The following is a 71,038-nucleotide window of genomic DNA, read 5'->3' on the forward strand; positions in this document are numbered from 1 at the left end:
AGGGAGGACTTATTTGAAATATCATATCCCCCTTTTCACCCAACCCACATTTCGTATCCGAAAAATGTATGTTAATGTAGGCCATCTCTTTGCTCACAATGCAAATATCCCACCCTGGAATCCCGGCCTAGGTAGTGGTAGAAAGAATAGGTAATTTATGCATCAAAGGAAGGATGGACTTGCCTTCGTCGAAGCTTTCCTGGCACAAAAGATCTACTTCCGGGAGATCAGGCTCCGGCCCTTCTTCCGGGGTTACGGGTTCCGGATCAGTGGTCCCCGCTTCCTCTAATAAAAACATTTAATAAAACAATACATCAACATAGGTTTTCCAATTGCAGTGTGTCATATGCTAACATTATTATTACTTGTGACTTTTAGAAATCATTTGGATAATTTTTGGTGCATAAAATATGGAGGAAAAACTATTTAAATGAGAAAAGGTTGAAGAAAAGAAAAAGAAAAGGAACTCCTTCTCAGGTGGGCTGGGGGGTTCAGCCCAGCCAGGCGCGGGGCACGCGCGCGTGAGGGTGTCGGCTCAGCTACGGCCCAAGGCAGGGGAGACGGCGCGGGCGCGCGGGAGCGACAGCGTCACCGCGGGGCCCACTCGTCAGCGAGAGCGGAGGGGGGAACGGCGCCGTGGGTCGACGGCGCGGGCGAACTGGTCATCCGCGGGGAAAGAACCCGGCCGCCGGTGGGCTCGGCGGCGATTCGCCGCCGGTGACCCGGTTCTTGGGCCACGGGGAGGTGCCTTAGCACAGGGAGAGGTTAGCGGACCTAGGGGTAGGCTTGATTTGGCCAGAGGGGCCGGGAGGGGGCTGTCCGCGGGGAGGTGGCGGAGCTCCGCGGCGGGGATCGCCATCTGTGAGCTTTGGGCGAGGGATTGGGGCGGGAGAGTGGTGTTCTGAGTTCGCGGCAATGTGAGGAAGCTGGTAGGCTAACTTAATCGCTCGCTGGACCAACGGAGAGGGAGAGAGAAGAGGGGGGAGAACTCACCGGAGAGGGAGAAGACGGCGGCGCTTCACGAATTGGGCTCGGGCGAGGGGAGGAGGGTGGTGGCCGAGGCCGGTGTGGGGAAGGAGGCGCCCGGGGCGACCCTTTTATAGGCGCCCGGGGGGGGGGGGAGGGGAGAGGCGGAGCTCGGCGGGCGCCAGTGAGGTGCACAGCGCCGGCATTAATGTCGCACAGCGGCGACGATGAGACTCCACGGCGGGGCGGTACTGGGCAAGGACGTGGTCAAGCGGCGAGGACGGGGCGGTGCCGAACTCTCCTGTGCGGCGAGGGGATGGGCGAGGGGACGGTGATGGAGGGGACGGCGGTGCGTCGTACGCGAGGAAGACGACTAGGCGGCTAACCGGTGGGGCCGGTCTGCCAGCGAGAGGGAGCGCGCGCGAGAGAGAGGGGCTGGTCGGTGGGGCTGGCTCGTCAGCGAGAGGGAGTGAGGGGAGCGCGCGGGCGGCTTCGCGCGCGCGAGCGGGCCGGCTATTGGGCCGAAAGGGGGGAGCGCTGGCGCGAGGGGGAGGGGAGGCGGCCGCGGCATGGGCCGGATCCGGCCCAGCAGGAGGGGGGGAGAAGCTTTCCCTTTTTATTTTTATTTTCTAAATCCCATTTCCATTTTTGTTTCTTTTCTTTTTGAATAATTTATTTAGTAGATAATCTAGGTGCTGGAAAATAAAATCTAAGTGAGGTGTTCATGGCCAAACAATGTGTATGCATATGATGGAAAAATTTAAGGGAGTTTTGGGGATAGATAAGAAGAAGGGGGGGGGGGTTTAGATTAGGGTTTCAAACCTGGGTTAGAATTTTGGGATGTTACATGCAGGAAGAGCTCAACAACTTCAAAAGGAATGAAGTCTGGAGCCTGGTGCCATGTCCAAAGCAAAATGTTGTGAGAACTAAGTGGGTGTTCTGCAACAAGCAAGACGAGCATTGAGTGGTGACAAGAAACAAGGCTCGACTTGTGGCAAAAGGTTATGCCCAAGTCGCAGGTTTGGACTTTGAGGAGACTTTTGCTCCTGTGGCTAGGTTAGAGTCAATTCGGATTTTATTAGCCTATGCCGCTCACCATTCCTTTAGGCTGTTGCAAATGGACGTAGAGAGCGCTTTCCTCAATGGGCCAATCAAGGAGAGGTATATGTGGAACAACCCCCTGGCTTTGAGGATGATAGGTATCTCGACCATGTATATAAGCTCTCTAAGGCGCTCTATGGACTTAAGCAAGCCCCAAGAGCATGGTATGAATGCCTTAGAGATTTTTAATTACCAATGCTTTCAAGGTTGGGAAAGCCGATCCAAATCTTTTCACAAAGACTTGTGATGGTGATTTGTTTGTTTGCCAAATATATGTCGATGACATCATATTTGGTTCTACTAACCAAAAGTCTTGTGAGGAGTTTAGCAGTGTGATGATGCAAAAGTTCGAGATGTCCATGATGGGCGAGTTGACTTACTTTCTTGGATTCCAAGTGAAGCAACTCAAGGACGACACCTTCATCTCCCAAACGAAGTACACTCAAGATCTTCTCAAGAGGTTTGGAATGAAGGATGCTAAGCCTGTGAAGACACTGATGGGGACTGACGGACATCTCGACATCAACAAAGGAGGTAAGTCCGTTGATCAAAAGGCATACCGGTCAATAATAGGTTCATTACTGTATCTTTGTGCTAGTAGACCGGACATTATGCTTAGTGTATGCATGTGTGCTAGATTTTAATCCGACCCAAGGAGTGTCACCTTGTGGCTGTTAAGCGAATTCTTAGGTATTTAGTTTCTACGCCTTGCTTCGGGATCTGGTATCCAAAAGGGTCTACCTTTGACTTAATTGGATACTCAGTCTTCGACTATGCCAGGTGCAAGGTTGATAGGAAGAGTACATCAGGGACGTGCCAGTTTCTAGGAAGGTCCCTGGTGTCCTAGAGTTCTAAGAAACAAACATCCGTTGCTCTATCCACCGCTGAGGCCGAGTACGTTGCCGCAGGACAGTGTTGCGCGCAACTGCTTTGGATGAGGCAAACCCTCTGGGACTTTGGCTACAATCTGAGCAAAGTCCCACTCCTATTTGATAATGAGAGTGCAATCTGCTTGGCGGATAATCCTGTTGAACACAGCTGAACTAAACACATAGACATCCAGCATCACTTCCTGAGAGACCACCAGCAAAAGGGAGATATCTGAAAGTCGCCTAGAGGGGGTGAATAGGCAAATCTGAAATTTATAAAGTTTAAGCACAACTACAAGCTGGGGTTAGCGTTAGAAATAAAGTCGAGTCCGAAAGAGAGGGCGAAAACAAATCACAAGCAAATAAGAGATGATGACACGGTGATTTGTTTTACCGAGGTTCGGTTCTTGCAAACGTACTCCCAGTTGAGGTGGTCACAAAGACCGGGTCTCTTTCAACCCTTTCCCTCTCTCAAACGATCACTTAGACCGAGTGAGCTTCCTTCCTTGATTTCCCGGGTCACTTAGACCCCGCAAGGACCACCACACAATTGGTGTCTCTTGCTTTGCTTACAAGGCTTTGAGAGTAAGAATGAGAGAAAGAAGAAAGCCAACCAAGCAACAAGAACAACAAAAGAACACAAGTCATTCTTCTCACAAGTCCTAAAAACTAGAGTTGAATTGTGGACTTTGATTTGATCGGAGGCTTTGATTTGTGTTTTGGAGTGTTGTGTATTGCTCTTGTATTGAATGAGGAGTAGTGAATGCTTGGATGTCTTGAAGAGTGGTGGTTGCGGGGTATTTATAGCCCCAACCACCAACATGGCCGTTGGGGAAGCCTGCTATCGTATGGCGCACCGGACAATTCGGTGCGCCACCGGACACTGTCCGATGCGCCAGCCACGTCATCCAACCGTTAGGGTTCGACCGTTTGGCGCTTCTGACATGTGGGCCACCTGACAGTCCGGTGGTGCACCGGACAACTCCTGTTCATTGTTTGGTGCGCCATCTGACGCCTGCTCTGACTCTGCGCGCGCAGTCGCGCACTGTTCACGGTTCCTGTAGCTGTTGCAGACGACCGTTGGCGCATGTAGCCGTTGCTCCGCTTGGCACACCGGACAGTCCGGTGGTACACCGGACAGTCCGGTGAATTATAGCGAAGTGGCTCCTAGAATTCCCGAAGGTGGCAAGTTCGGAGTTGATCTCCCTGGTGCACCGGACACTGTCCGGTGGCACACCGGATAGTCCGGTGCACCACCAGGGCAACCTTCGGTTGTCTTTTGCTCTTTTTATTTGAACCCTTTCTTGGACTTTTTATTGGTTTGTGTTGAACCTTTGGCACCTGTAGAACTTATAATCTAGAGCAAACTAGTTAGTCCAATTATTTGTGTTGGGCAATTCAACCACCAAAATCATTTAGGAAAAGGTGTAAGCCTATTTCCCTTTCAATCTCCCCCTTTTTGGTGATTGATGCCAACACAAAACAAAGCAAATATATAAGTGCAGAATTGAACTAGTTTGCATAAGGTAAGTGCAAAGGTTACTTGGAATTAAACCAATATTCATTTCATGATATATGCATGGATGCTTTCTTCATATTTAACATTTTGAACCACGCTTGCACCACTTGTTTTGTTTTTGCAAACTCTTTTGGAAATTCCTTTTCAAAATCTTTTTGCAAATAGTCAAAGGCAAATGAATAAGATTTTGAGAAGCATTTTCAAGATTTGAATTTTTCTCCCCCTGTTTCAAATGCTTTTCCTTTGACTAAACAAAACTCTCCCTTAATGAAATTCTCCTCTTAGTGTTCAAGAGGGTTTTAGATATGAATTTTGAAAGGGGTCATACCAATTTGAAATTATGTCAAAAATAAGATACCGATTGAAAATTTTCTTTAATACAAATTGAAAGAGCACTAATTTTTGAAATTGGTGGTGGTGCGGTCCTTTTGCTTTGGGCTAATACTTTCTCCCCCTTTGGCATGAATCGCCAAAAACGGATACTTGTGAGTGAAATATAAGCCCTTTCACAAACTTTTCCCCCTTTGGTAAATAATATAGAAGTGAAGATTATACCAAATTGGAGAGTGGTGCGGAGTGACGGCGAAGGATGAATAATTCGATGGAGTGGAGTGGAAGCCTTGTCTTCGCCGAAGAACTTCATTTCCCTTTCAATCTATGACTTATCATGAAATATACTTGAAGATCACATTTGTCATAGCAAATGAAAGAGATATGATCAAAGGTATAAATGAGCTATGTGTGCAAAGCATCAATCAAAGTTCCTAGAATCAAGAATGTTTAGCTCATGCCTAAGTTTGGTAAATGTTTTCTCATCTAATGGTTTGGTAAAGATATCGGCTAATTGTTCTTTGGTGCTAACATATGCAATCTCGATATCCCCCTTTGTTGGTGATCCCTCAAAAAGTGATACCGAATGGCTATGTGCTTAGTGCGGCTGTGCTCAACGGGATTATCCACCATGCGGATTGCACTCTCATTATCACATAGGAGAGGAACTTTGGTTAATTTGTAACCATATTCCCTAAGGGTTTGCCTCATCCAAAGCAATTACGCGCAACAATGGCCTGCGGCAATGTACTCGGCTTCGGCGGTAGAAAGAGCTACAGAATTTTGTTTCTTAGAAGCCCAAGACACCAGGGATCTTCCCAAGAACTGACAAGTCCCTGATGTGCTTTTCCTATCAATCTTACACCCTGCCCAATCAGCATCTGAATAACCAATTAAATCAAATGTGGATCCCTTGGGGTACCAAAGGCCAAACTTAGGAGTATGAAGTAAATATCTCAAGATTCGTTTCACGGCCCTAAGGTGAACTTCCTTAGGATCGGCTTGGAATCTTGCACACATGCATACGGAAAGCATAATGTCCGGTCGAGATGCACATAAATAAAGTAGAGATCCTATCATCGACCGGTATACCTTTTGATCTACGGATTTACCTCCCGTGTCGAGGTCGAGATGCCCATTGGTTCCCATGGGTGTCTTGATGGGCTTGACATCCTTCATTCCAAACTTGGTGAGTATGTCTTGAATGTACTTTGTTTGGCTAATGAAGGTGCCCTCTTGGAGTTGCTTGACTTGAAAGTCTAAGAAATACTTCAACTCCCCCATCATAGACATCTCGAATTTTTGAACCATTATCCTACTAAACTCTTCACAAGCAGATTTGTTAGTAGACCCAAATATGATATCATCAACATAAATTTGGCATACAAACAAATCATTTGCAATAGTTTTAGTAAAGAGAGTAGGATCGGCTTTTCCGACTTTGAATCCATTAGCGATAAGAAAATCTCTTAGGCATTCATACCATGCTCTTGGGGCTTGCTTGAGCCCATAAAGCGCCTTAGAGAGTTTATAGACATGGTTAGGATACTCACTATCTTCAAAGCTGGGAGGTTGCTCAACATAGACCTCTTCCTTGATTGGTCCATTGAGGAAGGCACTTTTCACGTCCATTTGGTAAAGCTTAAAGCCATGGTAAGTAGCATAGGCAAGTAATATACGAATTGACTCAAGCCTAGCTACAGGTGCATAGGTTTCACCGAAATCCAAACCTTCGACTTGGGAGTATCCCTTGGCCACAAGTCAGGCTTTGTTCCTTGTCACCACACCATGCTCATCTTGCTTGTTGCAGAAGACTCACTTGGTTCCTAAAACATTTTGATTAGGACGTGGAACAAGATGCCATACCTCATTTCTCGTGAAATCGTTGAGTTCCTCTTGCATTGCCAATAGGCCTGGGCAAAAAGAACCGGAACCGAGAAACCGAACCGAAATAACCGAGAACCGAAACCGAACTAACCGAACCAAAAGAATCGATATAAAATTCGGTTCTGGTATTTTGAGAACCGAAATAAATGAGTTATTTTCGGTTCTCCACCCTAAAGAACCGAAAAACCCGAAAAAACCGAAAGTAAACAGCCCAATAAGCAAATCCGGCCTGGCCCACGCCCAAGTCCCAAATCCAAATGAACCCTAACCGGCTAACCCTAGGTAACCACGCACAGGCACAACACAGGCTCCCAGCCGCCCACCAGGCCACCACCGCGACCGCGGCACCGCCCAAGTCCCAAATCCGCCAGGCGCTAGAGACAGAGCACTCCCAGCCGGCAGCCGCCCACCGGCCACCGTGGCACCGCCCGATGGCGCCCGTCCTCCCCCACACGGCCACCCAGGCACCCAGCCGGCCAGCCGGCGCCCGGCACTCCGTACTCCGGCAGCCCAGGCGAGGCCACCGCGAGCCCGGCAGCCCACGCACAGCAGCGAGCCAGCGACTGCCCGAAGCAACCCATCCCCAGGCGAGCCCGGCAGCCCCCAGCCCCCCAGGCACCAGCCGGCCACCGCGACAGCCGCCCACCAGCTCGACAGCACCAGGCACAGCCGCATTCGGACGACGATCACCGCCTCACCGGATTCAACTCCCACGACCGCTACATCGGTTGCTTCGTAACAGTTTAATTCGGTTAGAACCGAGGAACCGAACCGAAGAACCGAGAACCGAACTAGTCGGTTCTGGTTCCTTTGTACTGCTATTTCGGTTCCAGTTTTTAAAGAACTGAATTCATACAGGAACCAAGGAACCGAACCGAACCGAACCGAAGAACCGAACGCCTAGGCCTAATTGCCAACACCCAGTCCGAATCCCTTAATGCGTCTTCCACCCTGTATGGCTCAATAGAAGACACAAAGGAGTAATGTTCACAAAAATGAGCAACACGAGATCGAGTAGTTACCCTCTTTTGAATATCGCCGAGGATGGTGTTCACGGGGCGATCTCTTTGTATTGCTTGGTGGACTCTTGGGTGAGGCGGCCTTGGACCCTCACCATCTTCCTTGTCTTGATCATTAGTATCTCCCCCTTGATCATTGTCCTCCTCTTGAGGTGGATCCTCTTGATCTTCATTTTCATCATCTCGAGCTTGATCCTCATCTTGAGTTGGTGGAGATGCTTGCATGGAGGAAGATGGTTGATCTTGTGCATGTGGAGGCTCTTCGGATTCCTTAGGACACACATCCCCAATGGACATGTTCCTTAGTGCGACGCATGGGGCCTCTTCATCATCTAGCTCATCAAGATCAACTTGCTCCACTTGAGAGCCGTTAGTCTCATCAAACATAATGTCACAAGAAACTTCAACTAGTCCGGTGGACTTGTTAAAGACTCTATATGCCCTTGTGTTTGAGTCATAACCAAGTAAAAAGCCTTCTACAGCCTTAGGAGCAAATTTAGATTTTCTACCTCTTTTAACAAGAATAAAGCATTTGCTACCAAAGACTCTAAAATATGAAACATTGGGCTTTTTACCGGTTAGGAGTTCATATGATGTCTTCTTGAGGATTCTGTGAAGGTAGAGACGGTTGATGGCGTAGCAAGCGGTGTTGATTGCTTCCGCCCAAAACCGATCCGAAGTCTTGTATTCATCAAGCATGGTCCTCGCCATGTCAAGTAGAGTTCTATTCTTCCTCTCCACTACACCATTTTGTTGAGGTGTGTAGGGAGAAGAGAACTCATGCTTGATGCCCTCATCCTCAAGGAAGCCTTTAATTTGAGAGTTCTTGAACTCTGTCATGTTGTCGCTTCTAATCTTTTTGATCCTTAAGCCGAACTCATTTTGAGCCCGTCTCAAGAATCCCTTTAATGTCTCTTGGGTTTGAGATTTTTCCTGCAAAAAGAATACCCAAGTGAAGCGAGAATAATCATCCACAATAACAAGACAATACTTACTCCCGCCAATGCTTATGTAAGCTATCGGGCCGAATAGGTCCATGTGGAGTAGCTCAAGCGGCCTATCCGTCGTCATGATGTTCTTGTGTGGATGATGAACACCAACTTGCTTCCCTGCTTGACATGCGCTACAAATCCTGTCTTTCTCAAAATGAACATTTGTTAGTCCCAAAATGTGCTCTCCCTTTAGAAGCTTGTGAAGATTCTTCATCCCAACGTGGGCTAGTCGGCGATGCCAGAGCCAGCCCGTGTTAGTCTTAGCAATTAAGCAAGTGTCGAGTTCAGCTCTATTAAAATCAACTAAGTATAGCTGATCCTATAACACTCCCTTAAATGCTACTGAATCATCACTTCTTCTAAAGACAGTAACACCTATATCTGTAAAAAGACAGTTGTAACCCATTTTGCATAATTGAGAAACAGAAAGCAAATTGTAATCTAAAGAATCTACAAGAAAAACATTGGAAATAGAATGGTCAGGAGATATAGCAATTTTACCAAGTCCTTTGACCAAACCTTGATTTCCATCCCCGAATGTGATAGCTCGTTGGGGATCATGGTTTTTCTCATAGGAGGAGAACATCCTTTTCTCCCCTGTCATGTGGTTTGTGCACCCGCTATCGATGATCCAACTTGAGCCCCCGGATGCATAAACCTACAAAACAAGTTTAGGCCTTGTTCTTAGGTACCCAAACGGTATTGGGTCCTTTGACATTAGAAACAAGCACCTTGGGTACCCAAACACAAGTCTTTGAGCCCTTGTGTTTGGCCCCAACATATTTAGCAACTACTTTGCCTGATTTGTTAGTTAAAACATATGAAGCATCAAAAGTCTTAAATGAAATATTAGGTTCATTTGATGCAGTAGAAGTTTTCTTCTTAGGCAATTTAACATGAGTGGATTGCCTAGAACTAGATGCCTCACTCTTATACATAAAAGCATGATGAGAGCCAGAGTGAGACTTCCTAGAGTGAATTCTCCTAATTTTGTGTTCGGGATAACCGGCAGGGTATAAAATGTAACCCTCGTTATCCTGAACCATGGGAGCCTTGCCCTTAACAAAGTTAGACAGTTTCTTAGGGGCATTAAGCTTGACATTGTCTCCCTTTTGGAAGCCAATACCATCCTTAATGCCTGGGCGTCTCCCACTATAGAGCATGCTTCTAGCAAATTTAAATTTCTCATTTTCTAAGTCATGCTCATTAATTTTGGCACTAAGTTGAGCTATGTGATCATTTTGTTGTTTAATTAAAGCTAGGTGATCATGAATAGCATCAACATTAATATCTCTACATCTAGTACAAATAGTGACATGCTCAACGGTAGATGTAGAGGGTTTGCAAGTATTTAATTCAACAATCTTAGCATGTAAAATAGCATTCTCATCTCTAAGATTGGAAATAGAAACATTGCAAACATTCAAATCTTTAGCCTTAGCAATTAATTTTTCATTCTCAATCTTAAGGCTAGCAAGAGAGACATTCAATTTATCAATCTTAGCAATTAAACTAGCATTATCATTTCTAAGATTGGCAATTGAATCATCACATACATTTGATTTCTCAACCTTAGAAATTAATTTAGCATTTTCATTTCTAAGGTTAGAAATAGTGTCATGGCAAGTGCTTAGCTCACTAGTCAATTTTTCACATTGTTCTATCTCCTGAGCATAAGCATTTTTAACTTTAACATGCTTCTTATTTTCTTTAATAAGGAAGTCCTCTTGGCTATCCAAGAGTTCATCCTTCTCATGAATAGCACTAATCAATTCATTCAATTTTTCTTTTTGTTGCATGTTTAAGTTGGTAAAAAGGGTGAGCAAATCATCCTCATCATCACTAGAGCTAGCCTCATCACTAGATGCTGCATATTTAGTGGAAGCTCTAGATTTTACCTTTTTCTTTTTGCCGTCCTTTGCCATGAGGCACTTGTGGCCGACGTTGGGGAAGAGAATGCCCTTGTTGACGGTGATGTTTGCGGCGTCCTCGTCGGTGGAGCTCTCGTCGGAGTCCCACTCCCGGCAAACATGGGCATCGCCGCCCTTCTTCTTGTAATACTTCTTCTTCTCCTTCCTTCTCCCCTTCTTGTCGTCGCCCCTGTCACTATCACTTGATAATGGACATTTAGCAATGAAATCACCGGGCTTACCACACTTGTAGCAAACTTTCTTGGAGCGGGGCTTGTAGTCCTCCCCCCTCCTTTGCTTGAGGATTTGGCGAAAGCTTTTGATGATTAAAGCCATCTCCTCATTGTCGAGCTTGGAGGCGTCGATGGGGAGCCTACTTGACGTAGACTCTTCTTTCTTCTTCTCCGTCGTCTTGAATGCGACGGGTTGCATCTCGGGTGTGGATGAGGCGCCTTGCTCGATGATTTTCTTGGAGCCTTTGATCATCAATTCAAAGCTCACAAATTTTCCTATAACCTCCTCGGGAGACATTAGCTTGTATCTAGGATCACCACGAATTAATTGAACTTGTGTAGGATTAAGAAATACAAGTGATCTTAGAATAACCTTGACCATTTCATGGTCATCCCATTTGGTGCTCCCAAGGTTGCGCACTTGGTTCACCAAGGTCTTGAGCCCGTTGTACATTGATTGTGGCTCCTCCCCTTGATGAAGCATGAAGCGACCGAGCTCCCCCTCGATCGTTTCCCTCTTTGTGATCTTGGTCACCTCGTCTCCTTCGTGCGCGGTCTTGAGCACGTCCCAAATTTCTTTGGCACTTTTCAACCCTTGCACCTTATTATACTCCTCTCGACTTAGAGAGGCGAGGAGTATAGTGGTGGCTTGGGAGTTGAAGTGCCGGATTTGGGCTACCTCGTTCGAGTCATAGCCTTCATCCCCCACGGATGGTTCCTGCACACCAAACTCAACAATGTCCCAAATACTAGCGTGGAGTGAGGTTAAATGGTGCCTCATTTTATCACTCCACATACAATAATCTTCACCGTCAAAAACTGGTGGTTTGCCTAGTGGGACGGAAAGTTAAGGGGTGCATTTGAAAATGCGAGGATAACGTAAGGGGATCTTACTAAACTTCTTGCGCTCATGGCGCTTAGAAGTGATGGAAGGCGTGTCAAAGCCGGAGGTGGAGGGCGACGAAGAATCGGTCTCGTAGTAGACCACTTTCTTCATTTTCTTCTTCTTGTCACCACACTGGTGCGACTTGACGCGGGGAGGTGACTCCTCCCTCTTCTTGTTGCCGGACTCCCCCGATGGAGCCTTCCCGTGGCTTGTGGTGGGCTTCTCGCCAGTCACCATCTCCTTCTTGGCGTGAGCTCCCGACATCACTTCGAGCGGTTAGGCTCTTAATGAAGAACCGGGCTCCGATACCAAATGAAAGTCGCCTAGAGGGGGGTGAATAGGCAAATCTGAAATTTATAAAGTTTAAGCATGACTACAAGCCGGGGTTAGCGTTAGAAATAAATTCAAGTCCGAAAGAGAGGGCGAAAACAAATCACAAGCAAATAAGAGAGGATGACACGGTGATTTGTTTTACCGAGGTTCGGTTCTTGCAAACCTACTCCCCGTTGAGGTGGTCACAAAGACCGGGTCTCTTTCAACCCTTTCCCTCTCTCAAACGATCACTTAGACCGAGTGAGCTTCCTTTCTTGATTTCCCAGGTCACTTAGACCCCGCAAGGACCACCACACAATTGGTATCTCTTGCTTTGCTTACAAGGCTTTGAGAGTAAGAATGAGAGAAAGAAGAAAGCCAACCAAGCAACATGAACAACAAAAGAACACAAGTCGATCTTCTCACAAGTCCTAAAAACTAGAGTTGAATTGTGGACTTTGATTTGATTGGAGGCTTTGATTTGTGTTTTGGAGTGTTGTGTATTGCTCTTGTATTGAATGAGGAGTAGTGAATGCTTGGATGTCTTGAAGAGTGGTGGTTGGGGGGTATTTATAGCCCCAACCACCAACATGGCCGTTGGGGAAGGCTGCTGTCGTATGGCGCACCGGACACTGTCCGGTGCGCCAGCCACGTCACCCAACCGTTAGGGTTCGACCGTTGGAGCTTCTGACATGTGGGCTACCAGACAGTCCGGTGGTGCACCGGACAACTCCTGTTCATTGTCCGGTGCGCCATTCGACGCCTGCTCTGACTCTGCGCGCGCAGTCGCGCACTGTTCACTGTTCCTGTAGCTGTTGCAGACGACCGTTGGCGCAGGTAGCCGTTGCTCCGCTTGGCACACCGGATAGTTTGGTGAATTATAGCGGAGTGGCTCCCAAAATTCCCGAAGGTGGCAAGTTCGGAGTTGATCTCCCTGGTGCACCGAACACTGTCTGGTGGTGCACCGGACACTGTCCGGTGCGCCAGACCAGGGCAGCCTTCGGTTGTCTTTTGCTCTTTTTATTTGAACCCTTTCTTGGACTTTTTATTGGTTTGTGTTGAACCTTTGGCACCTATAGAACTTATAATCTAGAGCAAACTAGTTAGTCCAATTATTTGTGTTGGGCAATTCAACCACCAAAATCATTTAGGAAAAGGTGTAAGCCTATTTCCCTTTCAATATCGATGTTTACCACATTAGCACCGAGAACCAGCTAGCCGATATCTTCACCAAGCCTTTAGATGAGAAAAGGTTTTGCAGGTTGCATAGTGAGCTCAATGTCTTAGATTCGCGTAACTTGGATTGATCAGTATCATACATGTGTTCTATGTCCTTGATCATGTTACTTTGAACATTTAAATCATTTATTGCTTATTTGTGGTGCTCAAGTTGTACAAGTCATCCCCGGACCTCATAAGTTCGTATGCAAATGATGCACATGTTTAGGGGGAGATGAGCTACAACTTGACTCCTTTGAGACTAATTTGTTGTTTGAGTACACTTGAAGTAGTCTCGAAGGACCATTGAAAGGGAAAATGAACTTGGGCGATGAAAAGACTTCCACTGCACTCCGGTATAAGTGTATTTAAATTCCAAGTTCATACTAATGCTCTCATTGCCTTTTTGCTCTTATTTGAAATTTTGGTGAGGCAACGGGGTTAAAGGGCCAAAAGTTGTCCTGTTTTGGTTCTTAATGCCAAAGGGGGAGAAATTAAGGGCCAAAGCAACTAGATCAACCAACCACTTGTGAATTTCAAAAATAGTAGAGTTAGAATTTGTATTTTGCACAAATGACTCTAATTGCAAAATTTGGTCTCTTATGGGGGAGAATTTTGATTATGGGAAAAAGGGGGAGTTGTTGACACTTGATCAACTTTACTCTTGCAATATCTCTCTATTTACCCAAACAAGAGTGTTTGACTTAGAGATAGGAAAAAGAATTTGATTTGCAAAAACAAACCAAGTGGTGGCAAAAGTGATCCAAATATGCCAAAATCCTTTGTGAATAAAATTTGGTCTTAAATTTGCACTTCTTAGTTGCTTTTTGATGTGTTGGCATAAATCACCAAAAAGGGGGAGATTGAAAGGGAAATGTGCCCTTGGGCCATTTCTAGAATTGTTTTGGTGATTAGATGCCCAACACATGGTTCTAAGTTTATATGTGCCAAGATGCAAATCAAAGTATAAGGTATGTCTCCGGACTTAGTAAATTGTTTTTGGGTACTAACATGTTAATCTAAGTGCTAGAGACTGTCAAAAAAGAGGAAAAGGATTAAAGAAGGAATGGCTAAGTAAGCCAAAACTAGCACCAGCCTGGCACACCGGACTGTCCGGTGCCCCAGGCTGGCTCGGCGGCGAACAGGGCACTCTCGGAAATTAGCGGGGCAACGTGGCTAAAATTCATCGGACTGTCTGGTGGTGCACCGAACTGTCCGGTGAGACTTCAGCGCCAGCGCCCAAGTACATCGGCGACGAACTCGTCGCTCTCGGGAAACGAAGAAAGTGCCGCGGCTAAAAATCACCAGACTGTACAGTGGTGCACCAGACTATCCGGTGAGTCAGAGCCGCCCGAGCCAACGGTAACCAGCGCAATCAGCGGGCGACGCGTGGCCCGCGCCAACGATCGGTTGGGCACACCGGACAGTGTTCGGTGCGCCAACCGGTCCCGAGGCCCAACGGTCGGTTGCGCCCGATATGGAAGGAGATCGCGCACTGGACTGCTACAGTAGCTGTCCAGTGGTGGACCGGACTGTCCGGTGCACCACTCGACAGAAGGCAAGAATTGCCTTCCAAGTTGATCTCTAACGGCTCCTAGCTGCCTTGGTCTATAAAAGGGACCCCTAGGCGCATGGAGCAACACACCAAGCATTCACAAAGCATTCTAAGACTCCCAGACTCCGCCTCCACGCATTTGATTCGTTGTGTTAGTGATTTGAGCTCCGTGTTCGAGTTGTGAACTCCCTGTGCTGTATTTTGAGCTGAAGTCTTGGCTAGTGTGCGTGTGTGCTGCTGATTCGAGTCTTGTGTGCGTTGCTTTCCCTCCCTTACTCTTGCGTTTCTCGTTATCAAAACTTTGTAAGGACGAGATGCTCTAACTTGTGGAGATTCCTCGCAAACGGGAAAAGATCTCAAAGGAAAAGACCGTGGTATTCAAGTTGATCATCGAATCACTTAAAAGGGGTTGAGTGCAACCCTCGTCCATTGGGACGCCACAACATGGAAGTAGGCAAGTGTTGCCGAACCACGGGATAAAAATCGCGTGTCTGCTGTGTTGCTCTTCTCTGTGATTGTTTGTATTCGCAAGAGCTCGCTTCATAAACTTGATTAACTCGCACTAACATCTTTATAATCAAGTTTGTGGCTATTTAGTGTTTGATTTCACATGATCACCTATTCACTCCCTCTAGGTGCTCTCAGAAACTAAGTTAAAAGTATCCATACGAGGCATAAGATGAAAATATATAATTGCTTGGTAGTTCAAAATTTTCACTAATGCATTCTACATTGGTGACGTTTGTTTCCCGAAATATCACGTAAATGGTAATAGTAATGATTCACGTTCGAATACCGGTGGTAACAAGTTTGAATAAGTCGGTATATTTCTAGTGTGGTATCGATTATGATTAGACTTAATCAAACATAATATAACGTTATCGGTACCAATATTTGAACCAAACAGCGTCTTTTTTCTAACCTGAGCATGTACCACATACTAGACTCAAGCAACCTACCGGCTCTTCCGTTATGTTTACTTATACAGTCGACGAAAGCAAGGCTTTCCGTTTTCACTTTGTATGCCTTGTTTCCAGCGTGACGTTTGTGCTGTTTCCATTTCATCTACGTACCTGCTTTAGTAGAGACACTAACGTCTCTATGCTTGAACAATCAAATAAAAAAGGCAAACAAGAGAGCGTGGAAGAACTAATCCTGGGTCGTCCCAACACCTATGCTTTGCTCGCACGCGTACCGCGCAGTCGATCTCCAGCCTTGCAAATGACCAACCGGCCGGAGCCCTTACACAATCTCTCTAGCTGTACTAGCTACTCTATGACATGCTTGTGAAATTGTGATAGTCCATCAACCACACAAATTAAGTAACGGTTTGAAGGTTTTAATTTCTTTATGTGATGACAATTTGTAGAGTAACATATGTGGTACTATATATTGCAAACATTTTCTTGAACAAATTTAATGGTTTTTGAGTGACACTACTATTGTTGGAGCGCCTATATACTACACTGTTGTTAAAGATTGGACTAGATAGTATTATTGAACATTTTGGGTAAACTTGTATTGATTTGGTAAGATGGAAAGGAACAATTGGTGGACACTTCAAACAAATTTCACTACTCCATTTCATCCTCCTTTTGAGCACATAATCTATTTTCAATTTTCTATGCCGTGCTTCAGCTTGGAGTCACGCGCTGTCGTTTCAATTTGGTGGCACTAGCTATATAAAACTAGCATATAGCCCGTGATAACGCTACGATCTCGGGAACGAAGAAAGGGGAGGGGCAGGCACGCGGTACGTAACGGCGACGGCGTGAGTGAAGGGGAGGGGACGCGGAGGAAGGGGGTGAGGAGGTTGGGAACGGCAGGGTCACACATGAGAGAGAGGGAGAGAGATAAGAGATAATAATCCAAATAATATTGTTCATAGGATTTGAGTGTGCAAGGGAGAGGGGTTCTTAAGCGATCTGAACCATTTGTTTTGATAGTGTGTCAAGTCTGGGTGTGATTTGTTTGATAGATTTAGTGGAAGTTAATTATGTGTGTCGAGGGTAATTTTTGTTGGGTGGGTTTTGCAAAGTTTAAACTAATGGATTATATAGTGATGATATAGATTAACGTTGTTTTGAAGAGATGGAACTATATAATATGTCCAACACTTTAATGTTTTGTATATATATGAGCACATCTTCGACAGAAGCAACCACCTCCTCCGTGATGTGTACACATACGCGGTCGACAAAAGCACGCTTTTCAGTTTCAGTTTTGTGTGCCGTGTTTGTAGCCTGGTTTTTATATGCTGTTTCCATTTTATCTCACTTTCTTTAGCAGAGACGCTAACCTAAGCTTCAACAGCGAAAGAAAGAAAAATAAAGAAGCCAGGTGTCGCGCGACCGATCTCCACAGTCTAGCGCCTTTGTGTAAAGATAACAAGCCGAGGAGCCCCTTACACAATCTCTCATCTCCACTAGCTACTAGCTAGTACGTACGTGGCATGCATGGGACAGGTGACATTACTGGAATCCAAGGCTTTGTCGAGTGTTGGTCTCTTTGCCGAGTGCCTTTCGGGCACTCGGCAAAGACGGCTTTACCGAGAGCCGCACTCGGTGAAGTTAGGCTCTCGGCAAAGAGCCTCTTTACCGAGTGCTGGACACTCGGCACAGGACCCCACTCGGCAAAGACAAGTTTGCTGACTGTCAAACACTCGGCAAAGGGGACGCTCGGCAAAAGGCCGTCAGCGGCCGTCAGTCTTTGCTGAGAGCCAACGGTTGGCACTCGGCAAAGTCCTCTTTACCGAGTGTCTTCTCTAGACACTCGGCAAAGTATACAACAACAACAACAACAACAACAACAACAAAGCCTTTTGTCCCAAGCACGTTGGGGTAGGCTAGAGATGAAACCCCGTATGAAAACCTCAGAGCTCAACCCCCAAAGAAAACAGGGGAAACAAAGGCAAAGGAGAACCGAAAACGACGAAACGGGGGAACACATAAAAGAGATAAAACCCACAAGAACCAGCAAGGTCTAAATGGGCACAAGAAAAGGTCAAACGATTAAGGAGGAAAAGCGGAACTATAAATCAAGGTTCTGGCACGTGAATTGCACACTTCCACCCCTTCCTATCCACGGCGAGCTCTTTATCAATATTCCACTCCTTCAGGTCCCTCTTCACTGCCTCTTCAGGTCTTCTCTAGACACTCGGCAAAGTATATTTTTATTTTTTTTATTTTGTCTCCCAAACTTTTTGTGGTATGTTCCTACACTATATAGACCTACATGTATCATTTGTGGACAATTATAACAGAGTTTTCAATCGTTAGTAGATTTAGTTCGTTTATTTGAATTTCTTCAGAAAATTCAAATTTGAACTGCAGGTCACTCGAAACTTAGAAAACCGTGCATAAAAAATGATATTCATGTTACTTAGCATAAGTTACGACCGATTCCAGAAGCGTACCGGAAACTTCGAGCAACATGCTCACTAAACATGGTCGTGAACTTATCATCCACATGTTTAAAAATTGTATAAAACACAAACAAAGTCAGAAAATCATGAAACTTGTCCACGTGTCATGATATCATATGTACAGGCTGTGATAAAAATTTTAGAATGTTTGGAGAAAGTTGTGAGACACTATGTGTAGAAACCTAGAAGATCCACATTAAAACTATATGATTTCATGTGTAGTCCTATTAGAGTTACTATAACGTTGGCTTGTAATATTACAGACCCAACTAGAAGAAGAGAGGAGGGAACGTCAAGAGATGGAGGCGAGGATAATGGCGGAGCGGGCGACGGCTAATCAGAGGATGGCGGAGATGTTCCAGTACATGCAGAGCCTTGGCGCCGCACAGGGCATCGCTCCGCCACCTCCATTGTTCCCTCCAGTTGACCCTGCTCTCTTCCACACTCCTGTGAGTATCAAAATTGTAGTTAGATGTTTGTAATGCATCTGGTATAACACATACAATCTCTTCTCTGTGCAGGGCCAATCTGGGGCGGCATCCAACAACCCTCCGGAAGGGTTCAGCCCAACGCAGCCCCGGTCAAACCGCCCACCTCCATGAGTGTTGTGTTTTCATTGTTTTAGACTTCAGAACTTATGTATAATACTTATGTCTGTGTTTGATACTTATGTGAGAGCTTGCGACGTTTGAGACTTATGTTTGTGTTTGATACTTGTGTTGAACACTTGTGTTTGTGATGAATATTTATGTTTGTGGTGACAGTTTTATGTTTGTGTTGGCTATTTATGTCTGTGATGATATCTGTGATGTATATATGTGATATATATGTGTATCTTCTGTTTGTGTGGATGGAATACAAAAAACAAATAAAAAAGGTATATACTGGTCACTTTGCCGAGTGTAACACTCGGCAAAGAGTCGCTTTGCCGAGTGTCAGGGTCATAACACTCGGCAAAGAGCACAGACCTGGGCACCGGTTTAGGTTCTTTGCCGAGTGTTATGTCGCTGGCACTCGGCAAAGAGCCTGACATGGGGACCCTCCCTAACGTGCTCTTTGCCGAGTGTCCCAAGTGGCACTCGGCAAAGATGGATTCTTTGTCGAGTGCTGCCGGGCAGACACTCGACAAAGATAACTCCTTTGCCGAGTGTCACCAGCCGCCGTCTCCGTCATCCGGCGCCGTAACGGCTGCTTTTCTTTGCCAAGTGCCCGAGAAAAAGCACTCGGCAAAGAAGGCTTTGCCGATGCACTGTTTGTCGAGCCTTCTTTGCCGAGTGTTTTTGAGGCTTCACCGAGTGCTTCAGGCACTCGGCAAAGCGATTGATTCCGGTAGTGTGACACACAATCGATATAACTAACGGCGCACCATCATGCATGCTTGCTTGCTTATACATCATCATATATCTCTCATAGTCGTCATCAACCAAACATGCTTGTCCATGCCTCTCATCGTCCTTCCACTATCATATCGCCGGCTAGCTTATAAATACTCTCCGGCCGTGACCCCTGCTCACCACCATCTCCACTATTGCTAGTAGATAGTAAGTAGATCACGCAGCGCAGTAGCTCTGGATTAATTAATAATAATTGCTCGTGCGTGTGTCCAGAGCCGCCATGGCTGCCCATGTGGACCCGCTGGTTGTGGGGAGGGTGATCGGCGACGTGGTGGACTTGTTCGTGCCGACGGTGGCCGTGTCGGCGCGCTTCGGCGCCAAGGACCTCACCAACGGCTGCGAGATCAAGCCATCCGTCGCCGCGGCCGCTCCCGCCGTCCTCATCGCCGGCAGGGCCAACGACCTCTTCACCCTGGTCAGTACTAGCTAGCTAGCTACTTGCGGTGATGAAGATGTGCAGTGCTTGATTCCGATCGATCATCAGGTTATGACTGACCCAGATGCTCCGAGCCCTAGCGAGCCAACGATGAGGGAGTTGCTCCACTGGTACGGCCGTATTAACCTCTTGCTTGCTTTGCTTTGCTTCTCGTAATGCATTCTACTCTACTTTTTCTGGCTAATTTATTTTTTTCCCGGGCCGGCGTTTACTTTTGGGGCGGGATATGATCGACCTCCTGTCTCTGGACGGGCAAATTAAAGGCTGGTGGTTAACATACCAGGTGGAGCAGATGCTTCTCAAGGTAAACAAGAAAACTACTTTGGCATATCGCTGACCCTTCGTTTTAGGTTCGATTGCGAACGTGAAATTCACTATTTTGTTATCCGGATGAATCATTGTCGAAAGTGCGAGTATGTGAAGCTGCCCTAGCTCTGGATCTTTTTTACAAGAAAAAGGAAAAAAAAGGAAAGAAAAAGAAAAGGTGTCTTGATAACGATATATCTTCGTAAAGTTGCATGTTTTCCTGTTCGGCTCCACCCCACTAGTCTACACGTTGCCTGCACTGCAACCTTGTTGATTCGGTTGCTCTTCCGCATTAATTAATTATCTATGCAGGCGGTGAGACGGTGGTGCCGTACGTGGGCCCGCGCCCGCCGGTGGGTATCCACCGCTACGTGCTGGTGGTGTACCAGCAGAAGGCCCGCGTCACGGCTCCGCCGTCGCTGGCGCCGGCGACGGAGGCGACGCGCGCACGGTTCAGCAACCGCGCCTTCGCCGACCGCCATGACCTAGGCCTCCCTGTCGCCGCCATGTTCTTCAACGCGCAGAAGGAGACAGCTAGTCGCCGCCGCCACTACTGAGACAGGCTGATCGTCGTCCAACGGCAATTACGTACCCAGCAAAGCTTAAGCCAGCCGCTGCAGTCACTCATCTCATCGAGAAGAAGACAATCTTCCTAGTCGCTGTTCTTGCCAAGTACTAGTACCTTGTTAATTATTATGTAAGCTAAACCCGTGTGCCTGTGATTATATTGGGACGTGTCTCGCTTTAATACAACCGCTCAACTTGTGGCGTTTAATTATTTTATTTATTAGATATACCAAGGTGTCATCAAGTCACTTGCCTTACATACATTTGTGTTTCTTATTTATAATCCTTTCCTAACTATCATTTTGTTTAAAAATGTCCTTTTGCTTTTAAATAAAATACAAAATATATTTTCTAACTGATGGTGTCTAACACCTCACCAAGCACAGTCTAGCTAAACGAAACGGGCATGGAGGCTTAAAGTGTGTTTTCTGTCATAAGAACGGGAGGATTATTCATCTGTTCTCTAAATGTCGTGTTGCCCGTGTAGTTTGGAGTGTTTCGTAGATGGTTACCGGAATTAAAAAACCAAAAATCGTAGAGCGTATGTTTGGGTCACGAGTAGAAAAAGGTTATAGTGCGGTATACTTTTACAGGTGGATTTAGTTATCAACCGTATATGCTATTTTAATTGACAGTTTCTTAAGAAAGCCACCACTAGAAATCGTATTTTTACAGACGGTTCCTTAAGAAAACCGCTTTCTTAAGGAAACCACTTGTACACTACCGGAATCCGGGTCTTTGCCGAGTGCCGGAGTCTTTGCCGAGTGCTTTTTGTCGGGCACTCGGCAAAATCCTGCACTCGGTAACGATTTCGTTTACCGAGTGCAGGACACTCGGTACAAAACTACACTGGGTAAAGACAAGTTTGTCGAGTGGCAAACACTCGGTAAATGTGGCTCTCGGCAAAGGGCCGTCAGCGTCCGTTCTAAAGCTGACGACCGTCAGCCTTTGCCGAGGGCCGAGGGTCGACACTCGGCAAAGTGGTTTCTTTGCCGAGTGCCAAATACTTGAGTTACTATAACGTTGGCTTGTAATATTACAGACCCAACTAGAAGAAGAGATGAGAGAACGTCAAGAGATGGAGGCGAGGATAATGGCGCAGCGGGCGGCGGCTGATCGGAGGATGGCGGAGATGTTCCAGTACATGCAGAGCCTTGGCGCCGCACAGGGTTTCGCTCCGCCACCTCCATTGTTCCCTGCAGTTGACCCTGCTCTGTTTCATACTCCCGTGAGTATCAAAATTGTAGTTACATGTTGGTAATGCATCTGGTATAACACATGCAATCTCTTCTCTATGCAGGGCCAATCTGGGGCGGCATCCAACAACCCTCATGAAGGATTCAGCCCAACGCAGCACCAGTCCAACCGCCCACCTCCATGAGAGTTATGTTTTCAGTGTTTAGACTTTAGAACTTGTGTTGATGTAATATCCCAAAAAAATGTTGATCAAAAGTTGATCTTCGGTGCGTGGATGAGGGAAAGGGTTGTGGGCCGTTGGATGCAAAATCAGGAGACACCTGAGGCGTCGTTTCTTTCTCCCACAAAACCCAAGTGGTCCCCCCCTTTTCCCCTTTTCTTGGCCGCCAACCCCCCCTTTTCCCTTTACTTGGTCGCCCCTCCCCCTTCCCCTTTGCAGCTGCCCTCTACTGCTTCCTCCTCCCGCTAGATCTCCCCCACGCAGCAAGGATCGAGAAGAGGAGGAGCAAGATGGATTGAAGAGGAAGAGAGGATCAAGGAGATGTTCTACCCCCATCTCTTGCAGATTTTCTTGGGGAAACCCTAGGTAAGGATGGGATCCTTGTTCCTCCCTATAATTATGTGCTTTTGGAGGTTGTGGATCATGTGGATTGAAGATTAGAGTTTGGATTAGATGTGGGGTTAGGTTTTGATCTCGAATTTAATTTCTGCAGAATGGCAGATTCGATAGTTTCTGTTCATGCCAGTTTTCCGTGGTCTTAGTGGCCTCAAAAAATAAAAAGTCTATATATGAGTCGTAGATAATTTGTAGATCTTTCCGTGGCCGCGAAGAACACCTCAATTGGACATCAGAATAGAAAGTTATTGCAATTTGATTATAGCAGTTTTTCAGTCTCATAATTCTGTGCAGAATCTGTTCTCTTAAGAGTTAGGCAATTTTATCAACATAATTAAACTGTGGGTTGGTAAAAGAAGTTGTAGATAATTTCATAAGCTTTCCATATTGTTAAAGAGTGCATTCATATGATTTGTGAAACTTCAGTTATGTTTGTTTTACTGTGGCTGTTCCTGTTTGCCTGACAAAAATGAGCGGATTTGTTCAATGGTGGGTTTCATCTAGTAAATGTCCGAATTGGCTCTTCCAACTATGGAGACTTTTGTAGAGGGATAAAAGTTCTTACTGCCAGAAGAATTTCATAATTTTTGGTTCCGTAGTTTGGGAGATATCGAATTTTAAGTTAACTATGCTGCTGTCTAAAACAGATTCAGTCTGTTATCTTGTCAGATGTTTTAGAACTTATAGATGGCAGAATTTAATTATCCATTGAATACCGAAGTTGTAGAGTATTTTGTGTAGATACTTCTAAAGTATTTGTTTGATATCACCACTGTTGGGGACTTGTTCTCAAATGCTATGAATCAACAACAAGGCAACATAAAATGTTAAATGTTAATGTCCTTCGTCCTCCGAAGCATTATTTCCCTAAGGTTATAATAATCTTCGGACGGAGGGCATGAATGGCATACCTTCATCAATTCTTCATACATAAATGTACGATTATTAACAACGAATGAAGTATGTAAAGCATAAGAAACAATGTGAACAACAACATTATCATACATATATTTCCTATTATATAATCATAAATCAATATAAGGACAATATTGAATTACATTTGGTACCTTCGACTTGATAGACAACAGAGGTACGAGCGTGACGCAAAAGCAAATGCCAAGTCAGCGTGAACAGTACGGGAGCACTGTTCATCTATTTATAGGCACGGGACGCAACCCATGTAAAATTACACCCATGCCCTTTACATTTGCTAATGACTCTATAGTGATCCATCGAGGTCTAAATAACCTTTTCCCTTTTAAGTCGGTACCCTTTTCTGCTGTCATGCCGAAGCTCCCTTGCGCGTAGCTTCAGCGCTGCGTCAACCTTCATATTCTTTGTGCTTCTCACACTGTGGTTCTGATCCTAGTCCGAAGGTACCTGTTCATGTATTATACTCCAGAAATATTGTTAAATCATGTTTTTGAGGACCTTCGGAAGACGAAGGCCCCCAACAGTAGCCCCTCGCAATATTAATTTGTTAGAATAACGAATTCAAATTGCGATATGGACGAAGGCCTTAAGCCGAAGGTCCAAAAAAACACCTTCCCTTGGCTAGAATAGCAACAGTCGATGACAGACGGGGCCCTCCAATTTGGAACGCACTGGGCGTATAAATAGGAACTCACCCCGAGCACATTTGGTACGCTATCTGCCGCCTGCTTTGCTTGCTCAATTTTTTAGCTCTTGCCTACCAACGCTTGCTTGGGTTCTTAGACTTTCTAAGCTTTGGCTTTAAGGACACATTTTCGCCATTTCTGAAGAAAAGATGTCTCAAGACAAAAAAGTTGTTGCTGAGACGAAGTTGAGCGAAGAGGAGAAGCTCCTTGAGGAGAAGACTGCTGGATTTGTTGAATCAATAGCAAAGACAAATATAGAAAAGATTACTAAGGAGATTCTAGAAGGCTTATATGAAGATACTGATGACAGCGACAGTTATGATGCGGAAAGTGGAGGCGAAGACTCTGAAGATCGGCCCTGGCGACCAAGTCATGCAGTCTTCGGGAAATCGACTATCAAACAGAGTCATCTTGATAATATGAGAGGAAAGTATTTTCGAGATATGTCTATTGTGAGGGCTGACGCAGACAGGGTTGTTCCTGTTCCCGAAGAAAACGAAGTTGTGATCTACCGAAGCTTCTTCAAAGCCGGGCTTCGGTTCCCGTTGAGCAGATTTGTTGTTGAAGTTTTAAAGACATATCAGATTTTCCTTCACCAGATCACTCCCGAAGCAATTATTAGAATGGGGATCTTCGTCTGGGCTGCGAGAAGTCAAGGTCTGGAGCCAAGTGCAAAATGTTTTTGCAGTATGCACGAACTTTCGTATGAGACGAAGCCCTGGGGTAAAGAACAGTATCATAACAATTTTGGTTGTTATAGCTTCGTTGTTCGCTCTGGCTCAAGCTACCCAGTGCCAACTTTTCAGAAGAGATGGCCCGGGCCCTGGATGGAAGAGTGGTTTTATGTGAAAATGATTTGAAGGCGAGAGAAGATATTAAAGAAATCATCATGCGCCCCATCTGGTCCCGCTTCGGCCTCCGAAAGCCGAAGGTAGAGATTGATGAGGCAGCCGAAGCATGCCAAAGGGCCTTCAGCATAGTTTGCGCTTTTATTGGGACAAGAGACTTAGTTCAAGAACATGTAGCCTACAGGATATGGCCACTGATAGACAACTGGGAAATGCCAAAAGAAACCATTACTATCCCGAGCGAAGGTGGTCTGGTTCGATTGAAATATACATTCAGGTTTGGAGACCAATTTATCGAACCAGACGATGATTGGCTGCAGTGTGTTGAAAATACTAGTGATGAACTACTTGGAGCATACTCCAAATCTGAAGATAATGCACTATCTGCGTCCTTCGGGAGCCGAAAAAGAAAAGGCTAAATAGAGTTTTTGATGCTATTGGATTTGTGTACCCTGACTATCGCTACCCGCCATGAGGGCAGAAAAGAAAGGGTGCAACCTCTAGAAAGGTTGCCGCTTCGGCTGCTCCAAGCGAGCCTGCGCCGAAGAGGAAAAAATTGAAGGTCCTTACTCACCGACCGTGCTATATTGAACCGGCCATAGTGCCTGAATTTGGCGGTGAGACTTCTTCAGCTATTGAAGCCAAAGGACCTGCTCTTACGCAGGGGATTGAAGAGCCGGCTGCAATGCCGAAGACTGACAAAATTGAAGAACCGAGAATCGAAGGGATGAAAACATTAGAAGTTCTAAGCCCTTCGGCAGGAGTGGAGGTGTCGAAGACACAAAAATGTCTAGCAGCGACCCCCAAGAGAAAAAGGATGGCTAGTGTACTAGATGTGCTGGAGACAATAAAAGCTTCAAGCTCTTCTCCAGAGAAAATTGCCAACGCTCCGAAAGCGTAGATTGAAACCGAGACAAAGCTGACCGAAGCCGAAGCTATAATAAGCCAGGCTGACGCCGAAGCTGGGCCTTCTGAGCCCGCCAAAGAGAAATCCTTGGAAATTGGAGAAAAGGCAGCGGAGGAAGAAGCTATAGAACAGATTTTGCCTGAAAAATCTACGCTCCTACTCCCGAAGCGCCTTCCGAAGTCCTTGATTATATTATTCGACACGCTTCGGGAAAAAGATTATCTGAAGAAGAAATTTTTGAAGCTAAACACTATGCCCGAGAACTGAAGTACTCGAAAGGGGCCTTAGTGTTTAATGGCACAGATGAAGATGACTTCTTGTATTGCCTCCCAGACAACAAAGAATTATCTGTCTACCGGGAGATGGCCAGAAGTATGGGGTTCCCGAAGCTTGAAGTTGGCCTCTGCGCCATGACAAAGGACGATTTTGCGGATAGCCTTGCATATAATAGTCTGAAGGTACAAAAATTGTGTATTTGGAAGTTTATGAATTTTAAATTATTCTTTTGTTCTTATATTAACCCATTTATTCTTTTCATATAGGGTTTAATACTTAGCAAAGCCTTAAGGGCGCAAAAGAATGCCGAAGACGAGAGTTGCACTATTGCTCTTAACAACCTTCGAACAGAGGTTATCAAGCTGAGGAACGAAGCTTTGGAAAAAGACAAAATTCTACTTACATTGGTGGACAAAGTAAAGGGAGATGAAGCTAACTTCAAGGCTCAATCTGAAATCCAATGGAATGAGATTGAAAACCTTCAAAAACAACTGGCCGAAGCCAAATTGAAATGCGCTATTGCCAAAGCTGACCGAGATGCCAGTGAGTACTGGAAAAATTATTTTGAAAAAACAGTTGTAGAGCTTCGCTCATCAAAAGAAAGATGTTTTGAAAAATATGTAGAATGCGTCAAAAAGATAAAAAACTAGCTTCGCCAACGTGGGCGCGTACTCGAGCGAAGACAACTTCATAAGAGGCGATCCTGAGGGCGTAATTGAGTGGATCAGCAGCGAAGCCAAAGCTTTTGAAGAAATTTTGAGCGACCGCGGGGACGTCTGCGCGTTCTCTGGTGCGAGGGGAGTTGCAGCTATTTTGGAGAAAGCAGGGTGCGAACATGTTAAAACTTTGGCCCAGGCCGAAGCTGCTTTCTCTATTGATGATACGAAGGACCCCCTCGGCCGAAGCAAGCTTAATAGGCGGAATTTTTTTCACCGATATCTGGGAAAATGCGTCCGAGGGATGGCCCATGAAATAATGAAAAAGAGCGAAAAAGACATTCATGACACTCGAGAAGCAACAAAAGCAGCTGAAAAGGCTGCGGAACTTGAAAGACGGATATGTATTACTTAATGGCTTTTAACTTTGTTGTTTATTTTTGTGATTTTGAACTAATTTATATCTTCTACTGCAGCTGAATTATCTCCTCCCCTAGAGCCATTCGACCCACTGGCTGACCTAGAGACAAAGAAGGCAATAGAAATTATTAATATGGCCGAAGCTATTGTAGACGAAGTTGTCACCAAATTACTAACCGAAGCTCCAGAAAAAAGTCCTAGAGGAAGAAGAATAGCTATTTGTAAAAACATTGCTAGAAAATTAATGTAACATTTGCTGGAATATGCTTGTAATATTCGGTGCTCATAGGTTTTGAATGTAATATATGAATGGTTTTGTAATTCATTTCTTTGCGATGCATGAAACTTTTATGTACATACCGTTTTTGAGCCTTCGGCGAAAAAACACCTTCCCTTCTTTTCATGCTTCGTAAAGAAGAGCTTTTATGCTTCGTAAAAAATCCTCCAAGCGTCGCAAAAACATTAATGCTTCGTCAAGAATAGATTTTTTCCTCCACATCAGAGCTGATGAAGCTGTATTTCTTCAAAACTTATTTTGTGCCTTAGCATAATTTCACTTTTTCGAAGCATTCTCCAAAGGTCAACATTGTATCCCCTTCTTGTGTCATTGATGCAATATGATGTATGATGTTATGTTATGCGAAATGATGTGATGATGTTTTGTCATGCAAAATGATATTTATGCCGAAGACACACACTCACACCCCCATAGTGGAATACAAAATTCTTCGCCGCTTATTTTTCGGCTTCACCGCTTATTTTTCGGTGTATCAGCACTGACTTTTTGCTGTAAGTTCTGCATTCCCTTAGGAACATCTTTTGAACTTCTTCGCCTTCTATTTCGGCGGTATTTGCGTTGACTTTTCGCGATTCGCCTTATATTTCGGCGGTATTTGGCTCTGCATTCCCTTTGGAACAACTTTTGAGCAGAAAACTTACACTGTGCTCCCTTAGGAACGACTTTTTGTATCTTCGGCAAACTTACGTTGCGTTCCTTAGAACGACTTTTTGTAGCTTCGGTGATACTTGTAATGTGATTTTTAGCCCCGCGTTCCCTTAGGAACGACTTTTGTGCTTCAGCGACTTTTTGGACTTCGTGAGTCTGTGGAGAAGATACATTTCACTATGGCAAGAACGAAGCTATTACAAGAAATTGAAAATGACAAGAGAACTAGGTTTTCAATAATTGTTCCTTATTAAAAAAGAAAATGACAATGAATGTAAAAACTATTTCAGGGGTAGGATATCTCTCAATAGATATGCTTCGATTCTGGCACAGTACCGTTGACTGTGCGAGCTTCGGACTCCTCCCTGAAATCTCGCTGCTGATGGGTCTGTTGGCTCCCTTCTAGCTGCTGGCCTCGTGAATATACAGGTTGCAGTGGTGGAGGAGGTGGGGGCTGTGGCAAAGATGCATGTGGCTGACTAGCCGAAGCAACAGACGCTGCAGGATGGTTACCCACATACTCTGGTATGTAGGGTGAGTGATACGAAGCAGTATGCATGACCTGCTTTGGTTGGTTCTGCTGAGCTACGGCTTATGCTATTTACTTTTGTTTCTAAATGGTGACATGGCACATCCTTGTAGTATGGCCCTTGTCTTCACCACAGAATAAGCAATAAATTTTTCTAGGCTGATCCATAAACCTTCCTCCGAAGCCCCTGGCGCCTCTGCCTCTTGGAGCTAGCGGCCGGAAAGAGCTTTGTTGCTGCCCCGAAGCGTGCGAGGAATACTGTGGCCTCTATTGTTCACTTCCTCTGTCGTCACTCTGGGTGGAGTGAATTGACCTGACATGCCTTGGGTGGATTCTTCCTCCGAAGCCCCTGGTCATCTCAGAGAACCTGTAGGCTTCCTCTCTTCTTTGGCGAAAGTCATTGTCAGCCCGAATGTATTCATCCATCTTTTGAAGCAGCTTCTCCAAAGTCTGTGGAGGCTTTCTAGCAAAATACTGGGTAGTAGGTCCTGGACGAAGCCCCTTAATCATGGCTTCAATGACAATTTCATTGGGCACTGTAGGCGCTTGTGCTCTCAGGCGCAAGAACCTTCGGACGTATGCTTGGAGATACTCCTCATGATCTTGCGTGCATTGAAAGAGAGCCTGAGTTGTGACTGGCTTCGTCTGAAAGCCCTGGAAACTTGTCACCAGCATATCCTTGAGCTTATGCCATGAAGTAATAGTTCCTGGCCGAAGAGAAGAATACCACGTTTGGGCTACATTCTTAACTGCCATGACGAAGGACTTGGCCATGACAACTGTATTGCCTCCGTATGAAGATATAGTTGCTTCATAACTCATCAAAAACTGCTTCGGGTCTGAATGCCCATCATACATTGGAAGCTGAGGTGGCTTGTATGATGGGGGCCATGGGATAGCGTGCAGTTCTGATGCCAAGGGAGAAGCATCATCAAAAGTAAAGGTGTCATGATTAAAACCATCATACCATCCATCGTCGTTGAACAAGCCCTCTTGATGAAGCTCCTTGTGTTGGGGTCTTCGATCTTGCTCGTCTTGAGCAAGGTGGCGTACTTCTTCAGTGGCTTCGTCAATTTGCCTTTGAAGGTCAGCTAGTCGGGTCATCTTCTCCTTCTTCTTTTGTACTTGCTGATGAAGCATCTCTATGTTTCTGATTTCTTGGTCCAACTTGTCCTCCTGGAGTGTTGGACTAGTGGCCTTCCTCTTCTGGCTTTGGGCCTCTCAAAGAGAAATGGTCTCCTGATTTGGGTCCAGTGGCTACAGAGCGGCAGCCCCTGGCGCTGAAACTTTCTTCGGTGGCATGACGAAGGTCGATGCTTGCCGAAGGTGGTCGAAAAGAGTTCACCGGAGGTGGGTGCCAATGTTGGGGACTTGTTCTCAAATGCTATGAATCAAGAATAAGGCAACATACAATGTTAAATGTTAACGCCCTTCGTCCTCCGAAGCATTATTTCCCTAAGGTTATAATGATCTTCGGACGGAGGGCATGAAGGGCATACCTTCATCAATTCTTCATACATAAATGTACGATTATTAACAACGAATGAAGTATGTAAAGCATAAGAAACAATGTGAACAACAACATTATCATACATATATTTCCTATTATATAATCATAAATCAATATAAGGACAATATTGAATTACATTTGGTACCTTCGACTTGATAGACAGCAGAGGTACGAGCGTGACGCAAAAGCAAATGCCAAGTCAGCGTGAACAGTACGGGAGCACTGTTCATCTATTTATAGGCACGGGACGCAGCCCATGTAAAATTACACCCATACCCTTTACATTTGCTAATGACTCTATAGTGATCCATCGAGGTCTAAATAGCCTTTTTCCCTTTTAAGTCGGTTCTCTTTTCTGCTGTCATGTCGAAGCTCCCTTGCGCGTAGCTTCGGCGCTGCGTCAACCTTCGTATTCTTTGTGCTTCTCACACCGTAGTTCTGATCCGAGTACGAAGGTACTTGTTCATGTATTATACTCCAGAAACATTGCTAAATCATGTTTTTGAGGACCTTCGTAAGACGAAGGCCCCCAACAACCATTGTTTTAATTTTAAAGATACAAAATTAACAAACAGCGCTGCTGATGTATGACATGTGGTTCAGGGTGGGAGTCTATTCACTGGGTCTTAGTTTCAAGTGTAGGAGTGTTTTGTTGATTGTTGGCAAATGTTTGTGAAATATTTGTACTAAGTTTTATGCCCGCTAGCAGGTGGCTACACTCCAGATCATGCCTAGTACATTTTTCTTCTTCGATGAAGGCAAGTGAATGTAGCGGTGGTTGCTACCGTTTTGACCTGTTATTTCTATCACCTACACTCTAATATTCAGAATTATTAGATTCTTTCATAATTGAGCTCTATGATGATGTTTTACTTGATTGTATTATATTGATGCTCTATCATATATTGATGATGATTATGGTTCAAGTATGACCCATGAGATTAATTCACACCCCCTGAAGGCAGATGAAGTCTTATTTGAGGTTTGCATTGTATCTAAAGGCAGACGAAGTATTATTTGAGGTTTGCATTGTAACTGAAGGCAGATAAAGTATTATTTGAGGTTTGTATTGTATCTAAAGGAAGTGAAATTTATTGATAAATGCAGCATGCCATATATATTGCATGACTCATTTGCATCTAAAGTTTTGTCGTGACTTATGGTCCGACCGTACCGGTACAACTTAGCATCGTACGTTGCCCGAGGAGGGGTACGATGCGGCTTCATACCCTTAGAGGTATGAAGGCAGATGACATATGCATTGCATTCATATGCATACATTGAAGTGATATTTGTAGATGATGTGGTTTTATACCCTCAGAGTTATGAAGATAGAGGACCTACACATTGCATTCCTATGCATACATTAAAGTGATCGATATTTGCAGGTATTGTTGATGCAGGGAAGTGTTATACAACCTATTGTGGTTGTTCGAGGAAATGAGATGGTATTGGTTATATTGGGACTACTGAGTTCTATATCTACAAGTATTTCTGATCTTGATTGTGATCCTTTTAAAATGTTGATTAATTTAATTTGTGGTTTAAATATCTCGTCAAAACAATTAGCTTGCTGAGATGTTTCATCTCACTCTTGCATTACTCAATGCAGGTGCTTGTTGCTCATCAAGGGGAGTGGGAAGTAGCAGCACATTCACCTTCACTCTCATAATAACGCTGCCTAGGCACAGTCATAATTTAATTAGAAACTTCTTGTCAAAAGATGTTTGTTTTTAACTAGTCGTGCGCACTGGTTAATTCAGTTCATGTCGTTATGGTTGTCTTCCCATTGCTAGCAGATTATTAATGTCTATTATGTTTTCTTATCATGATATCTATTTATACTTTGTTGCTTCCCCGTTTATGCAATTTTCAAAGGAGATGCTGTCAAAATTTTATATATGAATGTTAGATGTGTAGTTTAATAGCATTCTGGGTTGTTTGTGGATCCCGTGGTGTTACAGTTGAATACTTATGTTTGTGTTGGATACTTATGTCAGAGCTTGAGACTTATGAGACTTATGTTCTTGATACTTATATTTGTGTTGATAACTTGGATATTTATGTTTGTGTTGGATATTTATGTTTGTGATGATATCAGTGATGTATATATGTGAGGTATATGTGGTATCTTTTGTTTGTTTGGATGGAATATAAAAAACAAATAAAAAAGGTGTATACTGGTCACTTTGCCGAGTGTGACACTCGGCAAAGAGGTGCTTTGTCGAGTGTCAGAGCCATAGCACTCGGCAAAGAACCAAGACCTGAGCACCGGTATAGGTTCTTTGCCGAGTGTAATGGCGCTGGCACTCGGCAAAGAAGCAAGCTTTGCCGAGTGCCATGTCAGACACTCGGCAAAGTACCTGATATGGGGACCCCTCTGGCGGATTCTTTGTCGAGTGTCTGTCTGACAGCACTCGGCAAATGTAACTCCTTTGCCGAGTGTCGCCTGGGACACTCGGCAAAAACGCCGTCTCCGTCACCCGGCGCCGTAACGGCTGCTTTTTCTTTGCCGAGTGCCCGAGAAAAGTACTCGGCAAAGAAGGCTTTGCCGATGCACTGTGTGCCGATCCCTCTTTGCCGAGTGCGACACTCGGCAAAGCCTTTGCCGAGTGTTTTTAAGGCTTTACCGAGTGCTTCAGGCACTCGGCAAAGCCGGCGATTCCGGTAGTGGTAGAAATCAATTTGTGTGTTGGTTGCACAGCTGAGCCGAAGGTTATTGCTTTGTCTTTGTGTTTGTGTGTTGGTTGCATGTTGTTCCTAGACGAAGGTGATCTTCGTCGGCTGCTGTGTTATATATGAAACAAGCTTAAGAAAATTTGAGAGACCAATGCTTTGAGGACTTTTGGCCGAGAAAGGCCCCCAGCACCCCATATTACAGATGCCACTACCAGAATAGGGTCCTCCACTGATTCTTCAACCTTATTGAATCACATATTTAACAAACTTAACTCAATTTTAATAAAAAATAGCCAATTGAGCTTAATTCTAAAATACCCCACTTAGCTCAATTCCGTCTAAACTTAGTTAATTTAATAAAAATAGCCAACCTAAATCAATTTTAGAAAAAAAATCAATCTAGTCCAATTATAGGCAAACTTAGTTATTGTTCAGCCTAGATCTAATTCTACTAAAAACTAGTCAATTTAGGTGAACTAAATCTAACTGTAGTCGATGTAACTCAATTCTAACAAATTGTAATATGTAGAGCTTTTAAACTCTTCCACATTTACCGGCACCTGAAGATGCCATCGTCAAGGTAGCACTGAGAACTCTAACCATTCAACGGATCAAGTTCACACTAATCAAATGTATAAAAGTTGACACATGTTGTGTTGTTTGAAATGGTTGATACTTGAACAACTAATGATATTTTAATATTTATATTATATGGATGATTTATATGATGGGTATATATGATGTGATGATTTATGTGATATTGTATTGGTACCGATGTATTTGACATGGATGGATATATTTGTTTGTGAATGAATACATGTGAAGTGGATAAATATATATATGTTGTGATTGAGCGTTTGTGTATATTTTTAATAGATGTAAATTGTAAAGAATTAACTTAGAGATGTCTAGCCTAATTTTCGTCAGCTATGACCAACAGACGAAAATTAACAAATCTCTGTCAGCCATCGGAAGGAGACGAAAATTACTAATTTTCGTCAAGTGACGACGAAAGTCGTCTAATTTCGTTAACTGATGACAAAAAAATCATTTAACTTTCATCCACTAGTCTACAAGAGATAAAGACGGACGAAAGTATAGGCTAATTTTTGTTGGCCTCTATGCGACAAAAATTATATAGATTAGTGTTGTGCGCTTGAGAATGCTGCCCGGTCTAGGCAAAGTTCAGTGGCGGCCCTGAGGCCGGGGTGGAGGGGCCGCCGTCCCGGCCCCCAATTATATAAGGTTTCGAATATAATTATACACTAGGTCAGTGCCCGTGCGTTGCAACGGGGACATATAATATCTCGATAACTTATATATGCACATATATGTTATATAGTTATGAGATAGAGGATGACATATATGCGAGCTGTCCGGGATGACATCGAAGAGAAACTTGGACCTGTGACGCACGGACACTCACCTAGTGTATTATATAAGATAGGTCAGTGCTCGTGCATTGCATCTGGAACATATAATATCTCGATAACTTATATATACATATGTGTTATACGATTATGAGATGGATGACAACATTCGCGAGCCGTCCGTAATGATATCAAAGAGAAACCCAGGCCTGCAACGCACATGCACTCACCTAATAGTGTATTATATAAAATATAAAAACCTAAATGTCAAACAATATTATTTGCTAATCCATCTTACCTATATAGTGCTTTGCATCTTTCATTGATGAGCGATGTAGCTCATATGTTCATATCAAGCTATTATACCAATGCACCATAGTTGTCAGCTGAAGAGTGGTCCTTAGAGCCACTATCATATGTTGACCTAGCATTTCTACCATACACTTGTGGTGGTGGTGGTGGTCTGGTGGATTGGAGGATTTATTTGGTTCTGCTTTCTTGATCTCCACCGACAAACAAAGCAAATGACCTAAGCCTGGTCAAAGTCCCTTCCATTAATTACTATTAATTTAATCAGTCATGAACCAATAGAAAATTGGTTTGGATTTGTGAGTGCGGTGAGAGGAAAATAACTTATGCATAATTCGTTAGCAAGTAGATTTAGAAGTGTAGAAAAATGAGAAGATACTTTGAATGAATTGTACAATAGGAATATAACATGCATATAATCGAATGGCATCAATGAATGAGACAATTCAATGTGAGGCATATAACTTAAGAAAAAAAAACACTATTCAACTGGTGCAATTCAAAGGTTCTTTGATCAATAGTTGACCTTCTCAATGTTTGTGACAGTAGATTCTTAAAGAATGTCAGCATATCCACTGGATAACAATTGGCATGCCCGATCATGTGTATTGTAAAGCTTGTCTCTCACATCACCGAGTATAATGTGATATGGCTTAATCGAAGGAATCTTCTTCGAGAACTCTGTTACAGAGGAAACAATGGTTAATAGGAATAGCCAAGTTTAGCAATCTACCATCTAAAAATTCTGAAACAAAAAACCTAAATGTCAAATAATATTATTTGATAATCCATCTTACCTATAAGTGCTTTGCATCTTTCTTTGACGAAGTCCGCGCGGCAGATCGTCGACCGCCTTGTCGTCTACGCGGTCGCCGCGACCGCGACCACGGCCACGACAACGCTGGGGCAGCAGAGTGCGTGCGTGGGCGACGCACTGCGCAAGGCCACCAAGATGCTCGAGGACCGGCAGGACCGCAACCCGGTGGCCACCGTCATGCTGCTCTTCGACACCCAGCAGCAGCAGCAGTCGGCAGCACCGGAAAACTCGTGAAGGAAGCAGTTTGGGCGGCCAGCGGTGGCCCCAGCAACGCGCTTCACCCATGTGGAGATCCCCATCGGCCCCGGCGACCCGCCTCCTCTTGTGTCCGAGTGCGAGGAGGAGCCTCCCGTGGATCACGCGTTCGCCAAGTGCCTTGGCGGGCTGGTGAGCGTGGTGATGCAAGAGGTGCATCTGGAGTTGGCGTTCCTGACGGGGGAGATCACAGCGGTGTACTCGTGCGGGCCCGGGCAGCAGGCCGTGGCAGTCTCCGGTGGTGCAGGGGTGAGCGTGCGGCTGGGCGAGATGTACGCGGAGGAGGAGCGCGAACTGCTGGTGGAGGTGCGGGCGCCGCTGGGCAGCCACCCGCACTCGTTGACGGTGCGGTGCACGTACCACAACCCGGCGTCGCAGGAGACGGTGCGCGGCGCGGTGCAGCCTCTGCTGCTGCCCGCGCTCCATGTTGAGCGGGCGCTGTCGGCGTCGTCGTCGTCTCGGCGGCTGCACGACCTGTTTGTGGCGACGCGCGTGGTGGCGGAGTCGCGGCGGCTGGCGGAGCTGCAGGACCTGGGGACGACGATCCACCTGCTGTCGTCGGCGCGGGCGCTGGTGCTGCAGTCGCCGGCGACGCAGCAGCAGCAGGACCTGGTGGGCAGCCTGGACACGGAGCTGAGCGACATGCGGTGGCGGCGTGGCAACAGCCAGCATCAGCATCAGCATGAGGAGGCAGTGACGCCGACGTCGAGGAGCGGCAGGAGGAGGGGAGACGGGGACACGACGACGGCCGTGGGGACCCCGCGCGGGTCAGCCGGGGCAGGGGAGGCGCTGACGCCGACGTCGGCGTAGCGCGCGACGCAGCAGCTGGCCAAGGTGGCCATCATGCGCAAGTCTATGAACAGGGTCAGCGACCTGCACGGCTTCGAGAACGCGCGCTTCTGAAGCTAGCTATCGTCGACCTCGTGTCTGTCTGTAATTGAGACGTGTTCTGTTTTGGCCTTCTTTTTCCCATTTTCTTTCGCTAGTGAAACGAGATGAGTACCCAAAGTGGAGGAAGAAGATAGCCCCCGCCCCGCGCCGCAAACGGCGGCTAGCCGGAGCTGTTGTTGTTATATGTGGATTATCAATTATGAGGACGATTAATGAACTCGGATAGGATGAATTGGTTTGCGCATTTAGCGTCACTTGGCTGAATCAATGACAAGGGACAGCACATGATTCATTCATCACTTGTTTTGGTCCTCTGGTTCTTCCGATTCTGATCGCTAGCTGTAAAAAGCTTCAGCTGAGCTGATCGGGGCCTGGGCAGAGCAGCCGTCTCCGTCATGTTTCATCTCATCACATCACATCATAGATGTAGTAACAGGAAACTAAGGAAAGATTGGTTCTCTTCACGCTTTCTTCTTCAGGGATTGACAGAGCTGCTCCTCCGGTTGCTGTTACTGCACGAGCACATCACCTAAAAGAAAAAAATGCTCCTTTTCCGCTGCTCTTCCTTTTTTTCATTTTCTATCTCTCTCTGCAAACAATGCCTTTTGTTTTTTTCTACTACTAATAATGATAATAATAATAATAATCATCTATTGAGGATCTAGAACAAGGGAACAAAGCAAGCACATGCATCACCAGACGTACACAATACCTGTCTCTTATCTTTTTTTGCATATTAAATCTACACAATCCACCAGCCTCAAAAGGGTCTGCTTAGTGATCATTCATTGCATTGGATCGGAAGCTAGCAGTTGTCCTATGTATGCTCCCGGGCGGATCCAGTCAAAAAGTGCCTCCTCCTTCACATGACCGCAAAACACAACCTTTTGACCTCAACAGTAGTCAATTCAGTTTAATACAATTTTCACATATTCTCTTTTTACAGGCTGATTGATGATTCTGGTTACGATGCGACCTGATCATCATACAATTTTCCTTTGACTACATCACAGTAATCTAACTACCATTAGTACTATTTGTACAAAAGGTTGCAGGCAGGGAGGTCATGGATGCTATTGAGATCCTCCAGGGAGAGCTCCCTCTCGTGCTGCTGCCTTGTGGCCTTCAGCACCTCCTGCACATGCATCCTAGCTAATTATTCATCATCAATTAACTCAAACAAACAAACAAAAAAGGACAAGCATCACCAGCTTATTACTTTGAACTGCATGTACGAGGCTCGCATTGCTAGCCACTGGGCGTCCATCATCTCGAACGCTATGCAGTACAGCACGTCGAATGCATCCTCGTGTTCTGACCATAGAAAAAAAATTAAACTCTCAATCAGGTAATGGATGGACAAGTTACAAACCACTCTCTGTCCTACCTACCTGTCAACACTTTGATGAAGTTAATCCCTGGCAAAGACTTCGGGCGCACTGAAACACAAGAAAAGGCAAAAAGGAAAACTGTTTGAGCACAGTCAGCAACATCTTCCTTTCTTTCAGGTATTGCACATCATCATCTGAACCAATAAGCAAATTAGACCAGCACAACTCAGTTAATGGAACCAGCAATCATTCGTTCAGATGTTGCTTTCAAAGAGATAGTACATGCACAACCATACAAAACAAAATGAAATAAACAAAACCCTTTCTTTCTTTCTTTCTTTTCTGTTTGAAACCACATGATGGTTCTGGCGCGAACTGGCTTGTTCTGTGTGCTTGCTGTTGCTGGTATGGATGATCAGGAATGTCAACTGTGAAATGATGGCACAACCACAAGTTGACTGAGTACAATATTTAGAATTATTTTTGTTAGAAAAAATTAGTTGTTGAAGTCTGAAAATGGAAGCTGTGAAGTCCAAGCTCTAATCTCTAAGACTCCTTTCGAAGCCTGGCATGGAAAGAAACCTAGTGTCAGTCATTTGAGAATTTTTGGTTGTGTTGCCCATGTGAAGTTGGTTGGTCCAGGTTTAAATAAACTGGCTGACAGATCTAGCAAAATGGTTTTCATAGGTTATGAGTCAGGCTCAAAAGGTTATAGACTATTTGATCCTATGACTAACAGGCTAGTTGTTAGCCGAAATGTAATTTTTGAAGAGAGTAAACCATGGGACTGGGAAAATTTCATAGACAACTCAGGCTTTCAGTTGACTGAAACTTTTATAGTTGATCATCAATTGCCTGTTCAAGCTACGACAACAGTAGAAGACAGTGAAGGTTCAGTACCGGTGAATCAAGACTCAGAGGGAGAACTCTCAGATACGCATAAACCCTCTCATGCTCCAAATTGTTGACATCACTACAACAGTAAGATTTCTTAATATAAATATCACACCTTGCAAGTTGCGAACAACAAACCTTTCACAAAATATAAAATTCGCTAAGGTAATAGGAAGATAAGTCTGAATTAAAACTTCAATAATAACATCTGATAGATGGCATCTAGAGAAGGTCTCAGCGTCTATGTTAGCGGGGCAGTTGCATGGGCAGTGCAGCGAGCCGCGGAGCAGCGAGTACGTGTGTTTGTGTCAAGGTAATTCAAGCGAAGTGTATGCAGCTACTACTCCAGCAAAGTAACGCAAATGACCAAAGTCATATAAGAGGAGCATGTTTAGACTACATATTTTCATAAGCAAACAACCATAGCTGTTGCTAGGTAGGCATTTAGAACAGAAAATCTGGGAGCAACACAACCTACAAATCTGTATCGTAGAGAAGAATTCGGTAAAAAGGTTGGAAACCAGAAAAACCATTTCAATTAGGACCAAAACAACCTGATAATGTGTATTCAAGACATGGGATCAGCAGTCACAGATTGTCATGAATTGTGACCCCAACAGAAAAACAATTGTTGACATCACTACAACAGTAAGATTTCTTAATACTAAATAAATATCACACTTTCACAAAATATAAATTTCGCTAAGGTAATAGGAAGATAAGTCTGAATTAAAACTTCAATAATAACGTCTGATAAATGACATCTAGAGAAGGTGTGAACCTCGTACTGATGATCAGTTGTGTCTTCTGTCAAAGTAAAAGCATATCTAAGAACATCAGAAGCATCAGACCATGATTGCACTCGATCTTTTGTTTCAGGATGAGATAAAATGTATCCCATATTTTCTGGAAGAATCCTACAAATTCAAAGGGAAAACATCAGGTGGGAAATCGTCAGATATCAACCATAACGTCCTGTATATTAGGATCAGCATGTACACAGATACTAAGAAATGACCATTGCATGAGGTAGCCCTACTCAGTTTAGCAAGTAACAACCAATCTGATCTGAAGGGCAGAACAAGCAAATGCTACCAATACGTGCATCGATCCATTCACAGAACGAAGTGAGCTTCAAGCATGCCAAGTACATAATTTCGAATAGATGGCGTTATTGTATCCAAAAAGCAGATGCCACCAAGAAAGACATGGAAGGCACATAACTTGCTATAGGTAATCTGTTTTATAGTTTGATTTTGTAATGTCAGGAACTTGACAAAACAAGTTCAGAAATCAACAGACACAAAGTTAACGTAACTACAAGTGAGAAGTTGGTGAAAAGGTTAACCAAGGGCATTGAGGAGTCCAAGAAAGATAGAGAAAAACTTTCTGCTGAAACAGAGAAGATGATGTCTATGTTCAAAGAGATTGAGAAGAAAGTATTTGTTGTTCAGGAAGAGTATAAGAAAACACAGGAGGTATATGTTCTGTCGCATTGCACTTCTGGCTGCCCCCCCCCCCCCAAATCTATTTGCACTTTTTGATGAGGGTTTCTTTATTTGTTTTTACTTAGATGATAGACAACCATAAAGTTGAGCTTGACAAAACTAAGGAAGAATACACCAAACTAAAAAAAGCAATGGATGAACTGAGAGCCACAGAGGTATGTAATTTGGATCCTGTTAAGTAGTGCTGTCATAATTCTGCTGTATTGTTTCTTTCCACAACCTTGTGTGTTTGGCCATAAAACAGGTTGACGCTGAGTACAAATTGCAAGATACAAAAAAGCTTGCCAAGGAGTGGGAAATGAAGGTGAAAACATTCAAGAAAAGGCTTGATGAAATTCATATAATGTTGTTAAACACATGGATCAGTATGTTTAAATGTTTCAATTTTTTCTGTAACTTCATGACTTATATGTTTTCTGTGGTTTCTTCTGATGTTAGTATGCATTATTTTGTTTTTTCAGAATCCAAAAGGATGCTGTTGATCCTGAGAAACTCAAAGCGACTCCAGGTGATGAGCAACTAAATGACACATATGACATGAAAAGGGCAATGGAGATGGTAGCATTGTTAGAGGCCCAGATTAAAGATTTGAACCCAAATCTGGATTCCATAGCAGAGTATGAATGCATGAGATAAATTCTACTAAATGACACGTATGATAACATTTTTGTATAAATGATTTCATTATTTCTCCTGATTGAACCAGGTACCGCACAAAGGCTTGCTTGTACGGTGAGCGTGTTGATGAGTTAAATGCTACCACTCAAGAACGTGATGATCTTAAAAAGTTGTACGATGGGTTAAGGAAGAGAAGGTATGTCTTTGTAATTAACTTTAGTAGTTATGTTGGCATGTTTTCATCTCTTACCTGCATTGTATTTTATTTCAGGCTGGATGAATTCATGGCTGGATTCAACATAATATCTTTGAAACTGAAGGAGATGTACCAGGTACTGAATACATACAACATCCTGTAGTGTAGCACCTTTGGTTTACTTGATGTACAGACACAGACCAGATGACAGAAATTTGACTTAGGAAGAAAATGAGATTAAGCTTTGGTCAACCCTTATTGCAACAATGTTTATGCTAACTTGGTTCTATCTTCTGGTCATGTGACTGTTGCACTTCTTCAAATGAGTTTTTATATTAACTAACGATATTGTTTCATATGATTACTCTTGGAGGTGATGCTGAACTGGAACTTGTTGATTCCTTGGACCCATTTTCAGAAGGTGTTGTTTTCAGTGTGAGGCCTCCAAAGAAAAGTTGGAAAAATATTGCCAATTTATCTGGTGGTGAGAAGGTATGTTCCATCCATATAGTGTTGTGTTATTGTCTATTTAATGGCCAAGGATGTTACCCTTGAAGTTATTGCCTTCTGTTTTCACATTATTTTACAATTCCAGGGTGAGTCAACTTGATACATAAGTTTGTTTTGGTTGTTTATGAAAATGAATTCTGTAAATATTTTATTGAGAATCTTTTACTATGCTGTAAAATATCAGAAATATTGTCAACATATTTACAGATTTGTGTCGTTTCTTTGCGGTAAAGGCACTATCAGATATAAGCCAATAAACATCATCATTGCTACAGCCAGGAGCCTAGAAGGAATATTAGTATGCAATTTGATGTTGATCTGTGCTTGAGTAATTCCCATTTTGGGATAAAGTAAGCCATAATTATTATCGGTAAATACTACCAGACATGATCTAAATTGGGATTGACTAACACTTAAAATGGCCGTACCATTCCTTTTTAGATAATGGAAACATTTGGCTTCAATGCTTCATCCTCAGACAAATTAGCAACTTATTTGAACCAATTGACTGGACTGAGTTTAACATAACAAAACCATCTCAAAACTCAATTCTTGTCTAGAAATAAAAGGCCATGTGAAGGTGCGAAAAAACACTGCATACCTGCATTCTCTAAGTCGTGGCACCTCCGATCCAAACCCAAGGACCGACAAAAGCTCTACCCCAAATGGAAGTATCCACGCTCCTCTAGTGCCAGGGCATGGTTCTTCAATGTCGCTATTGTTGAGCTGATATCATAGTGAGAGTCCTGAGCCTTGTATATTAACAGTGCTAGCCGCCTTATTATAGGATGGGCTTCATCTTTAGTGATTGCTCTCCCACTAACTGCCCCTTCAGAGAGCAATCTTTGACAATTCCTTATCTGCGAACTAAGCTCCCATGAAAGCTGAAGATTATCATGCTCTTTTGCAAGGATGACATACGCCTTTGCTAAAGTCATCTGATCCGCTAATTGGCGAGTAAATGATGTGCTGCTCAAAAGCTCTTCTCAGAAATTCACTTTCTCACGAGGGACTTCCTCGATCTCTGAACCATTATCCTGAAATAAATCAAAAGAAAAACATGAGAATATGCACAGGGGCAATTTGTTCATAAATGGAACAGTTACTTTTGCTTACAGCAGAAGCAGCCAATCAAGTTCGTACAAAAGAAAACGAAGGAAGAAACCTCAATCTTTGAACTACAGTCCATGAGATGTGAAAGTGTTAACATTTTTAATTTGAGTAGTCCATTCTCATAGCATCAGTACTATTGAGGTTTTTATTTTAAAATGATATTTCCTCCAACATCACTTTCCAGTGAAGAAAAGTCATGTGAAGCTGCCATTTCTGAAGTAGAATTTAAATTCATCCAAAATTAACCAGAAGCTAAAATCAACCAGGTTTGCAAACCTTTGACAACAACTAAGTGCTTGGTGCTATCTTTTATTGAAAGAAAGCCTATACCATAAGCTAAAATCAACAATGGTCTCATATACCTTGGCAGTATCCTATTCTATTCATGATTCATCTAATCTCTCTTTGGCATCTTCAACTCTCAATTGTGCAGTTTCAAAAGGCTCATCAAACAGGTATCACAGGTAGGATTTATTGCTATAATAAGAAATTCAGTGAAGCGATTCAAATCCATGCCATTAAAATATTACAAATTAAGAGAGAGAGAGAGAGGCTTAAGTGTTACTGAAAGTTGCTTGACGCTAAAAGAAACATAAAAAAGAAATAATGAATGATGGCTGCCAAATGCCATACTTTTGGGAGTGTTCAGATACAACAAGAAGGCCCTAAATAATCACTTGAACTTATCAAAGTACGACATCACAATTTACACATACTACTGAACATTGACATATAATACAAATTAGGTCTTCTCTGTTACATGTCCACCCCAGATGAGAAGAAAGCATACGGACGATTGTTTGTTCAATAGGGCCTGCCCAGCCTTTGGGACTGTTCTACTGGCCATAGCTAATGATTTGCCTCCCAATCCCAGCTTCCAAGCAGGACCAAAAGTGCAGGAACGCAGGAAATGGGCGGCAGCAGCACGGACCTGGAGGCGGTGGTCCCTGCCGACGAACTTGACGCAGAATATGTGCAGGTCGTCGTCGAGTTGGTCGAGGCGCTCGGTGGTTTTCGACGTGTGCAGGCCTTGGGTTCCTCTCCCTCAGCGACGTACACCAAAATATCTGCACGTCTTTTAACAGTTACCACGAAGAGAGAAACAGAAAGAAGACCACGCAACAACCAAAAAAAAAGAAAAATATCTTGTGAGCTTAGTTACATAGTCGACCTGCTCTCTACCAAGCACACATCAGCAAGCAATCAAAGCCAAGCATTTGACAAAATGAAGCCACTCCCCTTGTGATCTAAGCGAGCATCGGACAGTCCAATCAATTCTAGGTACATCTAGGCTCTGAAATTTGAATCGTAAAGGAAGTCAACCACAGTCAATCAGGGAAGATAAGTGACATCAATGCATTCAATTCGCTTATGGAATAACAATTGAGATCAGCAAACAATGCAGCAGGCAGCCCTCAAGAAAACAATTGGAATAACAATAAATCACTACAAATAAAGCCTCATTTGACACAATTAAGCTTCGTCATGAGCAGCTTTCTCAGTGAAGCTGATCAGTTTTGGAAAAAAATTTGACAATACAACTTTACCAATAGCTTCATACATGACAGAGGGGAATAAGTTAGAGTTATGCAAAGCTACATTTTTCAGCTTCACCTCTCTCATCTTCATTTGTGATCCTCATTCCTTTGTGAGAGGATAAAAAAGAAGCTCCAGCAATGAAGCCATTAAACTGTTTTGAAGAAGGATGTTGAACAAAAAAACAGCTCGTAAAGCTATTAGTGAATGCCAAATAGAAAATAAGGGATCCGACAAGATATATTATGATTAAAATCTACCAACTCTGCTCCAACCATTAGAATTAGAACAAAATACTTTTAGTGTAATAGGATAATAACTAATTGCATCTGAATTTACAAATAGTAAAAGATAGACCTCATTTCATAAATCATAAATAAATATTTTATGAGGGTCTGCAAACCATGAAACAATTCCATCCAGAAACAACGAGAAACAGAGGCATAGCAATTTTATGCATAAATACTTTCTGTGTCATTCATTGTATGATGTCCTGTCCCATTACTAAACAGTTTTGTGCCCCGATCAAAAGCATGCAGAGTGACCCTAATGAAGAACTAAACTATGCTAAGCAAATAATTCTAGTTGACCATATGTTTCTGTGGCTATTACTAAGCAAATAACTCAAGCCATACCAATCCTAATTTAGTAGCAGTAGCATCATGACAAGAAGTAACAATTGTAATTAAGACATCCACATATGACCATTTACTTTATAGTAACGCAAAACAACATGTTCGTCAACAGAACTAATCACATCATTTCTTTTGTTGAAGATGTTGCTCCCCAAATCAATCAAAACCATGAGCATGTGCAATTCCCACTTAAAACCACCGAAAAAGCATCATCAGTAAATAAGAATACTATATTAACAAAAGCTTGAACTGGCTAAGAAGAATGCAAGAAATAGTAATGCAATATATCATATGCGTGTTTTTGGTAAAGTTTCAGTCACCTACACAGCCTCCTCTCCAACGCCTCCTCCAGATGGAACTGCATGAGAAATCCCATTAGAACCAGGTATTAAAGGCTAGGATCAAACAGATATACAAATTGATGCAATTTGTAGCCCTAGGGAGAAGGGTTGGGTGAAACATTTTTGGAACATAAACTAAATTGGTAGCTGCACATGAATCCGCCACAACAAAGAAAGAATTGACGGGTTAGAGAGTCCATCTTAGAATGAGAGGTCCAGATTTGGCCTTATCAAGAACAACAAAAGCCAAGACCAAGAAAACAGATTCTTGGAGCAATCCATCCAATTACAATTACAGAACAAGTTGTGCAAGCAAATATAATAGGTTCTTACCAGCAAAGGAAGAAATCAACCCAAACTTAATGAATCTGCCCTCCACGCATGTCCAACACCGCTTCATCAGAGTTAATATAGACTCCAGTAAGGCATTTTGGTCATCTTCGTCAATACAATCAAGTGGCAAAAAGAACTCTAATATGTAGTCGTCATTCCCGGTATAAGAACTTTGCAAGCATATTGCAAAGCAACCAACCAACCCAAACATGCGAGCATAGTGTACAAGAGGATATGCCAACTTACAGAACTTGCGGATATCTTTTGAAAAGCAAGGTTTGTGTGAGATAAATGCCTTTCCAGAAACCCCTTGTCCCCTCTGTAGGTGATGCTCCACGCATGCATATCTAAATCCCCACATATGAGCATCAATCACATGATTCCTTTACTTTGCAGTCCAAATCCAACCAAAGGTGACGAGAAAACGACAACTGAGAAAATGTGCCTCACCTTCGCTGAAGCGGAGCAGTCGCAGGCCATAGTGGTCACCGGAAAGACGACATGCCGGCTGGATCCCAATCCTCCTGAGCAAGGAGAGTGATGCCATGGCGCCTATTATCCACCGCCATGGCCCCTTAATCTCGCCCCCGCCGTCCCCATCGTCTTGCTAGGGTTGCAGATTGAAGTTACCTCCGCCTCTGCCGCTGTGCCCCCTTGACCTTGCTGTCGCCTTCCCCATCACCTCGCTAGGGTTGCCGGGCTGAGGCGGCATGGGGAGGGAGGCACAGAGAGGGCGTCGTCGCGCCGGACGGCCGGTTGAGGCAGCATGGATGTCGGGGGCGCAGAGAGGGGTGGTTTGGGCGAAGGGGATTTCGTGGGGGAAGGAGCACGATGTCTGCGGGGCGGTAGGTGTGATCGGAGAGCGGAGGATGTCGTGGGATCGGACGATTTAGAGCACAGAACGATAAACGGACGGCTGAACGCAGGGAGGCAGGCTACCCTTGTAGCCTTAATAAGTAGTAAAGATTTAGTAATTAGACTATCAGATAGAATAGTTTAATAGTAAAATGTTGAATAATTAGCAGCCACGAACTATAATAAACTCGATCGGAGAGGGAAAGACCGTTCTCCCGGTATTCCATATAAGAAGAGACTGAAACAATGGTCCCGGCCGACAAAATTTCTGAACCCTGGCCCTCCACCACTAACGAGTCGATAGGAATCGAACCCAGGACTTGGAGGTGCTACTCGGAAGTCCTTAACCGCTAGGCTAGAGGCCCTATGTATCTTTTTATTTATTTGTTGCTTGGTATGAATATTTTTAAATGTGTCTTGAGTTTATATATTAATACCATTTTTATATAACAATAGTTTGATGAACCTCTATTTTAAATTTGTCCCGGACCTCTAAAACCTCTGGCAAAGTTTGTTGGGAAAAACATCCAAATAGGCCTTCAATTCTCGCCACTCTCCCTCTTAGATAAATCAAGACTAGCAGATTTGTCATAACTGCGCTGCTTTTGTAGTGTGTTATATCTATGGGTGTTAATGGATCATGATCTAAATACTTCTTCATAAATTGTAGGTTCCTAAATAAATTTTAGTTAAAAAGTAATAGAAAATAGGGACCGTACTAATTCGATCTGATTCTTAATAAATCTTATAGTGTAAACTTTAGAGTCCAAATTTTGATCCACCGTGTGTGCAATGCGCCACTAATACATCATTTGTGAGGACGTATATATGATTGATAACTGTGCATATTCACACAGCCATTGATTGGCAACGAGATAATGATGGTAGAATTAAAGGTAAGAAAAGCACGTCATTCAGAGATAGGAAGCAATAGTGGGCGTTCGAATTGGCCGCCGCCCAGGTGCTAGCTGATTGCGCCCTTTTTGTTGCTGGTTATGAGTAATCCATCACTCGCGTGTCCTCGTCACATGATCTATCCTTCCCAAAGAGATGCAACAGAGACAGCAGACACATCCGCATGAGTTTGTCTTCGTCCTCCCTCTTGGTGGCACAGTTCGGTAAGTATTGCCTTTTAATGGAGTTGGGATAGGACAGAGATTGCATATAATGAAGCGAACTCATGAAAGGGAGAAGAGAGACCCTGAGAGTAATGGGGTGTTTGGTTACACCGCGCTAAAATTTAGCCTCTGTCCCATCGAATGTTTGAACCTCCGTTCCGGGTATTAAATGTAGTCGGATTATAAAACTAATTTGTCAGCCGAAGATTAAAAGACGAGACGAATCTAGTCCAGTTAGTTGGGTCTATATTTCATACTCTTATTTAAAAGTCAAACGCTTGATGTGACTCGGGCTAAACTTTAGTAGGAGCAACCAAACACCTCTAAGGCGAAGAACATTGTCACAATTATTGGTTCAATGCTACTGGACACCTGAATTGAACGTCCCACTGTTTACCACACCTTTGGTATTGACATGACACCTTGTCCTTGTGTGTCGGTACTCTTTTTTAAACGTAACGACAGAAGCTCCGACTTTTTATCTTTATCTTTACTACTCTATAAATCCTCATTGTAGGCATTCACATGTGCGCCGTGTTCTGCCTCCTAGGATCTCGGTCGCGATATTCCAGCGATTCTCCATCCCGCCGCCGCCATCATCGCCACCCAAACTCGCGCTCTGCTCTGCTCCGCGGCCTCCACGCCCTCCCCCGCCCGACTCTCCTCGCCCCACTCTCCTCTCTCCCGCAATCCCCGCGGCCTCGCCCCAGATCACTGCCCCGGCTCCCCAGAAATTCGCCCCAGATCGCCGCCCCCGCTCGATCCTCGGCCACACTCTCCATGGAAGGCGAGTCCGTCCGCGACAGCCCGATCTCCATGGAAGGCGCGTCCTCCGCCCCGGCTGGCTGGTTCCTTCCTTCCTGCTTCCCCCGTCAACCAAATCAACTCATGAGGTCTCCTCCCATCGCCACGCCCACGCGCCGCGCACCGCCCGCCCGCTCGCCATGCCTCCGATCCCTAATCAATCGGACTGACCCTAGCCTGCCGCCGGTCGCCCACGACCGCTCGCCTCGGCTCGTCTCAAATCGGCGCCCCAGGGGAGCGAGGCCTCGATCACAGCGGACCCCGATGCCCCGCATTCCGGCCCCTCCGGCGACGTCGGCGGCAGCGGAGGCATGATCCGGCGGGGACTCGGCAGACCTGCCAGCCATGGACGCCACCGCACGCCCGACCATCGTCATCGACAACGGCACAGGGCTCCCACACCCTGCAGGACGTGTACGACTCGCTGGACATCCACGTCGTCCACTGCCTCTCCGTGCTGGTCGACGCTGACCAGGCGCTCGGCGACTACTACATGGTGGCCTCCACGCGGTTCATCCACGACGTCGGGGCCGCCTCCATCGTCATCCGCTACGCCGGCTCCAGCAGCGCCCCGCCGACGCCCAACATGACTGAGTCGCCGGCCGGCTGGGCATGGTCCATCAACCAGGCCAGGTTGTTTTGATGGAACCTGACGGCCAGCGCCGCGCGCCCCAGCCCGCAGGGCTCCTACCACTACGGCCAGATCAACATCACCCGCACCATCAAGGTCATGGTCTCCCGCGGCCACATCGACGGCAAGCTCCGCTACATCTTCAACGACATCTCCCACAGGGACACCGAGACCCCCCCAAGCTCGCCGAGTACTTCAACGTCACTAACGGGGTGTTCAGCTACAACTAGATGGGCGACGTGCCCCTCGCCGTCAACGGGCCACTCCATGTCATCCCCAAAGTCATCATCGCCGAGTTGCATCTATTTGATCATATCTGCAACCTGGTAAGAATTGGCATAAAAAGAGTCGCGCAGATTGTGTCAATTGGGATTCTCATGCTTTACATTCCCTTGACTTTATTTGGCACATGCGGATCGCTCCCATCACCTTGCATTGTGAGCTACTTTCAACCAACCATACTGCTCCATGTAAGAAAAAAATAGTGTTCTTGAACTGCAGTTCTTGGCTCAACCATTGCTAGGATAATTTTCAGGTCCTCTGTGATCTTACAAAATAATCACGAGGTATAAGTTACTCTTCTCCCTCGCATTTCTCTGGAAAATGAAGATGCAAATTTGCACTGATGAGAATTTGCGTTGTTTGGGATGACACTAGCTTCGGGTTTGGCCTTGGCCTCGCCCGATATTAGCCTGACAACACAGATAGATAAACAACATTGAAATCCAGAGCAGTAGAGCACCCTCCAATGAACGCACCACCTTGAATTGAGCTCTGGGCTGCTTCTGATTCACCGACCAAACATCATCTGAAATGTGTCATGGAATTTAATGCATTTGTTGAAGTTTTGTTAGGGTTTAGCACATGTTGCAGTCTACCACTTGTGGCTATATCAATCGTAAATCGCCTTTTTATTTCCACATGATTGCTAGGCTGTTATTCACCTATTGGCCTATGGAATATATAACTACCATTGTGGCAAATACAATCCCCTCGCATTATGTCCTCTTGACAGTTCTGTTACACAACATTATTATTTCCTTATGAAGGTCAGCTTGGCGGAAACGTTCTCCTTTATTCACAAACTATGTTGATTTTCTTACCAAGTTTCCTTCCTTACAGATCCATAGAAAATATGGTACAAATGGCAACACGGATAAGGTAAGGCCTTTAAAATGTTCTGACTTTTTTATGAGGTTAGCTTATGTTGTGAAATGTCCATATCGTCATCTAGATGTAGTTTTTGTTAATAGAAATTTATGACGCATCTGGTTTGTTTTTTCTTGATACGATGGCGTAATTATGTCTGTGTATTGTTGCCGAACTTAATCTTTTTGGTGTTTCACAGATTCTCATGCCTTGATTAATTGGTAACAGAAGATCATTTTTTCTTGTCAGGCGTTTGAAAGATAAACATCTGAGACGATGCTTGAACGTGTGTTGGAATTTCTTGGATCTCTTTCAATAAAAATGACAGAATTCGATATTTGTTATGATTATTGAGTTGATTCTTAATAGCACCACTAAACAATGACCTATGCGTGCATAAGTGTCTCCCGTTGCAACGCACGAGCACTATACTATGTATACTTGATGCACACTGAATTCTTGTAAACTACATATGCTACCTAAAGCTAAGATATGCGGTTCTGTCATCCATGTTCTCATTTGACCTATGTGTCAGTTTACCCCCTTTTTCTTGGGCATCACTAAAGTATTTATTAGTAGTATATATATCATTAGCGGCCATCCTATATTGTATATTTTCATGAATTCTCTATTTTGTGAATCAAAATTGAAATACTGAATTGGTGGTTCTCTATCTTTGACATGCCGCCAATAATGGCATTTGGACGTAGCTACTGAAAACCCACTAGCAACTGGTAACTCTCAAACAATTCATCATAACTCTGAATGGGTTGAACTATTTGTCAAAGAGATGATGAGCTCCTCAGACAGATGATGCACAAGCTCATGTGTCCAAGGGAAGAGGAGGGAAAAGGGAATCCCATGGCCATATCATGATACCCAAGCACTTGGTTTATTTTTATGTGTGACAATACCTGTAGCCAACGTCCGTAGGGAATGTAGCCTCTGCCGGGTTTGTTTCCCCTTTTCCGATCTCCTTTCCTTTTACGTGAATTCCTTTCATTTCCTCATATTTGTTTCCCCGATTGATAGACTTGTTTCTCCTCTTGAGGGTGTTGGTCAGTTCAGTTTTGCACTAGCGGTCTATCGACATTATCAATGAATCCACGCTATAATTGTCTCTAACTATAATGTTCTTGGTATTGCAGAGACGTACAGAAAGTTGCAGAACGACCATATTACAGCAAAAGAACGACTTTAGTAAGTTCGATCCATTTATATATTATGAGTTAGCTTCGGTCGACAAAACTATGTGCTTATATTTGCAGGTAAGAACATGGTACTAATATGTCATGTTGTGTTTAGTGGAATCCTCCCTATCTTGAGGTTTCTTCTTGATCATGGTGATGATCTCCATGAAGAAGGCAGCCTAGAAGGTCATGACAGGTTCACCGTTCTTCATACAACTACAAAGAAAGATATAATTGTGTAGACTCATATTTTCTATTGTTTATGTTGCTTATTTTGTTAGTCAATAAATCTGCATGCAAATTTTTGTTTAGAACTTGTCGGCGTTTCGACCCCGGGGGGTCCCTGGACCGACGAGTAAATTGTCGCCGCGTGCCCCAGCCCAGAAGGGTCGGCGCGAGACGGAGTGTGAAGGGGGGAAACAGAGCCGGAGGGAGACAGGCGTGAAAGGGGAAATCCGTGGCCTTTGTGTTTGTCCCGCGCCTAGGTCGGGTGCGCTTGCAGTAGGGGGTTACAAGCGTCCGCGTGGGAGAGAGCGAGAGGCTTATGCACGCTGTCCCGTCCTTCCCCCGCGCGACCAACCCTCTGTAAGAGGGCCCTGGACCTTCCTTTTATAGGCGTAAGGAGGGGGTCCAGGTGTACAACTGGGAGGTGTAGCAGTGTGCTAACGTGTCTAGCAGAGAGGAGCAAGTGCCCTAAGTACATGTCGTCGTGGCAGCCGGAGAGGTTTTGGCACCCTATTCGTGTGATGTCGTGGCCGTCGGAGGAGCGCTGGAGCCTGGCGGAAGGACAGCTGTCGGGGCTGTCGAGTCCTTGCTGACGTCTCCTTGCTTCCGTAAGAGGGCTGAGAGCCGCCGTCGTCATGGAGCATGCAGGGCGCCATCATTACTTGTTTACCGGGGCGAGCCAGATGGGACGCCGGTCTTGTTCCCCGTAGCCTGAGCTAGCTAGGGGTAGGGTAATGATGGCTCCTCCTGTGATGTGGTCGGTCCGAGTCCTGGGTAGGGCGAGGCGGAGACTCCTCCGAGGTCGAGGTCGAGTCTGTCTTCCGAGGTTGAGGTCGAGTCCGAGCCCTGGGTCGGGCGAGGCGGAGTTCACCGTCTTCCGGGGCTGAGACCGAGTCCGAGCCCTGGGTCGAGCGAGGCGGAGTTCGTCGTCTTCCGGGGCTGCGCCCGAGTCCGAGCCCTGGGTCGGGCGAGGCGGAGTTCGTCGTCTTCCGGGGTTGAGCCCGAGTCCGAGCCCTGGGTCGGGCGAGGCGGAGTTCGTCGTCTTCCGGGGCTGAGCACGAGTCCGAGCCCTGGGTCGGGCGAGGCGGAGCTTCCTATGGCGCCTGAGACTGGACTTGGCTGCTGTCAGCCTCACTCTGTCGAGTGGCATAACAGTCGGAGCGGCGCGGGCGGCGCTGTCTTCTTGTCAGGCTGGTCAGTGGAGCGGCTAAGTGACGGCGGTCACTTCAGCTCAGTCGACTGAAAGGCGCGCGTCAGGATAAGGTGTCAGGCCACCTTTGCATTAAATGCTCCTGCGATACGGTCGGTCGTTGTGGTGATTTGGCCAAGGTTGCTTCTTGGCGAAGACTGGGCCTCGGGCGAGCCGAAGGTGTGTCCGTTGCTTGAGGGGGGCCCTCGGGCGAGACGTGAATCCTCCGGGGTCGGCTGCCCTTGCCCGAGGCTAGGCTCGGGCGAGGCGAGATCGTGTCCCTTGAGTGGACCGAGCCTTGACTTAATCGCACCCATCAGGCCTTTGCAGCTTTGTGCTGATGGGGGTTACCAGCTGAGATTAGGAGTCTTGGGGGTACCCCTAATTATGGTCCCCGACAGTAGCCCCCGAGCCTCGAAGGGAGTGTTAATACTCGCTTGGAGGCTTTTGTCGCACTTTTTTTAAGGGGACCGACCTTTCTCGGTTGCATTTTGTTCCAGTGGGTGCGCGCGAGCGCACCCGCCGGGTGTAGCCCCCGAGGCCTCGGAGGAGTGGTTTGACTCCTTCGAGGTCTTAATGCGTTTCGCGATGCTTCAGCCGGTCTGGTTGTTCCCTCATGCGAGCTGGCCGTAGCCCGGGTGCATGGTCGGGTCCCAAGTTCTCGGGCTGGTATGTTGACGCTGTCAACGGTTTGGCCGGAGCTGGGTTTGCGAGAGCAGCCCCCGAGCCTCCGCACAGAGCGAGAGGACGGTCAAGGACAGACTCGACTTTTTTTACATACGCCCCTGCGTCGCCTTTTCGCAAGGAGGAGGGGGGGAAAAGCGCCATGTTGCCCTTGGAGGGCGCCGAACATGGTGTCTCCAGTGAGCTGCTGACGGGTAATCCGAGTGGACGCCCGTGCCTCATTTGTTAGGGGTCGGCTAGAGGCCCGGAGGCGCGCTCCAAAAGTACCTGCGGGAGATCTGCCGGACCCGGTCCCCTTTTGACGGGGTCCGAGGGCTCGATGCCTCCCTCTGATGGGATTCTGTTACAAGATCGTTCCCGCTGGTCTCGGAAATGTCATAGGGTACCTCGGGAGCGTAGCCTGAGCCTTGGTTATGTATCGAACATACCCAGGGTCATCCCTCACTCTGCGTCTGAGGCGGCTGTGAACCCTTCGAGGGCCAGCCTATGAACCCCTGATCAGTAGTGGGCGCGGAGCCCGAGTGGCCTGAGGTGGCCGTTGAACCCTTCCGAGGGGCCGGCCTTCGAACCTCTGACTAGTAGTGGGCGCGGAGCCCGAGCGCTCTGAGGCAGCTGTTGAACCCCTCCGAGGGGCCAGCCTTCGAACCTCTGATCAGTAGGGGGGCTCGGGGCCCATTTCCTTCGCGGAGAAGGATCCCTTTCGGGGTATCCCCCTTTGCCGGTCCCTATTGTAAGAGAGAGAAAGAGGAAAAGGAAAAGGATACGAAATCGAATGACGTGGCACACCTTTTTTGACGCGGTCATTATGGCGAAGGCGAAGCGTCGCCCGCTTCTCCTGCCAAAGGTGCCGCCTGTCCCGCCGCGGAGTTAATGCGACGGGACGAGTGGTTCGCGGGGCAGTCGTTGCGCGTGCGCGAGCCGTTCGAGGAATGGAACACGGGCGCGCCGTCTTCACGCCGTGGGAGAGGGTTCTCTCGTTGTCCCAGGAGGGGACGTGAGCTTGGCTGACGACGTGACCGCTGCTTCCGCCTGCCTGCCACCGCCATTACTGCCGGCCCATTTTTGTCGTATCGACCGTCGCGCCTTCTCCCGCGGCTGACTGACCCGTGACCGATATGTCTGGTTGGCACTGTTGGGTCATACACAGGGTTGCCTCGAGTCGCGGTACTGGTTCCGCAGTCGAGGAGGTACGATAGTGGCGCGAGTGGCGGTGTAGTTTCTTGCATGTAGCAACCGGCGCGCCGGTTACATGACGTGTGGGCCTGGGCCTCCATGTTGGACGCGTTGGAGTCGAAAGGGTGCGCCCACTTGGTGCGGTTGCATGCCGCCTGCATGGCGGTCCGCCCTTTCACCCGCTGGTCTGGGCGAAAGTGGAGGAATGCCTGTAACCGCTGGGCAGTTGCGCGCACCGCGCGCGGCGGTTTGGCTTCTTTTGCCCTGGGCCAGCTTGCATGACGCGTGGGACCCAGCCCCCGTGTCGTAGGGGGGAGGACCTTGGAGCGTGTTGGAGAAGACTCAGCCCACGATGGCTGAGGACGCAAGTGGGGAGAGTTGCCTTTAAAAGGAGGGTGGCCCCCTTAAAAGGCAACCATGTCTTCGCGCTCCCCTTATGCATCGTGTCTTTCCACCTTCTGAGCCCCCGGATGGGGGACACTCGCAGTTCTTCCGCCTTGTCGTTGGAGGAACGCAACTTCACGGAAGTTGGTACCTTTCAGCCATCGTTCGGCTTCAAGGATTTTCATCAGGCAGCCCGGCCGCATCCCCTCGCCGGTGGTCACCCAAGACGGTGACCACCAGCTCTTGGGTGGGGAGAAGCAAGCCGGGCTGCGATCTTGGTCCCGCCCTCAGCTTCAAGGATCTTCATCATCCTTGCTGGGGCGGAGAGCGAGGTGAGCCGGGGCTCTACCTCCCGCACGGGTCGGCTGGCCACCTCCTCTTCCAGCTTCTGGTGGTGGAAACCATCCTCCAGCTCTGCGGAGGAGGCGTCCTCCAGCCATGCCGGGGAAGGCAAACTGTTGCTGCCCAGCTAGGATGCAACATTCCGTCCTCCTCCTCGCTTTCATGGCGAGGACGGGAGCGAGGACCTGCCGGTGCGCTTTGGAGCGGCCCGCGTTCGCCGGTGCGGCGTTGGTGGAGAGGCGGACGCCGCCGTTAGTGCTGACGTGGTGGCAGCTGGGGAAGGTTCCCCACCGTCAAGGCCGTCAGTGCCGCTTACGGACTGACCTCCGGCTCTTTGGCTTTAATGTCTGGTTCGCGTCCCTTGGGTGGGGACGCGAACGAGAGCCTTCCGGTGGCTGCGTCTGTCCTAGGACCATGGCTGCTGCTGCAGAGGTCGCTGGCGAGCCGCCCGGAGCTTGTCGCCCCGCAGGCTCCTCGGTGTGGAGGTTGTTCATACCCGCGGGGACGGAACCGGAGTTTCGTTTGTAATGGCACCTTGAGTGCCACTGTCGTGTTCATTGTGGCTGTCGGGGCCTGAACATGTATGTATTTTCAGCACGGAGCCGTGTTTTTTCCTCATTTCGAGCACTAGGACTCGTCTGTCGGCTAACTGAACCGCTTAACCAAGTGTGAGTTGCCTCGTGCGGAGGTGACGAATGAGGTATCCGTATCCCGGAGGCGTAGGAATCCCTCGGCTCGGTCGACCTTGCCGCCCGAGGCTCCTCTTGCTTAGTTAAAGGAAATCCTCGGCCGCTCTTTGATGAGCTGAAGCCGGAGGCAGCGGTGTCAGCATGGACAGAGGCAGAGTTGGCTCGGAAAGAAGACTTTGTCGGCCGAAGCCTGGCCGGGTCGTCCACTGGCGGGACCAGCGCCGGAGTCGAGTTGCCGAGGCCACAAACCGGGCTGATGTCCTCGGGGGACAGCTGGCTGAGGCTTCGGGGTGGCCGGCCGAACCGTCTGCTCGGGCCGGATTCCTGGAGAAGACCCTGGCGGCGATGGCCCGAGCGTGGTGCTGATGTCGTCCTTCGGAGTTGAGATCCTCCGACCACGTTGCTGTCCGAGGCTAGGTCGGACTTCGCCGAAGGTGTTGTTGACGCCGAGGGTGCTGCTGCTCCCTTCAACTGTCAAGGTCCGAGCCTGCAGGATCGGGTTATCTTGTAGTGTGTGTATGTTTTCTGCGGCCGCCGAGGCCCAAACATACTGTCGTCGTGTTGTAAAGCTGCGTTTCTTTTCCTCTTGTTTCGAGTGTCTGGACTTATTTGTCGGTAACAGAATTGTCTGTCCGAGCGAGAGTTACTTTTCACGGAAGGTGATGAGTGAGGTATTCGTATCCTGGAGGCGTAGGAGTCCCTCGGCTCAGTCGGCCTTGCCGCTTATGCGTACTCTTACTCGTCCATGGGATTCTGCTATCGATATAGTCAAGAAGGCCCGAAAAATCGTTTCGGCAGAAGAGTTTTCGAGCGTGAAGACATGTTCGGTCCGCGGAGTCACCTATCCAAGCGTGAGTTACTTATCGCAGAAGGTGATGAGTGTGGTATCCGTATCCCGAAGGCGTAGGAGTCCCTCGGCTCGGTCAGCCTTGGCTGCTTACGTGTACTCCGTCGTTTTCAGGATCCCACTTTCGAAGTAGTCGAAAAGCACGAAAGACGTTCTGGCAGAAAAGATCTTTTTCCGAGGAAAATTTTGACGCAGAGGGGGTTCCCCCCTTCTAGCCCCCGAGGGAGGGTCGGGCTTTGCCGAGGCAAGGCTGACCCTTCCTTGATGACTAGACTTTGTGTGTGAATGAGGTGTACGAACAACTTGAAAGCATCTTAAGGGTAGAAGCGACGTAGCTGTCAGATGTTCCAAGCGTTGCTGTAGACCTCGCCTTGACTGTTGGCCAGCTTGTACGTCCCGGGCTTCAGAACCTTGGCGATGACGAACGGCCCTTCCCAGGGAGGCGTGAGCTTGTGCCGCCCTCGGGCGTCTTGTCGCATCCGAAGCACCAAGTCGCCCACCAGAAGGCCTCCTCGGGCGTGGTAGCGTCGCAGGGACTGCTGGTACCGCGCCGAGTGTAGTAAGGCCGTGTCCCGAGCCTCTTCCAGCTGGTCCAGTGAGTCTTCTCGGTTAGCTTGATTGCTTTGGTTGTCGTAGGCCCTCGTCCTCGGGGAACCGTATTCTAAGTCTGTGGGCAAGATGGCCTCGGCCCCATAGACTAGAAAGAACGGTGTGAAGCCTGTGGCTCGGCTCGGCGTTGTCCTCAGACTCCATACCACCGAGGGGAGCTCTTTCATCCATCGCCTGTCGAACTTGTTGAGGTTGTTGTAGATTCGAGGCTTGAGTCCTTGCAGAATCATGTCGTTGGCACGCTCTACTTGCCCATTCGTCATGGGGTGAGCCACGGCGACCCAGTCCACCCGGATGTGGTGATCCTTGCAGAAGTCCAGGAACTTTCTGCCGGTGAACTGGGTGCCGTTGTCGGTGATGATGGAGTTTGGGACCCCAAAACGATGGATGATGTTGGTGAAGAACGCCACCGCCTATTCGGACCTGATGCTGTTTAGAGGTCGGACCTCGATCCACTTGGAGAATTTGTTGATGGCGACCAACAGGTGCGTGTAGCCCTCGGGTGCCTTCTGCAAGGGACCGACGAGGTCCAGACCCCACACAACAAACGGCCAAGTGATGGGTATCGTCTGTAGAGCCTGAGCGGGCAGGTGTGTCTGCTTCGCATAGAACTGACACCCTTCGCAGGTGCAGACAATTCTAGTGGCGTCGGCCACCACGGTCGGCCAGTAGAAACCTTGTCGGAAGGCGTTTCCAACAAGGGCTCGAGGCGTTACGTGATGACCGCAAGCCCCCGAGTGTATCTCTTGTAAGAGCTCCTGGCCTTCGGCGATGGATATGCATCGCTGGAGGATGCCTGAGGGGCTGCGGTGGTAGAGCTCCTTCACGTCCCCCAGCAGGACGAATGACTTGGCGCGTCGCGCCAACCGCCGAGCTTCGGCTCGGTCGAGGGGTAGCTCTCCTCGGTGGAGATATTGCAGGTACGGGGTCTGTCAGTTTTGATTAGGCGTGACCCCGCTCCGCTCCTCCTCGATGCGCAGTGCCTCGTCCTCGGGGGCCGAGGGTGCCTCGGGCCGAGCCGAGGATGCCTCGGGCTGAGCCGAGGGTACCTCGGGCTGGGCCGAGGGTGCCTCGGGCTGAGCCGAGGCCTTCTCGGGCTCGAGCATGTCGTCGATCTTGACGGAGGGTTGATGCAGGTCTCGGGAGAAGACGTATGGGGGAACCGTTGTCCGCCCCAAGGCTATCTTAGCCAGCTCGTCCCCAGTCTCGTTGTATCGTCGGGTGATGTGGTTGAGCTCGAGCCCGTAGGACTTGTCTTCCAGGCGCCAAACCTCATCGTAGTAGGCTTCCATCTTCGGGTTGCAGCAGTGGGAGTTCTTCATGACTTGGTCGATGACGAGCTGCGAGTCACCGCGAGCGTCGAGGCGTCAGACCCCTAGCTCGATGGCGATGCGCAACCCATTGACCAGAGCCTCGTACTCAGCCACATTGTTGGACGCCGGGAAGTGGAGGCGTAGCACGTAGCGTAGGTGCTTCCCGAGGGGCAAGATGAAGAGCAGGCCCGCGCCTGTCCCTGTCTTCATCAGTGACCCGTCGAAAAACATGGTCCAGAGTTCCGGTTGGATTAGAGCTGTTGGGAGCTGGGTATCGACCCATTCAGCCACAAAATCCGCCAAGACTTGGGACTTGATGGCCTTCCGAGGGGCGAACGTGATCGTCTCACCCATGATTTCCACCGCCCACTTTGCAATTCTACCCGAGGCCTCTCGGCACTGGATGATCTCCCCCAGGGGGAAGGATGACACCACAGTTACCGGATGAGACTCAAAGTAGTGTCGCAACTTCCGCCGTGTCAGGATCATCGCGTACAACAGCTTCTGAATTTGTGGGTAGCGGATCTTGGTCTCGGACAGTACATCACTGATGAAGTAGACTGGCCTCTGGACGGGCAATGCATGCCCCTCTTCTCGTCTCTCAACCACGATCGCGGCGCTAACCACCTGAGTGGTGGCGGCGACGTTGATCAAGAGGGCTTCTCCGACGGCGGAAGGCACCAAGATGGGCGCGTTCGTGAGGAACGCCTTCAGGTTCCCGAGGGCTTCCTCGGCCTCAGGGGTCCAAGTGAAGCGCTCGGCCTTCCTTAAGAGGCGGTACAGAGGCAGGCCTCTTTCGTCGAGGCGCGAGATGAAACGGCTCAGAGCCGCAAGGCATCCCGTGACCCTCTGTATGCCTTTTAAGTCCTTGATGGGCCCCATGTTGGTGATGGCCGCGATTTTCTCCGGGTTGGCCTTGATGCCCCGCTCGGAGACGATGAACCCCAAGAGCATGCCTCGGGGGACCCCGAAGACACACTTCTCAGGATTGAGTTTTACGCCTTTCGCCTTGAGACACCGGAATGTCGTTTCAAGGTCGGAAAGGAGGTCGGAGGCTTTCCTCGTCTTGACTATGATGTCATCGACGTAGGCCTCGACCGTTCGACCAATGTGTTCGCCGAACACGTGGTTCATGCACCGTTGGTACGTTGCACCCGCATTCCTCAAACCAAACGGCATGGTAACATAGCAGTACATGCCGAAGGGTGTGATGAAAGAAGTCGTGAGCTGGTCGGACTCTTTCATCCTGATCTAGTGATACCTTGAGTAGGCATCGAGGAAAGACAAAGTTTCGCACCCAGCAGTGGAATCCACGATTTGATTGATGCGAGGCAGAGGGTAGGGAACTTTTGGACATGCTTTGTTTAGACCAGTGTAGTCTACACACATCCGCCATTTCCCTCCTTTCTTTCTCACAAGCACAGGGTTGGCAAGCCATTCGGGATGGAATACCTCTTTGATGAACCCTGCCGCCATTAGCTTGTGGATCTCCTCGCCTATGGCTCTGCTCTTTTCCTCGTCGAATCGGCGCAGAGGCTGCTTCACGGGTCGGGCCCCAGCTCGGATATCCAGCGAGTGCTCGGTGACATCCCTCGGTATGCCGGGCATGTCCGAGGGACTCCACGCGAAAACGTCGGCGTTTGCACGGAGAAAGTCGACGAGCACTGCTTCCTATTTGGGGTCGAGCTCGGAGCCGATCCAGATCTGCTTGGAGGTGTCGCTGCTGGGGTCGAGGGGGACGGACTTAACCGTCTCCGCTGGCTCGAAGTTGCCGGCATGGCGCTTCACGTCTGGCGCCTCCTTGGAGAGGCTCTCCAGGTCGGTGATGAGGGCCTCGGATTCGGCGAGGGCCTCGGCGTACTCCACGCACTCCACGTCGCATTCGTACGCGTGTCGGTACGTGGGGCCGACGGTGATGACCCCGTTGGGGCCCGGCATCTTGAGCTTGAGGTAGGTGTAGTTGGGGACGGCCATGAACTTGGCGTAGCATGGTCTCCCCAGCACTGCGTGGTAGGTTCCTCGGAACCCGACCACCTCGAACGTGAGGGTCTCCCTTCGGAAGTTGGAGGGCGTCCCAAAGCAGACGAGTAGATCGAGTTGTCCGAGGGGCTGGACGCGTTTCCCGGGGATGATCCCGTGAAAAGGCGCAGCGCCTGCCCGGACCGAGGACAGATCGATCCGCAGGAGCCCGAGGGTCTCGGCGTAGATGATGTTGAGGCTGCTGCCTCCGTCCATGAGGACCTTGGTGAGCCTGACGTTGCCGATGACGGGGTCGACAACGAGCGGGTATTTCCCCGGGCTCGGCACGGGGTCGGGATGGTCGCCCTGGTCAAAGGTGATGGGCTTGTCGGACCAGTCTAGGTAGACTGGCGCCGCTACCTTTACCGAGCAGACCTCCCGACGCTCTTGTTTGCGGTGTTGAGCCGAGGCGTTCGCCACTTGCCCACCGTAGATCATGAAGCAGTCGTGGACCTCGGGGAACTCTCCTGCCTTGTGATCCTCCTTCTTATCGTCGTCGCGGGCCCTGCCACCCTCCGCAGGTGGCCCAGCCTTGTGAAAGTGGCGCCGAAGCATGGCGCACTCCTCAAGGGTGTGCTTGACGGGCCCCTGATGATAGGGGCACGGCTCCTTGAGCATCTTGTCGAAGAGGTTGGCGCCTCCAGGAGGTTTCTGAGGGTTCTTGTACTCGGCGGCGACGACAAGGTCCGCGTCGGCGGCGTCGCGTTTCGCTTGCGACTTCTTCTTGCCTTTCTTCTTGGTGCCGCACTGAGTGGACGCCTCGGGGACATCTTCCGGCTGGCGGCCCTGGGGCTGCTTATCTTTCCGGAAGATGGCCTCAACCGCCTCCTGGCCAGAGGCAAACTTGGTGGCGATGTCCATCAACTCGCTCGCCTTGGTGGGGGTCTTGCGACCCAGCTTGCTCACCAGGTCGCGGCAGGTGGTGCCGGCGAGGAACGCGCCGATGACATCCGAGTCTGTGACGTTGGGCAGCTTGGTGCGCTGCTTCGAGAATCGCCGTATGTAGTCCCGGAGAGACTCTCCCGGCTGCTGGCGGCAGCTTCGGAGATCCCAGGAGTTCCCAGGGCGCACGTACGTGCCCTGGAAGTTGCCGACGAAGGCTTGGACCAGGTCGTCCCAGTTGGAGACCTACCCCGGAGGCAAATGCTCCAGCCAGGCTCGAGCAGTGTCGGAGAGGAACAGGGGGAGGTTGCGGATGATGAGGTTGTCATCGTCCGTTCCACCCAGGTGGCAGGCCAGCCGGTAATCCGCGAGCCACAGTTCCGGCCTTGTCTCCCCCGAGTACTTTGTGATAGTAGTCGGGGTTCGGAACCGGGTCGGGAACGGCGCCCGTCGTATGGCCCGGCTGAAAGCCTGCGGACCGGGTGGTTCGGGCGAGGGACTCCGATCCTCCCCGCTGTCGTAGCGTCCCCCACGCCTGGGGTGGAACCTCGGTGCACCTTCTCGTCGAGGTGGGTTCGACGGTTGCAGTGATGGTGCTCGTTGCCGAGGCGACCTGGGGCCACTGGCGCTGTGTTGCGCGTGCGCCCGGTATGGACCGAGGCTTCCCGCATGAATCGGGAAGTCGCGGCGCGATGCTCCGAGGGGTAGCCCTGCCTGCGGGAGGCAGAGCTTTCGGCCCGTCGGACCGCGGCATCCTCCAGGAGATTCTTGAGCTCTCCCTGGATACGCTGTCCTTCGGTGGTTGATGGCTCCGGCATCGCGCGGAGAAGTATTGCCGCTGCAGCCAGGTTCTGGCCGACCCCACTGGAAGTCGGTGGCGGCCTTGCCCTGACGTCATCGGCGATGCGGTGCTGGATGCCCTAGGGTAGATGACGCGCTTCTCCGGCCGAAGGTTGGCCTGCCCATTCCTGCCCGATGTCCCGGTGGAACGGCTCAAGTGTTCCTGCTCCCTCGTCGAGCCTGGCCTGCATCTCGCCGATTTGCTCGAGCTGTGGGTCATGACCCCCGCCGGGACGGGGACCACAGCTAGCTCCCGAAGGATGTCAACGCGAGGCGCAGGCCTAGGGGGATCATCGTTCTCCGGTATACCAAGATGGTTGCTTTCGCCGGGACCCCCTAGATCGACGTGGAAACATTCACGACTTGGGCCGCAGTCCTCGTCCCCGAGGCTGCGGCTACCGTCGGAACAGTCGGAAAGGCAGTAGTCGCATGTGGTCATGAAGTCCTGCATGGCACTGGGGTTGCCAAGTCCGGAGAAATCCCAACAAAAGTCGGACTCGTCATCTTCCTCGAAACCCGAGGGCCCGTAGGTCGAGACGGCTGTCAGCCGGTCCCAGGATGACCGCATACGATACCCCGGAGGGTTTGGACTCGCCTCTATGAGAGCGTCCACCGAAGCGAAGTCGCTTGGTGGGTCGAGGCTGAATCCGAAAGGCACGAGATGGGAGTCGGTCGGTACCTCTTGGTCGACGGGCGGTGACGAGGTCACATCAGGGGTAGACTGCACCGTCGTCTCAGGTACAAGGGTGACGCCCAACAAGTCCCTCGCGAGCATGCTGGTGTCGTCCGTCCGCTTGGAGTTGGCGTGTTGCGGGGAAACGGCGCTCGTCTTCGTCTCAGACGCGAGGTCGATGCCCGACGTGTCCCCCATTGGGGCGCCGGCGCCGTCGACTCGCTCGACAGCCGACGAGGTGCCGCCTCCTGCTTGGCCTTGGTTGCCCCGCCTCCTCCTCCATCGTCGGGGGAGGCGACGGGATAAACCCGAATGTTGTTCTTCCGCCACGTGGGGAAGACGTCGTTGATTCTGCCGCCGGCGGGTGGGTTGTCGGCCGCCATTATCGCCGTCGCGCGGCGGAGGAAGGAGTATCATGTCGTAGCTGCCGTCGAGGGACATGAACTCAAGACTCCCGAAACGGAGCACCGTCCCGGGCTGGAAAGGTTGCTGGAGACTGCCCATCTAGAGCTTGACGGGAAGCTGTTCGTCAACACGTAGCAGGCCCCTACCTGGCGCGCCAACTGTCGGCGTTTCGACCCCGGGGGGTCCCTGGACCGACGAGTAAATTGTCGCTGCGTGCCCCAGCCCAGATGGGTCGGCGCGAGACGGAGCGCGAAGGGGGGAAATGGAGCCGGAGGGAGACAGGTGTGAAAGGGGAAACCCGAGGCCTTCGTGTTTGTCCCGCGCCCAGGTCGGGTGCGCTTGCAGTAGGGGGTTACAAGCGTCCGCGTGGGAGAGAGCGAGAGGCTTATGCGCGTCGTCCCGTCCTTCCCCCACGCGGCCAACCCTCTGTAAGAGGGCCCTGGACCTTCCTTTTATAGGCGTAAGGAGGGGGTCCATGTGTACAATGGGAGGTGTAGCAGTGTGCTAACGTGTCTAGCAGAGAGGAGCTAGTGCCCTAAGTACATGCCGTCGTGGCAGCCGGAGAGGTTTTGGCACCCTGTTCGTGTGATGGCGTGGCCGTCGGAGGAGCGCTGGAGCCTGGCGGAAGGACATCTGTCGGGGCTGTCAAGTCCTTGCTGACGTCTCCTTGCTTCCGTAAGAGGACTGAGAGCCACCGCCGTCATGGAGCATGCGGGGCGCCATCATTACTTGTTTACCGGGGCGAGCCAGATGGGACGCCGGTCTTGTTCCCCATAGCCTGAGCTAGCTAGGGGTAGGGTAATGATGGCTCCTCCTGTGACATGGTCGATTCGAGCCCTGGGTAGGGCGAGGCGGAGGCTCCTCTGAGGTCGAGGTCGAGTCTGTCTTCCGAAGTTGAGGTCGAGTCTGAGCCCTGGGTCGGGCGAGGCGGAGTTCGCCGTCTTCCGGGGCTGAGCCCGAGTCCGAGCCCTGGGTCAGGCGAGGCGGAGTTCGTCGTCTTCCGGGGCTGAGCCCGAGTCCGAGCCCTGGGTCGGGCGAGGCGGAGTTCGTCGTCTTCCGGGGCTGAGCCCGAGTCCGAGCCCTGGGTCGGGCGAGGCAGAGTTCGTCGTCTTCCGGGGCTGAGCCCGAGTCTGAGCCCTAGGTCGGGCGAGGCGGAGCTTCCTATGGCGCCTGAGACCGGACTTGGCTGCTGTCAGCCTCACTCTGTCGAGTGGCACAGCAGTCGGAGCGGCGCGGGCGGCGCTGTCTTCTTGTCAGGCTGGTCAGTGGAGCGGCGAAGTGACGGCGGTCACTTCGGCTCAGTCGACTGAAAGGCGCGCGTCAGGATAAGGTGTCAGGCCACCTTTGCATTAAATGCTCCTACGATACGGTCGGTCGTTGTGGCGATTTGGCCAAGGTTGCTTCTTGGTGAAGACTGGGCCTCGGGCGAGCCGAAGGTGTGTCCGTTGCTTGAGGGGGCCCTCGGGCGAGACGTGAATCCTCCGGGGTCGGCTGCCCTTGCCCGAGGCTGGGCTCGGGCGAGGCGAGATCGTGTCCCTTGAGTGGATCGAGCCTTGACTTAATCGCACCCATCAGGCCTTTGCATCTTTGTGCTGATGGGTTACCAGCTGAGATTAGGAGTCTTGGGGTACCCCTAATTATGGTCCCCGACAGAACTATTTTTATTTGCTTCCCTCATGTTATATGGTTGGCATTTGCAAGCAGTAAGCCCCAAAGAAAGTGATTGTTATTTATTTGTTTCCTTCATGTTCCAGGGAATCACAAACACTGTAGGCGCGGTGCCAGGAATTGTAGGCGTTGCACTCACAAGCTTTCTTCTTGATTCAACTCATTCTTGGAGTGTACGACATCAATCCATCTTCATAATCTATATTGCATTTTATGAATCACTCTGATCACCATAATGGTACTGCTTTGTGTGCAGATATCACTCTTTGCGCCTTCTATCTTCTTTTACTTAACTGGTAATGTTGTATGGTTGGCATTTGCAAGCAGTAAGCCCCATGATTTTTCCAAGTCAGGACCTGAGTCTGAGCCATGAATCGTGATGTATGGTACTCCTCTGCACATAAGAACCTAAACATTAATTTGATGTTCATCTAACAATTAGGTTCTTCCTTCTTAATACTACATAGGCCATAGTTTTAGATTCCAGCCTATATGTTTAGTTGCAGCTCAAGCCTCTTAATAAAATAGGTTTTGCTGTGTCTAGAGTATCACTAACCGTCAAATTGATTCCTGAGCTCATTGTCCTGAGACTTCAGAACTGCAATTTTCATTCCAAGCTCATGGATCTGTAACGAAGATACATTGTTAGAAGTTCATCGAAGATACATTGTTAGAAGTTCATCTCCTTTTACAGGGGTATATTAGCATCTTAGGAAGTCAAATTTTATGCATACTTCGTGTTATTATACGGTTCCGTTGCAACGCACGGACACTCACCTAGTTAAGAAGAAGAATAGAATTAAAACAGTTTTAAAGAAAATTGAGCCTAAACCCTACACAGAGTGCACAAACAACTCAGACAACGCCAGGCTCCCACACAAAACCATCTAGAGTCATCATTGCCGAGCTCAACACAAGGGACAAGTAGCTCCGACTCCTAAGACGGGCCACATAAGTCCCAAGGAACACGACGACTCCTACACACAAACACCGACACAAAAGGAGGAAGACTGCGGTGTGCTGCCGTTGCCAAGCCTCAACACACCCCATACGAAGCAGCTTCGATTCTTTACCAACGAGCCTGATCCTCCGCTCTGCCCCAGCAAATGTCAAATCTCCGAAACAATCTAGTCCACAAAAAAGGGGATTCACAACATGTCATCATACACAGAGTGCACAAACAACCACGACAATGACAGCCCCCACACACAACTCATATAGACTCATCATTGTCAAGCTCAATACAAGAGATAAGCAGCTCCGACTCCTTAAGACGGGCCACACAAGGCCCATGGAACACGACGACGCTACACAAACATTGGCACAAAAGGAGGAAGACCGCGGTGCGCTGCCATTTCCAAGCCTCAACACACCCCATACGAAGCAGCTCTGATTCTTTACCAACGAGTCTGATCCTTCGCCCTGCCCTAGCAAATGTCAAATCTCTGAAACAATCCAGTCTACGAAAAAGAGGGATTCGCCACATGTCATCATTGTCAAGCCACATCCCTGACGCAGCAGTTTCGACTTGACATTGCAAAGCCCCACCTTCACCCGTCAATCAGACGCCGAGAAGTGAAAGCAACAATCGAAGGTGATGTCGTGTGACTGAGACAAACTTCAATAGCGACGCTTTCAGGAAGGGAGTGATGTCTGGGATGGCATCATGGCTTGTCCGAGATGGACCGTGCTTTCTCCCATAGAAGACAGTGCTATGAAGTGCGACGCCTTAAATGGATGACAAATACTCAAAAAAGAGGGAGTACTTTTGCTATGGATTACATGCACGCGTGCAGAACTTTTAGATCACACAAGTTTGTTGGCAGCAGCATAGGTGCGCGCCCCACGAAATGGAACTGGAGGTGCCGGACGACGTCAGCACAAGATCAGTCGGAAGCACATTCTTCTCTTTTGCACGCTTTTCATTCTGTGGCAAACCAGGAGCTGCCACAGGCCGATGCCGGAACCAAATAATTTGCTCCAACGAAGACGGATGCCTATACACGTAGCGTAGCGTAGTACGTCCCAGGATGACGGATCAATGGTCGGAAAGTTAAATCGTCGTCGTCCGTCAAATCACATCATCCCCATCGGTGGATCCAGGGAAGGATTACAGAGAGGAGCCTCTTTCGCAGTAAAACGGAGCTTATTTTTCAATCTCTTTCCTTCTTCCTTTTTTTTCTTTACCATCTGTCACTTTCTTCGATAGAGAATTTCATGGATGTAGGCAGCCGCGGACCCGAGGTTTTCGGAGGTTTTAGGGATCGGGACAAATTTAAAATAGAGGCTCATCAAACTATTATTATATAAAAATAGTATCAATATATAAACTCAAGACACATCTAAAAATATTCATACCAAGCAACACATAAATAAAAAGATATATATTATAGTATTATCTTAAAAGTTTTTTTAACATGTTTAAATACGACCGAGTTGTGAACGCTTCGTAGCTGCTAATTATTCAACATTTCAATATTAAAGTATTGTGTCTGATAGTCTAATTACTGAATATATAACTAGATTCGGGACCCTATATAATTAGGGTCCGGGTGACGACCCCTCCGTGCCACCCTCGTGGCCGCCACTGCATCTAGGCTGGAGCCTCTCGTCGCACTCTGTTGGCCCAGAGGAGCATGCTTGCTTTACTTTTCCTATCTATGATAGCTTTCTGTACTTAAAAAAAGATGTTGCTAGTTAGCTAATGCAATACCAATATAATATTAGCAAATAATTGTTGACAGGCAACGCAACGCAACCAAGTCGGTCAAGATACAGAGATAATATTAAAAGCTTATCTGTTAGATTATTAATTAGGTTAAAACCCATTGACTAATTAATCAAATTAATTCCAAGACACAGTTACTATTAGTCAATTGACTCTTGATGACGGGATGTTATATGACCTTTTATCTTGATGGCCCTCCTTTTATGACTAGTAACTCATGTCTTTGATGGTTAGGAGTTACTGTTTTGATGGTCCTTTCATGGCTAGTAACTTATGTCTCTTGATGGTCGGGAGTTACCGTTATTTGATGGCCTTTTCATGGCATTAACCTGGAATCTAAAGGAGCTCCTGGTGCCTATAAGAAAAGGCACTACCTCTCATCCAAGGATACACGTAACACCACCTGAGCTATCCACCACTACGATGCGTTCTGCTTTCCCGACTCTGTGTTCTTGCGCGCACAAGACACGAAATAAGCAGGCCTCCGAAACCATCGTCGTTGTAAGAGATCCTGCTCGGGATAGGCGGCTGATCAGGTTTTTGGGGAGTGCACAACACGTCTGCTTGATCGACATCGACTTGTTCGCGGGAACCCATTCGTCTTCTTCCTGGTGGCTGTTCACGGGACTACACTGCAAACATCAACATGCATCGAATTCCGATCAACTACATGGAACATACACACGAGATGTCTCGTGTGAATGGAGTCACCGGTGCTTTGAGCATTGGTCCCTCCACAGGGTACTCACTGTTACTTATTTTTGTGCATGTTATTCTACTGTTTACTGCTACTATGAGTAGTTATGCACACATTCACATATCTGTCATCACATTTATTGCGTTATATTTCTGGATTAAATTGAATATGAAAATGCCTAAATTCCTAACAATCCAAAAACCTAATGTTAGGCATTTTTCTGTTAGTGGTTTTGTTGTTGCGTTGAAACCAAATGAACCATTCGATGGAACATTTTTCAAAAGGTGGCGTAGTAAGATGATACCGTGGTTGACAGCAATGAATTGCTTTCACGTCGCACAGGTTAAACCCGAACATTTCACTCATAAGGAGGAGAGAGCATTCAAGGTAGCCGATAACCTGTTTCGAGGCGCCGTGATTAGCGCTCTTGCTAAAAAGTATGTTGATTCTTACATTATGTACACTAATGCATAGCATTTATGGGATGCTCTTGATGAGAAGTTAGATGTTTATGATGTCAGTAGCGAGTTGTACATCATGAAATAACTGTTTAACTATAAGATGGTTGATAAACGTCCTATGGTCGAACAAGCTCATGAGTGGCTAAGGAACTCAGGCAATTACCGTGTGTGTTGCCTGACAAGTTTGTGGTCGACGGTATTAACGCTAAGTTGGTGCCTTCTTAGAGGGATTTTGCTACCACTCTTAGACATAAGAGATAAGAGTTTAGCGAGGCTGAACTTATTGGATCTCTTAATGTTGAGGAGAGGGCGAGAGCAAGACACTTGTGAGAAAGGAATTGAGTCTTCTAGCGTGAAAGGGAAATAGGGTCAAACCTTTTCCTAAATGATTTTGGTGGTTGAATTGCCCAACTCAAATATTTAGACTAACTAGTTTGCTCTAGAATAAAAGTTCTACAGGTGCTAAAGGTTCAACACAAACCAATAAAAAGATACGAGTTAGGGTTCAAAAGAAAGGAGCAAAAGAAACCGAAGAGGACCTGGTATGGTGCACCGGACTGTACGGTGTGCCACCGGACTAGGGATGGCAGTTGGACCCGTGGGTATGGATACCCGCGGGTTTCGTACCCACCGGATATGGATACGGGTACAAAAACTCACCCGTGGGTCCTATCGGGTCGGATACCCAAAATACATCGGGTCGGGTATGGGTAAAATACTTTATCCACGGGTATCCAGTGGATACCCGAAATATCAATATACCTCTTTAAAATATGCTACATCCACTAAAAATGTGCTACATTCACTAGAAAAACTCACTCGCATGTGTTGTTGATTAATGAATATTAATTTGTGTTGTGTTAACAGTCAACTGTAATGTAATCGAGACCAATGAGACATTGACAATGTTATAACTGTCAACTGTCATGAACTCATTAAGCTTTTATTCTCTATACTCAAATTTAAATTTATTGGATGTGATAATTATGAGTTGAAATATTGTATCGACGTGAAGCCAAATATAGTCATTCTCGTGTTGCATTGGTGCTTAGATGTAAACTAAAATATTTTATGCATTTATTATACACTAACTGAATGTTATTTAGTCTACAATAACATATCCACTGGATACCCGATACCGGTGGATACCCGATGGGCATGGGTACGGGTACAGTTTCTCGCCCGATTGGCTTGGTGGGTATGGATATTTGTAGAAGTCTCGGGTACAATTTCGGGTCGGGTATTATTATACCCGAACAAAACCCGACCCGCTGCCATCCCTACACCGGACAGTGTCCGGTGCACCAGGGTGGATCAACCTCAAACTCCTCACCTTGGGGTTTCTCCAGGCGCACTCCGCTATAATTCACCGGACTGTCCGGTGTGCCAAGCGAAGCAACGGTCGCCAGCGCAACGGTCGACTCCAACGGTCGGCTGACACAGTGAGCAGTGCGCGTAGAGTCAAAGCAGCGCCAGAAGGCGCACCGGACTGTCCAGTGCACCAAGATGTCAGAGCTCCAACGGTCGAAACCGTCAGAACCCTAACGGTTGGGTGACATGGCTGGCGCACCGGACAGTGTCCGGTGGTGCACCGGACTGTCCGGTGCGCCCATCGACAGTAGCCCAACCCCAACGGTTGGTTTGGTGGTTGGGGCTATAAATACCCCCAACCACCACCA

General features: G+C 47.5%; 3 protein-coding genes, 1 long non-coding RNA gene and 1 pseudogene across 5 annotated transcripts; 3 read left to right on the forward strand and 2 right to left on the reverse strand.

The window, feature by feature from the left end:
• Window positions 1-19,605: 19,605 nt before the first annotated feature.
• On the forward strand, window positions 19,606-21,172 carry LOC100127538 (ZCN11 protein). 2 transcript variants are annotated; one of them, XM_020538763.3, is made up of 5 exons: window positions 19,606-19,762; window positions 19,829-20,030; window positions 20,100-20,161; window positions 20,315-20,355; window positions 20,670-21,172. In XM_020538763.3, exons 2-5 carry the CDS (start codon window positions 19,836-19,838, stop codon window positions 20,912-20,914), a joined length of 543 nt encoding a protein of 180 aa, XP_020394352.1. In that variant the 5' UTR covers window positions 19,606-19,762; window positions 19,829-19,835; the 3' UTR covers window positions 20,915-21,172. The 2 variants fall into 2 exon arrangements, with proteins under 2 accessions (XP_020394352.1, NP_001106264.1); NM_001112793.1 differs by having other exon boundaries at window positions 19,756-20,030; window positions 20,670-21,135.
• A 14,235-nt stretch (window positions 21,173-35,407) lies between these two features.
• Window positions 35,408-36,781, forward strand: LOC103631395 (E3 ubiquitin-protein ligase WAV3-like; annotated as a pseudogene).
• Window positions 36,782-37,471: 690 nt separating this feature from the next.
• Window positions 37,472-38,287, reverse strand: LOC103631396 (uncharacterized; the record flags this gene model as incomplete). Its single annotated transcript, XM_008652317.2, has 3 exons — window positions 37,472-37,904; window positions 37,989-38,083; window positions 38,161-38,287. Coding segments are annotated over 3 exons (324 nt in total), but the record flags the coding sequence as incomplete, so codon positions are not given.
• A 922-nt stretch (window positions 38,288-39,209) lies between these two features.
• On the forward strand, window positions 39,210-40,984 carry LOC103631397 (structural maintenance of chromosomes protein 4). The gene is made up of 5 exons (XM_023300423.1): window positions 39,210-39,287; window positions 40,263-40,472; window positions 40,568-40,657; window positions 40,747-40,867; window positions 40,941-40,984. The coding sequence occupies exons 1-5, from the start codon at window positions 39,210-39,212 to the stop codon at window positions 40,982-40,984; spliced, it is 543 nt and encodes a 180-aa protein (XP_023156191.1).
• A 1,338-nt stretch (window positions 40,985-42,322) lies between these two features.
• LOC103630013 (uncharacterized) lies at window positions 42,323-46,135 on the reverse strand. The gene is made up of 4 exons (XR_554761.2): window positions 45,785-46,135; window positions 45,435-45,468; window positions 43,871-44,006; window positions 42,323-42,863 (listed from the first exon to the last, which is right to left on the reverse strand). It is a non-coding gene; the product is annotated as an uncharacterized lncRNA (long non-coding RNA).
• Between the last annotated feature and the right edge of the window lie 24,903 nt (window positions 46,136-71,038).

The sequence above is a fragment of the Zea mays genome, chromosome 6 (genome assembly GCF_902167145.1).
Source record: "Zea mays cultivar B73 chromosome 6, Zm-B73-REFERENCE-NAM-5.0, whole genome shotgun sequence".
NCBI classification, from domain to species: Eukaryota; Viridiplantae; Streptophyta; class Magnoliopsida; order Poales; family Poaceae; genus Zea; species Zea mays.

Excerpts from the sequence above, each read along its gene's own strand:
- LOC103631397 (XM_023300423.1), top strand. The coding sequence starts at position 39,210 with ATGGCATCTAGAGAAGGTCTCAGCGTCTATGTTAGCGGGGCAGTTGCA. Across the intron at positions 39,288-40,262 it reads AGCGAGCCGCGGAGCAGCGA|GAACTTGACAAAACAAGTTC; the intron begins GTACGTGTGTTT and ends TTGTAATGTCAG. Across the intron at positions 40,868-40,940 it reads GTTGTTAAACACATGGATCA|TATGCATTATTTTGTTTTTT; the intron begins GTATGTTTAAAT and ends TTCTGATGTTAG.
- LOC100127538 (XM_020538763.3), top strand. The coding sequence starts at position 19,836 with ATGGCTGCCCATGTGGACCCGCTGGTTGTGGGGAGGGTGATCGGCGAC. Across the intron at positions 20,162-20,314 it reads ATGAGGGAGTTGCTCCACTG|GCTGGTGGTTAACATACCAG; the intron begins GTACGGCCGTAT and ends GGCAAATTAAAG. Across the intron at positions 20,356-20,669 it reads TGGAGCAGATGCTTCTCAAG|GCGGTGAGACGGTGGTGCCG; the intron begins GTAAACAAGAAA and ends TTATCTATGCAG.